The 71,769-nt window shown below is 47.7% G+C and overlaps 1 protein-coding gene across 2 annotated transcripts; it reads left to right on the forward strand.

The window, feature by feature from the left end:
* Window positions 1-7,512: 7,512 nt before the first annotated feature.
* Window positions 7,513-56,425, forward strand: PRAG1 (PEAK1 related, kinase-activating pseudokinase 1). 2 transcript variants are annotated; one of them, XM_060136737.1, is made up of 6 exons: window positions 7,513-7,647; window positions 11,867-12,286; window positions 14,306-16,137; window positions 35,174-35,331; window positions 46,018-46,757; window positions 53,468-56,425. In XM_060136737.1, the coding sequence occupies exons 2-6, from the start codon at window positions 11,957-11,959 to the stop codon at window positions 54,632-54,634; spliced, it is 4,227 nt and encodes a 1,408-aa protein (XP_059992720.1). In that variant the 5' UTR covers window positions 7,513-7,647; window positions 11,867-11,956; the 3' UTR covers window positions 54,635-56,425. The 2 variants fall into 2 exon arrangements, with proteins under 2 accessions (XP_059992720.1, XP_059992719.1); XM_060136736.1 differs by having other exon boundaries at window positions 7,521-7,647; window positions 11,784-12,286.
* Window positions 56,426-71,769: the final 15,344 nt, after the last annotated feature.

Raw genomic sequence — 71,769 nt, forward strand, 5'->3', positions numbered from 1 at the left:
TCTTCCCAAACTGAAACGTATCCATTAAACAATAATTCCCCGCTCCCCCTTCCCAAAAGCCCTGGCAACCACCATTCTCCTTTCTGTCCCCATGACTTTGGCTACTCTAGGTACCTAGGTGAAATCAAACAGCAATTGTCCTCTTGGCTGACTTCATTTGGCCTAATGCCCTCGAGGTTTATCTGTGTTGTAGCATGTGTCAAAATTTCCTTCCTTTTTAAGGCTGAATACTATTCCATCTTTCTCTTTTTATAAACAACTTTATTAAGGTATAATTTATATACGATAAAGTGCAACAAGTTTTAGCGTGCTACTCAATAATTTTTAGTAAACTTGTCAAGTTGTTCAATCATCATCACAATCTGGTTTTAGAACATTTTCATCATCTCCATAAGATCCCCCCCATGGCCATTTACAGTTCATCCTCACTCCCCAACCCCTTTCCCACCTCCAGCCCTAGGCAACAACTGATCTACTTTCTGTCTCTGAAAAGTTGCCTTTTTTGGATATTTCTTTTTTTTTCTTTTAGGCTGCATTGGGTCTTTGTTGCTGCGCGCAGGCTTTCTCTAGTTGCGGCGAGCAGGGGCCACTCCTCGTTGCGGTGTGCAGGCTTCTCATTGCAGTGGCTTCTCTTGTTGCGGAGCATGGGCTCTAGGCATGCAGGCTTCAGTAGCTGTGACATGTGGGCTCAGTAGTTGTGTCTCGCAGGCTCTACAGCGCAGGCTCAGTAGTTGCAGTGCACGGGCTTAGCTGCTCCGCGGCACGTGGGATCTTCCCAGACTAGGGCTCAAACCCGTGTCCCCTGCATTGGCAGGTGGATGCTTAACCACTGTGCGACCAAGGAAGCCCCTGGATATTTCACAGAACTGGAATCATACATTAAGTTGTCTTTTGAGTCTGGCTTCTTTCACTTGGTACTTAGCATGTTTCTGAGGTCCATCTGTGTTGCCACATGTATCACTATTTCATTCTTTTTTATTACTGAATAGTATTACATTATACAGATATATCACATATTGCTTATCCATTGACCAGTTGATGGACATCTGGGTTGTTTCCCTCTTTAACTATTATGAATAATGTTGTATGAACATTGGTATGCAAGTTGTTGTGTGGACATATTTTCATTTCTCTTGGGTAGATATCTGAGGGTGAAATTACTGGGCCATAGACAAGTTTACAGTTAGCTTTTTAAGAAACTGTCAGACTGTCTTCCAAAGTGGCTGCGCCATCAGGAGGTCTGCTTGAGGGTAAGTAAACACATCTTTCAAATGGGTTTGTTTTTCCTTTGTGACCTTCCCAATGTAAAATGTTCTGCTGCTTTTCAACTCTGACCCCAGCTCAGTCAGAAAGCCAAGCAGTGGGCGTGATGAATTAATTCTTCAAATAGTTCTCATTTTCACATCCTTAACTCACAGCTGAGTTCACATTAAAATCAAACAACCTTGAAAGCTCAGAAGAAGTATTATGAAATGTTCTATGAGACCTTGGGCAAGTCACATTGGTCATCTAGAGCCTCAGGGCCCCCATTTGTCAGTGAAGGATTAGGCCAAGATGACTTCTAAGGTCCATTAAGGGCATCTCTGGATGTGTCTGTGGACCCTTGATGGGCTTCGAGATACTTAATGCACACTGCCTGGGTGTGGAGGTAAAGAGTTTCTCAACCATGCAAATACAAACTCAATTAAGGAACTGGGACTTTCCCCTAACCATGGCCCTTAAAACTGGAGAAAGAGGGAGCTACAGATGAAAGAATGACCTTTTTCTTTCTCGGGCAGGTTGAATGAAGGGACACTCTGACTTTCTTATTCTAGTGAACTGTCTGGCATTACATTCATGGTGGGCATTAATTAACATGCCCCTGTAGGTCATGTTCTTGATTTTTGAAAACTATCGATCATCTGTCTAGAAGCTGTAGTGTATATCACTCATTGGAACATTTTTATTTTAGGAACTACATTAGTTTCCTAGGGCTGCTCTAACAAAGTACAGTCGTCCCTAGGTATCCGTGGGGGATTGGTTCCAGGAGTGCCCCGCATACCCAAATCCACAGATGCTCAAGTCCCTTATATAAAATGAGGTAGTTCAAGGAATACAGTCAGCCTCCTGTATCCTTGGGTTTCACATCCTTGGAGTCAACCAGCTGTGGATCTGAAGCCTTAGAAACAGAGGGCTGGCCATACCAAAAACTGGGTGGCTCAAAACAACAGAAATTTATTGTCTCACAGTGGAGGCTAGAGGTCCCAAATCAAGGTGTCGCAGGGGCCAAGCTCTCTTTGACAGCTTCAGGGAAGAATCCTTCCTTGTGTCTTTCAGCTCCTGGGGTGCACTGGCAATCCTCGGCCTTCCTTGGCTAGCAAATGCATCACTTTACCCACATGGCCTTTCTCTCGTTGCGTCTTTACACTGTCCTCCCTCTGTGTGTCTGTCTCTGGGTCAAAATTTCCCCCTTTCATAAGGACACCAGTCATACTGGGTTAGGACCCACCCTAATGACCTTATTTAGACTTGGTTACATCTGTAAAGACCCTACTTCCAAATAAGGTCACATCTGACCTTATTGGGGGTACTGGGGGTTAAGACTTCAATATATCTTTTTGGGGGGAGGGGTGGTAGGGGAACACAAGTCAATCCATAACAGTAACATTTTGGGAAAAAATGAGGTTTGCAATAAGGTATCTGTCACTGAATACACATCTCACTGTAATTATATTATAAAAGGGGAGAAAAGTGTTTTCCTTCTTCAACACCTGACATCTGAGTTCTACGCACTTGGGCACAAAGAAACATCGTAACAATCCTGAACCCTAGGCTTTCAGTCCCATGTGGGTTGAGATTCTGACATCTGCAGTTATTTAAATAATAGCTTTCAGTTTGGAGGGGGGAATCTATTCAGTGCTTGGGATAAAATAATGTAAATTATTTAACATGGCTTATCCTGGGTAGCACTGCCTGGGACTAAAGACAGGGAAGAACGGGATTTTGGGAATGGTTTAAAAAAAAAAAAGTTGGGACACAAGGATGTGATGCCATAACCACAGGACCAGGATTAACTGATCAGATTGAGTTTCCACACCTTCGAGAAGGAAGAGAGAATTGAGGGTTGGCAACTTAAAGAGCTGATTATCACTTGGAAGGAAAAAGAAAGAGGAGTGGGGCCGCGTATGCCTAGGAACCTTTATTGGCTGGCTGAGAATACCATCTTCTCGCAGGACAGAGGGAACCCAGAAGGGTTCCTCACAGCAAACTTTCAGAAGACCTTTTTCCTTCTCTCCTTACCCTGGCAATCCCCTCCATGATGGCTCTGGGACTCCAGATGCCACCAAGGCAGCCCGGCACACACCCATGGCTTCCAGGAGTTTCATCCTCTCTCACCTGCCGTCACCCTCCTCCCCTTGCTAAATCCGCCTTTTCCCGACTTGCATCCCTGTCAAGCCGGCCTTTCCCATCCCATCTGTGCTCCCATTTGATCTACTTCTTCCATGGGGTCTGCTGGAAACACCTGCTGATATAAGCAAAGTAACTAAGAGTTTAAGCTGGTCTTGAACACACCCCACCTCACGCAATTAGCAGAAACCTGGAATTCCCTTGACAATGCTTCCTCCATCCTCTCCAAGAGACCTCTCTTCACACTGCTCCGGATTACACAAGGTCTGGAAGAGAGCGCCTCTGTTTCATGCATGGCCTTCTAGATCACCATGCCTCTCTTCGCCTCATCTTTGCTCCTTCCTCACCCACCCCTCCAAGCTCTTTCATTTTTCCTCTGGCTCCAGACACCACTCTGGCAGGAGAACTTCATTCACCAGATGGCTCCATACACTTCAGACTCCAGAGACCACAAGCGAAATCCTCTGACTTCCTTATTTGTACTAATGACATCATCTTTCTACCAGTCTCTTGAAGCGAAAGTTCTGTTGGTTATCTTTGATTCCCTCCTCTCCCTCAGCAACAGCACGGACCTCAGAGTTCCTGTGCAGTTTAAGTGAAAGTACGTAAACCATGTAGCACACAGGGCCTGACACAGAGGAAGCACCCCATCCTGTAAGCCATGAGTAGTTAAGATCTCACTGCTCACAGTGATCAGGAAGCATCCAGTTCCCACATCTCCCTCTTGATGTCTTTCAAAGCTCTCCCTCCAACATCCATCCTTTCCATTGCCCCTGCTTATGTCCCTTATCAAGCCCTGACCTCCCATCTGGACCAGGGTTAGAAACTCTAAGCCAGTCTCCTTGTCTCCAGTTTCTTCTCCCACTTCCTAATCCACCTGAGATATAAGATCCAGATAGAGCAAATGAAAAACTAACTTGGAGAGCATCGTTCAGCTGATGAGAAATGTCAATCCTCTCCCGTTGGCTCACTTAGAAAGCAAGCCTTTCCTGTCCAGTGCCCCACGCCATTTCCAGGCTTGTCTCCAATAATCATGCTCCAGCCAGACTGGATAAGAAATCTCTCAAAAAGTCTTCTGCCTCGCTCACGTCCATTCCTTTGCGGATACCACTCTCTCCGTCTGGAAAGTCCCCACTGTCCACAAATTATAATCCTTCTCATCCTACAAAGCCCCTTCCTCCCTGAAACCACTTCTTGCGGTTTTATCTTTTCCTCCTTTGAATCCTCACTGCTCCTAGCTTATCTTCCTCTCATAGAGCTTTTATTCTGTCTTTTTTTCATCTTTCTTTTCCCCCCTATATTCCCTCATCCTGTGCTTCATAAGGAGAAGGCACTCGATAAATGTTTGTTGACTAAAATTGAACACCTCTCTATCATTTGAGGTCTCTTCTCCAGCTAGGGAGATACAGGCTTGGATTATTTTGGTCCAATCTTCATGCTAACTCCTCAAGTACCCCAGCTAGCATTATTTTCTCTGTATAATTTAATCCTACCTTTTTGCCTTTCTAATTCCAAATTACTTTACCCTATTTACCTCAAAGCACCACCTGCCCCAGACTTTGTCTTAATTTCCCCAAATTTAACTGCTCTCTTGTACAGAATGGTGCTCCAGGACTAAAACCCTGAAGGGAATCACTCTTCTTCGAGGTCTGATCTGTATCTGGGAAGCCAAGCCCTGCAGTTAAAAATGTCGTGAAAATGAACTGATAAGTGGGTAGACGCAGAATGCTGTGTATACACTAATTGCACTGCATTGCAGGGTGAATTTTGGAAGTTCAAGCAAGAATTTTTTATTAAAATGCATGAGCTTACTGTAGCTTCACTGAGGAGATAACATACTTAACAGTCACTGGTGGAGCACTGCATAAGATAATGGGTATTTTGTGTGGATCTAAGCAACTCTTTTGAAATATTTTTTTATTCTTTTCATTAGGCAAGATGAAGCCAGTTTTAAGGCCATGTCGCTTGCATTAAAAGATGCACTTTATATGTCAGCAACTACAGTATAATGCATTTACTTCGTGTGAGCGCAGCAAAACGCTTGAAAACACAGTTTATTTTGCAAGACTGAATTAACCATTCAATTGCTGTACCATGCCACAGAACCGCCAATCTTATACTATAGCCTTTGCTTCTTATAATTACGTTCTTTAGCCTGTTAATATATTAAAGACAAATTAAGTAAAGAGAAGGAACAATGTGGGAACGCGAGTGCCTCCTGTATGCTCCATTCCGCGGGGTGGGTGTCCCCACCAGGCTTTACAGAGGAAGAACGGAGATATCCCACCTGAATCATGGGAACTAGGAACTTGTCAAACACCCGGGTTTGCCCTCTTCGGTTGTAACTGAATTGCATGCACCTCCTGATGTCATTTTTGGATTTCTCCAGCGACAACCACTTTGTCCCTACCTGCTTATCAACACCTTCCCCTCCTGGTCTCTCTGTAAATTGGGATTGACCCTTCAGTTTTGTTGGATGATGATGGAGCCTAAACGGAGTTTTCCTTCCATGTTTGTTCAAATGGTTTCCCTTCACTTCGAGAAGAAAGAAAAATAGAGCTGGACAACCAGTACTAGCGGAGGGCAGAGTGGCAGAGTGGAACTGCCCATCAGAGGAGTCAGACAGCTCTTGGTTCCAACCCCAGGACCACGACTTTTCAGCTGATGGGCCCTGGCAAATGATGTGGCCCCCTGCACCCTGGTCTTCTTCTCTGTGAAATGGGGATGATATCCCTCGCATGGGGTTGTTTGGCACAGGGTAGGTATTTAACCTACTTTCCTCCCTCTAAACCTTCTCCCCAGTTCTACTCATACTCAGGAGAAATCAGTGACATTGGAGCACAGGAAGTATTTTTTTTAATATCCTTTCTAACTTTCTCTTTTTCTCACACAGAAACCAAACCTCAAATACATGTTTTCTCCCCACCCTCATCCCACCCCCCATTCCTGCTCCGTCACCGGCGGATCGCTAAGAGAACGCAGGAATCTCAAGGAGAACCAGCTTTCCTGCTCTGAGCTGGGTGGAGACTCACAGGAGCATCGTGGTGGGCTGCCTGGCGGAGGACTCCCGCTGGAGTTACTATACACTGCCTCTCTGCGAAGGAGGAAGGAGCAGAGAGAAGGCCACAGGTGTTTTTCTGGGGTCTTCGCGAATTCCCCCCAACCAGGCCGGCGCCAGGTGGTGACCTTGGTGCGGGCTCCTTGAGGAAACACCCAGGTCAAGGTGCAAGCCTGTTGCAGGCAGCAGGAGAAAGGGAGGGCACTGACTGGGTCGTAGGCTGTCATACTCTCGGTTAAAAGATTTTTAGCCGGAGGACTATCTCGAACTCATTCTATCTCAGTGAATGAGTCACTTACTGGAAACGGTGTAAACACAGGTGTAATACTGGCCTGCGAAAGCCCTCACTTTCCCAGTGTGGAGGAAGACCAGCTCTTTCCACTCTAACCGTTGTATTCCTCTTTCAGAAAACTAAAGTTCAAGGGGGTTAAGCCATTTGCCTGAGGCCTCAGTCGAGGGACTGAGCAGGACCCAGAATCCGCTGTCAGGACTCCCAGTCCGGCTGGGTCGTGCGTCAGCCTCCTCCTACCTGCAAAAGTCATGACAATCTCGGTGCCCACGCAGCTTTCGGAACGCGTCTCGGTCCTGACCTCATCATTCCCCTCCGGACCCCTCGCTTTCCTTCCCCGCCCCGCACGCCCCTCCAGCTCTGGGGCTGTACACTCCACGCCTCTCTGGTCCTCTCAGGGTCTCTCAGAGCAGGCAGGATGAAGGGACGCAAGACAACTACATACCTATGCGCACATCATGGGAAAAGGAAGGCTTTAGACACCGAAACTCGCCCCTGCAGAACCCCTCGGGCCCTCCTTGGAGAGGGGTGGAAAAGGGCGCTCGCTCGGGGGTCGGACGCCTCCAAGTCTCGGGTTGGGGGCGGAGCCTCCGTCGGGAGCGTGAGGGAGGGGCGGGGCGTGGATCTCCGGGAGGAATCAGGGGCCAGGGAGCGCGCCCGCCGGCGGGGGGCGCGGGGCGGCGGCAGGGACTCCGGAGGTGCGGCTGAGGCTGGGCGGGCGGCGCCACCGCAGGCGGAGGGGGCGGAGCCGCGCTCGCAGCTGCCACCCGGCCGCCGGGCCCAGGCAGACGGCACCGCCCGCGGCCGGGCACGGACCGCGCGCACACACTCTCCAAACAATGCTCCGAGGCGCTCGGCGGGGCGGCTGGCGGCTCGGAGACCAGCGGCGAGGCCGGGGGAGCGCGGCCCCGAGGTGAGCCCGCGGCGCCTTCTCCAAAGCCTGCCTCTTTTTGTTTGGCAAACGTGGGCGCAGAGGGAAGCTCCGGGGGAGCGCGGCTGTTACCGAGCGGGCGACCCCAGTCGGCGTCCCCCGGAGTGACAGGCGGCCGCTGGGGGAGGGTGGAGCGTCCGGACCGCGTGCGCCCCGGGTTGCGCCCGAGGTGGAGGCGCCGATCCCGGAGGACCGGGGAGCCGGAGGGGTGTTTTCGATTCATTCGAGAATCGCGCTCTTTCGAACGGGGAAACTTTCCTCCGAGTTCCGGCAAGGGAACCGACTGTTCTGCTGGTCTCGCTGGTCTGGCTGCTGGGTTTGGGGCAGGAGACCGGAGCGCTTTGGGGATTGCTATTGTGGAGACTGCCTTTCCGCGGCCGCAGGATTGTCAAAGAGCAGAGAGGGAGAGACCGCCCGCGCGCCTCGGACCAGGACCCCGGGGGTGATGCTTTGGGGCCCCAAGTTAGTAGTTGCCTCTTAGGCAGCCCCGAGTTGGATGCCAGCCTGGGAGTCTCCAAGGGGAACGAGACGATGCCTTCTTCTTGAGCCGTGGCAGAGCCCTCTGAAAGGCTACTGTGGGCACGTTGTTAACCTTTGCTTGTGCTGCCGCTTCCCCAGACACACACACACACACACACTCTCTCTCTCTCTCTCTCTCTCTCTCTCTCTCTCTCTCTTAGAAAACAGAACCTCTCCACTGAGAATGGAGGCAGGGCCGGCTCTGTATGTTTCTCTCAGGTGAAGCTCAGCCAGCAAGCACATGGCTTTGCAGAGCCGATAGCAAAGCCCAAAGGTCTAGGAGGGAGGAGTTTTGCAAGGCGTCCAGCCCAGAGTCAGGTTGGGAAGGCCCTATGGACCATTGGCCTGAACTGTCCTTAACAACCCCTTACCTTTTTGAGCCGGAAATTTGACAGGAAGCACTGGGAAACTGTGCGGTTATTTCGCTATCATGGGGTCTTGTGGAACGCGGGTATCTTCCTTACTGGTTTAGACTAATGGGTCTAACCCACAGAAACCACATTCCTACTGCTGAGATTAGATTACATTGCCCTGGAGAAGGAAAAAAGAAAATTAAAAGTTGAGTGAATATCATGACTTACCCTCTGTGTGTGCGGGGGGAGAGGGGAGGTAAGACTGTCACTTTCTCCTTTCTGCCGGGGCAACCTCTGTCAATGGAGTGTTGAAATCCAGACAAACACTTTCATAAATAGTTCTCTTTTCCGGTGTTGCATTCATCTAACTGTAATGTAGATAATTTTTTTAGATGAATATTTTCTGGAGTTCTGTCACTTCAGGGTAAGGTGTGAGCAACTTTCCATGCAAGTATGAGGGGCACTTGGAGCCCAGAGATTTCATTTTATGGATCTGGTCACCATTCTTCGGATTCTTTTTCCAGTGGGGTGGGTGTGTGTCTGACAGCTTCGATCTTGCACACTTTAGCCACAAATCTGGTGCAGAAGTTTGCAGAGGCAAAGATATTTTATCATGACTTGGATCAGAAAGAATGCTGAGATCTTTTTCTAATCTTACACCGCTGCCTCCCACTGAAATGGAGGAATTTGCATAATTCTGGGGGCTACCTCCCCTCGGAGGCAAGGAATGTGGGCTGGAAAGGTGCCATTCCCAGGCTGTGGAGAGCTGGCACTGGCAGGCAGGCAGGGCTCCTGCTTTGTGAGTGCCACTTGAGTTTTCCACCGTCTTTTACTGAAAACAAATTGGATATAATTCCAAGCACAGAACCTCTCTAGACAGAGAGAATCCTTTCTGGCTTGATGTAGTGATAGATTCTGTTTGCTGTGACTGAGAAACCAGTTTTAACAGGATGTGTAATGAGTCAGCGATGGAGAGGAGCTCAGGGCTTTATTCTCTTCTCATCTTCATTCTTTTTTCCTGAAAAACCTCTCCAGTCAGTGGTAGAAGTTGTACTCACCGTCAGAGAATTTCAGAGCTGAGGATGGGAGCAAGGAGAGTGCTCATGAACTGGGGAGGGGTTCTGGAAGCTTCCCGGACGTGGGTAATCCAGAGCCTACCAAAAGTCCCAGGGCTGGAGTGGGCCATCTGCGGCACAGGAGGGGAACCTCCGGCACCAAGCAACCATGACAAGCGTGGGTCAGTTGCCTGTTGAGCAGGAGATGAGGCGTGGCTACCCCAAGCGGCTGCTTTGCTAATCTGTAGGATGCCCCCCCCCTCAGATAGCCCAGCCCTGTGAGGAGCTGCAGGAAGGAGCTGAGCCCACACAGAACCGATTCCTAAGCTCTCTCCTTCCATCCCACCTGGGGCGTGGGAGCCTCTGCCTGCAGTAGAAGAGGGGGGCCAGGAACCCCAGGAAAGGACTTTCTCCTCACCTCGGGGCAGGGGTATGGAGATTTGCCTTACTGAACACCAGAGCACCTCCTCCACTTTTTCCTCTTTCCACAATCTAGCAGCAGAGCCTAGAGCTCTCCGTGGCCTGGGATTGTAGGAGAAAGAAAAATCCCTGCTCTCCTCTGCCTGTTGAAGCTTAGTGACCTCTTCTGGGAACTTGGCAGGGAATGAACCTGCAACTTGGGTGTAGCAGGAGGAGGAGAACCCAACTTGCAATCATCTTGATGCATGAATCCTAACAATGGTCACAAACTAAAAGACAAATACTTGTCTTTTATTTCAGAGAGTTCATTTAGCTTAAAGATGATGCGGTGGGCTTCCTGGTTAACTTTGGAGGGAAAAGAGGCCAATATAGCTTCAGCTCTTGTTGAATAGGCACCCCTCTCTGTGAGTCTGGGAGACCAGAAAGAGAGCTCTTCCCACAGAGATTCTGGAATGATCTTTGGGGCTCCTGGCTCTTTCCACCTGGTTAGTCCTGTTGATGGTATGGACAGCATCAACCTCAGAGCCAGGTCTCACGGGAGGAAAGTGGAAAGCAGATCCCAGGGCCAAACCCTCCCTGTTTAATGAGAGTATGTTCACTGTAGATTCTTCAGGACGATTTTCTCCTGAACGCTCTCCTTTTGAGGAAGTCAGTTCATTTAAATGAGGAAAGAAGAGCAAAAGCAGCAGATAATGGCAGCAACTCAGTATAAAGAATGAGGTGATGAGTGAGGTGATAATGAGGAGCTGCCCGCAAAGTTGGCTTCTTTTTCTAGAACCCCTGAACTCTCTGTGTCTGTGGCCAAGTCTTAGTTGATGTCGCTGCCGTTCTTTTCCCATCTGTAAAATGGGGATGACAGCTACCTGATGGATGTTATTCAGGTTAACTGGTTAAAATCTTCAACCCTTCGAGTTCCCCCTCAATGGTGAATTTACTGAGTGAATTCTATGGTGCAAACTCTCAGCCTTCAGTTTTTACTGTCAGAGGCAACAAACTTTCAGCAAGCTCACTGCCTCCCCTTCAGGGGCCTCGTAGGGAAAATAACTGTGATCATCTCTTCCTTCTGTTGTAGCCTAACCAGCCCTAGACCACAGGGCTGTTGTGACCATGAATCTCTCTTTCGGTTTCCCCCTGGCCCTGCAGCTCTGGCTGTATTGATCTCACTGAGCCCTGGATTGAATGAGGCATACTAAGAAAGGGGGGCCGGGGAGGGCAAATTCCCAAGATGCCAGACCTCCCGACAAAGGTCCCTGGGAGGCAGCCGGCACCCCACCTCCCCCCTTGCTCACCACTTCTGTCTCCGTATCCTCACAAGTATGGGTTACAGTGCTGATTTCAGAGCCCAGGCCTGCCTCCCCACACACATCGTTCTTGGTTAAAAATTGTGGCTTGTCTTCCAGAAGCCACGATTTTTATCTGCTGTCCTACTTGGTAGTTCTTGTTTCTCTGGGGCAGAGTCCCAGGCTCGAGACCCCTAGCAGCAGGGGAGGCATGGGTCAGCCACAAGCTTCTCATCGCCAGCCCTGTGCGGTTTCTTCCCGTTAACTGCCCCAAACCGCCAAGCACTCAGGAGTTTAGGGGACTGAAGTGTCTTTTACGCTCTCTACTCATGCAACAGAGCTGTGTTTAGCTTTTACGGCTTTTCTAAGGCCACACCACTAGAAAGGGATTAAGAGCCTCATGACAAATGGGTGAGGGTCTCAGAATAAATAGAATATTCATCTTTACCTCTTTCTCCTCCTTTCCCCCCGCTCCCCGCTCTGCTCCCCAGTCACATCGTCAGACTCGAATTGATCATGCCCCCGTCCTCTGGCAGGGGAGATCTCTGATGAGGCAAGTGTTCTGCCTTTCCAGGAAGCCACCCTGTGAGCCCCATCCACCTCCCCTGAGACCACGGCAGGGAGCCAGGCGCAAGATGAACCAGCACCCCGCCTGCTGCTCAAGATGCACCAGACCATCCCAGTGAACCCCGAGAGCCCGAAAATGTCTGCGTGCAGCGACTTTGTGGAGCACATCTGGAAGCCCGGGTCCTGCAAAAACTGCTTCTGCCTGCGCACCGACCACCAGCCGGCACCTGGCCGCCCCCAGCCCCGAGCTGGCAGCCTGCCCCCTCCGCCTCGCCTGCCCCCCAGGCCCGAGAGCGGCCGCCCGGAAGATGAAGGCCTGAGCAGCTCGCCCTACTCCAAGCCCACCATTGCCGTGAAGCCCACCATGATGAGCTCCGACGCCTCCGATGGGTGGACAGAGGCTGGCGTGAGTGCCGACGTTGCGCAGGTGAGGCTGACTCAGCCCCGTGGTATTTTTGTGGTATTTTTACGAGGCTGCTCCTGTTGTAACACCGGTGACTGGCGGGTGGCCAAGGAGGGCTGTCCCAGCAGGACTCCTGCAGGGTGGCTTCCTGTTGGCTCACCCCAAAACTGCTCCTTCCCAACTACCGCCCTCTCTTTTCTCTCTGCCCTCCTTTCTCTCTGTCCCTTTAGGCTGAGAACCATCAATGCAGTCCCCCCAAGTTCATTTGAAGACTGTATCAGGGCACACCAGAATGAAGCTTTTTCTAAAAAGTTAAAAAAAATTTTTTTATTTAATGGATCATTTTAAATATATACAAAAGTAGCAAGAATTGCTTAACAAATCCCATGCATCCACCACCCTGCCGCGTGAGGTTGAACAATCATCAACTCATGACCAATCTTGTTCCATCTCTACCCCTGCCCCGACCCTCCCTTCCCCACCTGGGGTTTTAAAGCAAACCCCACATACTGCATCATGTCCGTACGTCTTTAAAACATAAAGTCTTTATACAAAAATATCATTATCACACTTAAAAATGTCAGCAGTAATTCCATAATGTCATCCAACTCCCAGACAGTGTTCATATTTCCAATTTGGGAGCTTGGGTTTTTCCAGCTCTGATCTAGGATTACTAAAGACAATTACATCCTTAGAGATTAGACCATTCCGCTCATCCCCCAGGTGACCCTGACCAAGGTGTAATTATTTAAAGGGCACATGGAGCCTGCTGCCTCTAGACATGTCTTCTGGGAATCTGCATTTCTAGGGCATATTCTAAGAACTTAACTAGTTTTCCTTAAAATATCATAGTGAGTGGGTCAGGAAGGGTGTGTGAGCGTCTGTGAGATCAGAGGTCAGTTTTAAATCAAGGGAGGCTTGACTAAGGTGAGCCATCTCCTGGGGCTGCATTCAGCTTCCTGTCCCCTTCAAAGCCGCCCCATTTTGCAGAAGCTGGTTACACCCATTCCCCAGGCCTTTCTCGATACCTTTGACCTTCACAGATGTAAACCAGGGACTCTTTCTGTTCTGAATCATCTTGGAAAGGAGCCAGAGGCCGACCCTGCCTTGAGACTGCTTTAAAACTGGGGATAGGGGAGACTAGAGGGGAAGGAGGAGGGGACAGTGATTTCAGTGATGGGAATGACCACCCCACATCGCTGTCTCTAGCTCGACTAGTCCAGCCACTTATGCAGCCTCGGCTGAGGTCACTGCCTGTAACTGGGAGAAAGAGCACAGCTCAGAGCGAAGCAAGGGAGCTGAGACCCAGCTCGGAGAGCGGCCCTCACCCTGCTGCCCTCCGACCCCACCACCACCCACCCAAAGTGTCTTTTGGGTTTTTTTTTGTTTTGGGGGTTTTTTTTTGCTGTACGTGGGCCTCTCACAGTTGTGGCCTCTCCCGTAGTGGAGCACAGGCTCTAGCCGCACAGGCTCTGAGGCCATGGCTCATGGGCCCAGCCGCTCCGTGGCATGTGGGATCTTCCCAGACCGGGGCACGAACCCGTGTCCCCTGCATCGGCAGGCAGACTCTCAACCACTGCGCCACTAGGGAAGCCCCCCAAAGTGTTTTTAAAAGCTTTATGGCTTTGTTTTCTTTGTGCTGTGACAATGTTATCAAAACACTAATGAACACAAAGCAAAAATTAAACAAAACCCCAAACTCTATTTCGAAGCCCTTGGGAGAACTTATCTCGTCCAGCAGTTTCGAGGGAGAAGGCAAAACGTTATTCTTTGGCGTTTTTCCCCCCCTACCTCACAGACCTAAGCCAAAAGAATTACAGACGGGGTGAGGAGTGCAGTGTACGGGAAGCCCAGTGGCTCCACGGGCCCCCAGTGATGACAAGAAGGCTGTGGGGAGGTTAGAGGGTAGGCATGCTGCCCGCCTGCTTCATGGTGGCTCGGAAGACAGTTTACAGTGTCATGGCCCTGCCCTCTCACTTTCTCTCTCTTCCTTTTTTCTCTGACAAGGTCTAATGTAAGTCTTTTAACCTTGGGGCTGTGTAGGTCATCTGGAGACGAGCCCCCGGCAAGCTCCCCCTCCCGAAGCAGGAAGACGTGCCAGTAGTTTACCTGGGCAGCTTCCGAGGCGTCCAGAAGCCTGCTGGGCCCTTGGCCCCGGCAGACGGGGGGCACCCTCGCTGCCCCCCTGCCTATGCCATGGTCGGCCTGCACAGCCTAGAGCCCCGGGGGGAACGGAGTGTCGCCTTCCACCCAGTGAGCTTCCCCGATGAGAAGCTTGGACGAGAAGATAAACCCACGATTCCCTACCAAGAGCTGACCTCCCCTCAGGAGAGCTTCCGCCAGAAACTGGCTGCCTTTGCTGAGATGACCTCTGGCTGCCACAAGGGCCCCAGGCCCTACCCCTCTGCACAGCCCCTGCGGGAATCCCTGCCCTCGGAGGATGACAGCGATCAAAGGTGCTCGCCCTCAGGGGACAGCGAAGGGGGAGAATACTGCTCCATCCTGGACTGCTGCCCTGGGAGCCCGGGTGGTCAGGACGCCTCACAGGCTGAGGACTCCGGGCGCAGACAGGGCTGCAGGGACTGCTCGCCGGCCTGCTGGGAGCAGGGGATGTGCTCGAAGCCAACCGAGGAGGAGAGGCGGGCTTTGAGCTTCCCCAGGGAGTGCCGCAGCCAGGGCCCGACAGAGAACCCACCCCGCCTGGGCCCCAAGAAGCAGTCCCTCACCTCGGAGGCTGCCAGCTCCTCGGATGGCCTCTCCTGCGGGAGTGCCAGTAGCCGCGCCAGCAGCCCCTTGGTCCCCCAGCACGAGAGCGATTCCTGCTCCCTCGTGAAGGCACCTGGGCCGGGGAAGCAGCAGGACTCTGGCTGCCACGGGGTGGCCTCCAGCAGGTGCCTGGGGCTGACTGGGGAGCCCCAGGCCCCATCCCACCCCGGGGAGACCGCACAGCCTGAACCCATCTATGCTGAGAGCACCAAGAGGAAGAAGGCTGTTCCAGTGCCTTCCAGGCCACAGGCCAAGGCAGAACAGGCGGCAGCTGCCCAGGGCCAGGGCCAGGTGAGGATGGCTAACACCTGGGCTCAGAAAACAACGTCTGGCTGGGGCCAGGACAGGGAAGGCCCAGAGGTGGCCCCCCAGGTGGCGGCCACCATCACAGTCATGGCGGCCCACCCAGAAGAAGACCACCGGACAATCTACCTGAGCAGCCCCGACTCCTCGGTGGGGGTGCAGTGGCCTCGCGGGCCCCTGAGCCAGGCCCCTGAGGCAGGCGAAGGGGAGCCTTCGGCTGGGCAGGGGCTCAGCTCGAGGGAGAGCCGCCATCACGGTGCCAGTGAGAGCACGCCCAAGGGGAGGCCTGCCATCCCTCCCAAGCTGTCCAAGAGTAGCCCTGGAGGGTCCCCGGTGTCCCCATCGGCCTCCCCCCAGCCCAGCCTCAGCGAAGGCAACTCGGGTGTCACTGCGCCCCAGCCTCCATCCAGGGGCCCCGCTGACCCTGCTTCCTCCTGCCGGGCCAACGGTGTCCCTGCCAGCGACTCTGCCAGGGGCCCCCCGCCCGCCACTGCCACGTCAGCCTCGGACCAGAGGCGGCCCCGGTACCAGACCGGCGCCTGGAGCCGCCAGTGCCGGATAGAGGAAGAGGAGGAGGTGGAGCAGGACTTGCTGAGCCAAAGCTGGGGGAGAGGGGTGGACGGTGGCCCCACGGGCCCATGCAGCTCCTCCACCTGGCTCCGACCCCGCCCCACAGACGGCGCCTCTGGGCCGAAGAGCAAAGCCGGGACCGGGATGAGCAAATCGGCCTCGTTTGCCTTTGAGTTCCCCAAGGACAAAAGTGGGATCGAGGCATTCTCGCCTCCCCCGCCGCCTCCGAAGTCACGGTGAGTACAGTTGTGTGTGTGCGCGCGCGCGACTCCGGGGCTCGTCTGGCAGGACCGAGGCCTCTTCCAGAAACCTTGGTCTTTGCCACCTGTGCCGAAGCCATCAGGCCCAGGCTCAGAGCCCTACCTCCAGGCACCAGTGTCGGCCCAAAGGCCCTCGTGCCTTTGTGTAAATTTCTGTGACTTGGTGCTCAGCACACAAGCCTACAAGCAGTGCCCTGCTTGGGATTGGCTATTCGGAAGGCGTCTTTCCAAGAAGCAATGCCAAGCTGTCGCTCTTTCCTGGTGCCCGTCCTCTTATAATCTGGTACTCTTTTTTCTCTCCGTCCCTCTGAAGTGTCTTCAGCAGGCTTTCCCCCCCAAATCCTGAAATTCCCCGTTTATTTAAACATGGAAAAGAAGGCTCCAGGAGGCTATGCTACAGAATCTCAAGAGGCAACGAGATGGGGAGGCCAAGGAGCAAGGCTCCTGAATTGGGACCATGATGGCGATTAGGCTTTGGAGCCAAAAGCAGAGTAGCAGGAGGTGCTGCACATGGTTTGGAACCCTCAGATGTGGGTTTTTAAAGAAAAAAATATATATGTAGTTTCATGGTAGCATGCTGAAACTGAAAGCTCTCTCCACTGCTTCACTGCTCTCAAAGGCCCGAGTTTAAAGTCCGGTTTAAAGTCCCTCTCAAAGGCCCAAGAAAAACAAATGCCTTTTTTAAGGTATTGAGTTGTGCATGGAGTTCAAATTCTGGGGGGTAAAAATGGCCCTCTATTAGAGCAGAACTGATTCCTATCAGGGAAAGGAGCAACCTGCTGTTTTTCAAAAGCTGACAGCCTTTCCGAACAGACTTTCCTTCAGTCGGGTCATCTCTGTTGGTTCTGTTTTAGCTCATGTGCCTCCAGGTTGATGTCAGAAGCGGGGAACTGACCGCAGGGGGAAGCGGCTGTGACACTTGACCTTGAACATCAAAGCATCACGGGCTGCGAGGCGTCCTAACGTGGGCTTTTTCTGGCACCGCTACTTTATTCTGGTATCGAGTTGGGCGCCTGCTATGCGGAGTAGACAGCCATCCTCCAGCTCGTAGGGCGACCGCAGGCTCTTGGGCTACAGTTTTCACTCCCTAAATGAATGAGGCAGCTCAGAAGAGCTCCCATTTATATGGCACTTACATGGGCCAGGCAGGGAGCTAAGAGACTTAGACGTATTAACTCATTTGATGCTCAGAACAGCTCTAGGAAGGAGGAATTACCATCTACAGATGACGAAACAGAGATAGGAAGAGCTGAGTAACCTGCCGAGGTCACACGGCCATACGTGGCAGTCTGCTTCCAAAGTCTGTGCTTCCAAACACCTAGGGCACATCAGCCGGCTTAGGGAGCAGGCAGGGCATGCGAGTAAAACGTGGGCATTGTATCTGTCTGCCTCAGGCCTGGGAAGGCTGGTGGAAAGCACTGGCTTTGGAGTCAGAAAATCGAGTTCATGCTGTGCCTGTCTCACCTGCAGGTGAAGTGATCTTACGCAAGCCGCTCGCTGTGAACTCCACTCCAAGTCATTGTCCGAAATGGGCTAATAATAACAATACATTTGCAGCACCCCGTTGTTGAAAGGCTCTCGAGTGAGATGAGCAGAATCCAATGCAGAGATTAGTTATGTAGGCAAAAGCCGCCCCAAGCTGTTGACAGTGGCAGGGACACACACACCCTGTAGGAATGGGCCTGGCCCGATCCCAGGAACACCACCTGAGCCTTGGGGAAGGAACTAAAACTTTCCTGGTGAGAATCATAATGTTTGGAGAAACCCCGGTCACCCACTGTAACAATGTGACTCAGGTAGAATGTTCGTTAGCATCTGGGTTGATTGCGATCAAGTTTGGGGGCCAGTTTTTTATGACAAAACCACTGGATTATATAAAACATAAACCAGGTGGGAATCTCAGAGGTTCTAGGTGCCAGCTCTTAAAAAAAAGTTTTTATTTTCAGAACTTTGGGGAGAAAAATCTAGGAAATAAAATTAGCGTAAGGGAACACAGAAAAAAGAAAAGAGCATCTGGTACCATTTAAAATAAATCAAACTAGTATATATATATTCATTTGAGGAAGATTTTTCAAGCATTACCAACATTCTCTTTTGAATCATCACATCTCTCCCATGAGGAGATAAGAGGGCAGGCTCAGGACCATAAATTGACTTTTGTTTCTGGAACTCGGTACTGTATGTACTGAATTCCTTTGAGGAGGGTGTCAGGAACCCACAGCCTTCAAACCTAGCCGTGTGGTGGCACATCAGAGTATTGATGAGAATGCAGCCCACAGTTGATCCAGGACCGATACCAGCACCACATTGGTGACTATTGCAGGCTGATGTCATTTTTCCAAGATGGAGAAATGCTGGAAGGTCTTTGAGCGACATCCCAGGTTAACTTAATTTCTTCACATGGGTCATCTGTTCAGTGGGTCCTGTTTCTAAGGATCAAGCTCACCTGTGAACAAAGATACCTGCTGTCACGATGTGTATTATGTACACTCACAGCTCTAGAGACGGGGGCTGCTGCATGCAAGGTGGTGTTACTCTTTACTAACACTTACTTAAGCAGATCCACCTACTTTCTTGGGCCATTATGGAAGAAGAAAGAATCATGCTCCTACGGTCCTGTTTTACAAAACCGACTCACTTGGCGGGAAAAAAAAAATAGATGTCGAGAGTGGCTTGGCTTTCCTGTGGTCTTGTTTTGAATGGTTGGCAGTAGCTTATCTGTCTGTTTTGAGATATCATCCTCTGTAAACTCCCATTAGGGTTCCTGAGGAAACTCTTGCTGTAATGCCATGTAGGACGAAGGCTCTCAATACTCATTTAATGCCTGAAAGCCATTTAGAGATGTTTAAGTATATGCCCACCCCTCCTCCCGGGCAGGTAAGGGTCCTGGGTCCTTCTTTACCTGCTGCTGCCAAGGCAGCCTCCTACCTGCACAAGCTCACACCTACTCAGCCTGACTGACCCCACTGAGTCTGGGTCACCCCTGCTCCACTTTAGAGCAGAGTTGGAAGGTGAGGGTCAACAAATATTGCTGGTTAGAAAATGAAAACCTGCAGGAAGGAAGTGTGGACTTCTTAGTTTAAATGTCACGTTCAAGACTTAAGGCAGTTTAATGAGAGCAACCAGTGCCTGGGGGAGTAATTAAGATGCGAAAAAATCAAATTTATTTCTGCCTTTTATTTCCTTGTGGATGCAAACTGCGTTTTAAATGACGTATGGCTTTTGAATGACAAGGTCAGTTGAGGGAAAATCATCTGATTAGTGCAGAACAGGCATTTCACAAAGAAACCCCAAATTAGGCTGGTAGACCTGAACTCAGAGGTGGAATTAGAGGACAACAGGTGACTGAGAAATAAGACAGGTATAGGGTTTTAGTTTCCAAATGGTCTGGCCCCAGGTGAGACTAATCAAAAGAAAGAAACGTTTCCCCAAGAAAGCGAGGGATGACTTTGTTTTCAAGTTATCACTCATGCTTATTGTATTTTTAACCCAATAGTACTAAGTTCTCCTCCTCCTCTGCAGGGATTCTGGGGGCAGAGACTGAGTCTGTCCTGGACTTTCGTTCATTCCTAATTTCCCTCCCTCCCTCCCTTCCACGTGGCTTCTCAGCAGACAGGTGGTGATGGAGTCAAAGATGGAGGTCTTTTCTGCACACAGAAGTGGCCACGTTGCTATCCAGAGGAACCAAAATGACTTCATTGTGTGGTCTCTCAATCACATGATCTCTTAGCATGACCTTGAGGATGGGAGTCAGATGAGTGAGATGGGTCATTGTCTCCAGACCCCATATCCAATCTGATGAAACCTCCAAATGCTTTATTCTTGAAGCCCTTTCTACTGTAGTGGATTACAATGGGATGGCAACAATTTACTAAGAAATCCCACACTCTTCATGTACAACAGGTTTTTCTGGGTGGCATTCTGAAGATCACAGTTTGTATTGGAAAGCACTGTATGTGCTTCAAGAATCTTCTCTATGTTTAGCCTTTTTGACAAAACTAAGTCAGCTGGAGGTCGAGTCGGTCCAGGGGAGACTGAATACTGGGCATACTTCAGGGGGAGAACTTGCCTTCCACACCCCGCCCCCCTCAACACACACACAAAGTTTGGCAAACAGAACAAAGCACGTGTATCAACAATACAAGTTTATGCCCTGCTCCATGCCAGAGGGAAATTACTAGTTGGCCCCTTCCCATGAGTTTGTGGGTAGAACCTGACATGGGACATCTAGTGATGCTAGAGCAGGGAGAAATCAAATTGATTCCTATCTTCCTATTCTGTAATTTTTTTAAAAATCACTGATTTTCATATATATGAAATATTTACAATATTCTCTCCATTTTTGAGCAGGCATCCATGGTGAAGGTTAGGGATTAGAGATTCTTTATTTTATTCATCAGATATCTACTAATTGCCTACTTTCTGTTACACTTTGTGCAAGGTGCTAAAAAGCCAGTGACTGGGGTTCTGCCCCTTAAGGCCCCTGAGGGTTGAGTTGGTATGAATGAAATCGGCAGATGTGCAAAATGACCACGAAAGGTTCACTCCTGCTTTGATTGCTTTTGATGAGACTGTTTACCATAGCATCTGGACTCTCACCAGATTCCTTGTTCTATTCAGTAAGGCCAAGGTAAGCTCGGCTTGGTGTCCAGGAGTAATGAAAAAATAGTCCTTCCTTTAAGGTCCTTTGATCTGATACAAGATCACACATAGTACAGCATATACATAACCATTTATTAAAAAAAAAAAAAATCCAGATGCTCCTTGAAGGTGAAAAGCATGCTTAACCATCTGTCATCCCAAAATATCCTGGTTGATGCCGGGCACGTGTAGACGCTCAAGAAATTTTTATCCAATAGACAGTAGTAGGCAGAGGCCATACCCTGTTTATTTCATTATGGCCCAAAGCACCTAACTTTATGTTTTGCGCATGAAGAAATATTGGAAAAGGAACAAGTAGCATCATTAAATACTTGTATCAAAGTATCTTTCTGACACCCCGGTTTCGGGTGGCCCCAGTGCTCTTTCTTGCCTCTGTTTTGGCAGCTAATGTAGTGTCTTGAACTAAACTGGATTCGTATTCATATCTCTCTGAAAGCTTGTAAACTCTTGGGAGTACAGGAACCATGTTTTATACATTTTCCTTTGACTTTCCCATAGGATACCTTGGGACATAGTAGGTATTCAATAAAAGATTATTGAATTAGGGGGAAGAAAGGCCAGAGGGAACTACAGATCTTGGCCTTATTTTTTACTGGACACCCCATTATAATTCTGTGGCCAGCCTTGCTCAGTAGAACATTGTCGCCTTGAGTTAAAGAAACTGAAGTTAATAATTATTAATGCTTCAAGGTGGGCAAACACCATGAGGGCACAATGCATCCTTTCATGGATTAATTACTCTCCAACGATTGTACATTTGCTCTTTTTTTTAAAGCTGAGCAGGTGTGTGGAGCCCAGCCCTCTCTTGCCACAAGAATGTTCCTTTCAGGCAGTAATCACCTAAGGACATTTTTTCCCCACCCATGAATTGCAAGGAATTCTAGGGTGTGGTTTAATTTCTCTGAGAATAGATTTTCCGTGCTTTCCGAGGTGGGTTGGGAAACACAAGCATGGGCCATATGATCAAGCCCCCTCTGCCCATCAAGTGATCAAAGGGACTTTGTTCCTAGAATAGCCAGCCTAACTTTGAGGTGTGGAACTCACACCTCTATTCTCTATTTGTAGTGCAAGAAATTTGTTGTTTGGCGATCATGAAAATGCTTACGTTTCCCTCTATCAGGGTAGATAGACCAACTACAGAGACTCCTCAGCAGCCATTTCTGCAGCTAATACTTTTCAGAGTTTAAGATGAGAGTCTTCATCCTCTGTGCTAAAATCGCTCATTATTTCTTTCTATTGGCTTTTGAGCAGATCCCTAAAAATGCTGGGTATTAAGGGTGTTCGTGCAGTTCCCATACAGCTCTGTAAAATCCCCTGCTTCCACTTTTGTCTGATGCCCTGGACAGTTTATCCTCTGTACTTTTTTAACAGGCAGACTTATATAAACAAGTGTTCTCCATTGGGGGCAAAGGGGAAGTTCCAGATTAAAGACTACTTTAAAAAAATCCTTCCCTTTTTACTCAGATATTTTACTCTCCAGTTAATTTTAGTATCTGTCACTATCAAATGATCCCCCTGACTTCCTGTCAGTTTGGTTTTTAGCCGTTTCGTGCCCATTTATGCACGTGCTATAAAAATTTTCCCTAGAGTTTAAAACTTGTGTTTTAGGCCCATAATTGGCGGTGTGTGCACCGTATGTCCCTGAGTTGTAGAAACCCTCCAGAATGGCTCCTGACTTCAGGAGCTCTGTAGACAGTCAAAATGAATGAAAATCCAGCCACCTTGGATAAAACCATGAATGGTTGAGATAAATAGACACATGAATTAGTAATAAGACCTTGAAGATCAGGAAGAAAGGGAAGAAGAGTCCTTGGAATGTTAAAATCAGTCGTAGTGAGGCGGTCACTTAAAATAATCCTTATGAATGTGTGCAGCTCAAAAGGAGGGTTTTGTGACTGCATATTCTCGCACCACAAGTTAGGCTGCATCCTCCACACCAGCTGCAATCAGTTGGAGTACCAGTCTGGAGCTCTTCATGGAAAACAGTGAGGCCACGTGCCCACCCTGCAGGAGAGCGTGCCATCATCCATCAGTACTGTCTGCACGTTGTACGAGGGGGGAGTGCAGACATGTGTGCCGGGTGCTTGCCAATCCAGCTTCAGAATCTAAAGTTCACCATCGGTGATGCAGAATCATTGGTGGTCAATAACTGTTTCGTATACTAATTTAAAAGTTCATACCTGGGAGGGGTGTGTGGTCTGTCCAGCCCACATGGCCCAAAGCAAAGAGTTTGCAGAAGATGGTCTTCCTCTCTGATTACAGCCTCAATTTCAGACTATTGTGCCAAAATGTTTGGTTTTCTCTTAATGAGGGACTGTGAATATTCTGTGAAGTTTAATGAGTGATTATGAATATTCCATGCATTTTGGGAACTCTATTTTAGTAAAAAACAGTTACCGTTAAGTCTAGTATCCAATATTTAAAGTATTATTTCTCCTTATAGACCTTAAATTTACATTTTCGGTCCTTAAATCTCATTAAACAATGAATTTTCACTTAGCCTCACCCTCTTTGACTTATAGCACTGACTTTCTGTGTCCCAGATTGAGGGGTAAGGGTTAGGAGGTATGTCAGAATCTTTTGGAGGAATAGTTTTTGTAATTGGAAATTAAATATTATAATATAAATTTAAATTTTGGAAATTGAAGACAAATTATTGTTTTCATAATTAATATTACATGTAATTTTTCCAAGTCTTTTTGACTGGTGGCAAGTTAGGCCATCTTTTTTTTTTTAAATAAATTTATTTCTTGTATTTATTTCTTTTTGGCTGCGTTCGGTCTTCGTTGCTGTGCATGGGCTTCTCCCTAGTTGCAGCGAGCGGGGGCTACTCTTCATTGCGGTGGCTTCTTTTCTTGTGGAGCACGGGCTCTAGGCGCGTGGGCTTCAGTAGTTGTGGCATGCAGGCTCAGTAGCTGTGGCTCACGGGCTCTAGAACACAGGCTCAGTAGTTGTGGTGCACAGGCTTAGTTGCTCCGTGGCATGTGGGGTCTTCCCAGACCAGGGCTTGAACCCGTGTCCCTGCGTTAGCAGGCGGATTCTTAACCACTACGCCACCAAGGAAGCCCAAGGCCATCTTTTTAATAAAAATGTTCAACATGAGGACAAAACGCATCTCCCTAGGTAAGAAAGTAGAAGAAATCCGGGACAGGAATATTCACTGATCTGTTACGTTTACTTGGTGACCTCCCTTCAAATCTCTCAAAATGCCTTCTCTATATTTGTGTTCTCTTGAAACAGGGAATTGTCTGTGCAGTAAATCCTAAATCCAGCCCCTTGATCCAGCTTCTTGGCCTACCTTAAATACTGGTCTGTGCTTCCTGCGAAAGCAGGGAAAGCTAATGAAAGACTCTTCCAACAGTACAGAGTCTGAGACTTTCTTGATGTTGATAGTCATTCAGTCACCAAGTATTGAGGACTTGGTGTAAGTGGAGCTAAAACGAATTACTCCGGACAATTAAGTATGAGACCACACTGTGTCCCCATGGTCTTCATTCCTGAGCCATGCCTTAGGGTAACACACACAGACCAATTAGGCGCATATACAGTGAAGATCTTTTTTTTTTTAAATTTTTTAATTTTTTAAAAAAATTTTGTTTATTTATTTATTTTTGGCTGTGTTGAGTCTTCGTTTCTGTGCGTGGGCTTTCTCTAGTTGCGGTGAGTGGGGGCCACTCTTTATCGCGGTGCACGGGCCTCTCACTGTCGTGGCCTCTCTTGTTGTGGAGCACAAGCTCCAGACGCGCAGGCTCAGTAGTTGTGGCTCACGGGCCTAGTTGCTCCGCGGCATGTGGGATCTTCCCAGACCAGGGCTTGAACCCGTGTCCCCTGCATTGGCAGGCAGATTCTCAGCCGCTGCGCCACCAGGGAAGCCCCAGTGAAGATCTTTACAACATTGCTTACAGTAGCAGGGAGTTGGAGCAAACCCAGGTATTCACCTCTACGGAAACAGAAAAGTAAAATGTGTGTGCGATGAAATACTTAACATCAGTCTTGCTTTGGAGAATGGGAGGTCCAGTGAAAGGATGGCCAGGGAGCCGCAAGAGCTAGCTGGTCAGGAAGCATGCGTTAATTGTGGTCCCAGTCTGCACGGTTTTGTGCTTTCCCAGAGAAGCACTGGGCTGCCTAGTGAAGAGTGAGGATGTTTGGAGTTACCTAGTGTGATATTTTGATTTATAATAAGAAATCTACATTTGGTCTTCCTCCCCATTGCTGGCACAGAGCTCCTAAAACCCTTGGAATTTCCTAAGTGCTGAAAGCCATAAAGGTGTCTTTTATTATGTTAATGAGCTGACTTTTGGACCCCACCTAAGGATGGAGCCGGTTGCCAGGGGAACCAATCATGTAATTAGGGTCGGTATTTCAGTCTTACCCCCCACTACCACCTCCAGGGAGGGGAGAGGGACTGGTGGTTGAATCTGTCTCCAGTGGCCGATGATTTAAATTATTTAATCAGTCATGCATACGTAATGTAATGAAGCCTCCATAAAAACCCAAAAGGAGAGGCTTCAGAGAGCTTCCAGGTTGGTGAAGCAAGTGGCACAGGTGGCCTGTGGGGCACTGGGAGAGGGCATGGCAGCTCCCTGCCCTTTCCCTATACCTTGCCCGAGGCATCTCTTCCATCTGGCTCTTCCTGAGTCATGTGCTTTTAATTTTAAGTAAAATGTTTCTCTGTGAGCTTCTGCAGCCAGTTTGGAACCTCCAACCTGTCTAACCCTAGCCGGTCGTCTGCAACAGAGGGCGGTCTTGTGGGACTGAGCCCTTAACCTTGTGGAACCTGATGCTGTCTCTGGGTAGATAGTGTCAGAATTGAGTTGAATGGTAGAACACCCAGCTGGCGTCCGAGAATTGATGGCGTAGGGAGCACACCATCCCATGTTGGAATTGGGTGACCAGAACCCTTACCTGGGGTGGGGTGGGGTTCAGCTAAGTCTGTGGACAGGAGATGAAGCTGTTGGGGAGCAGGTAAGAGGGTGCTGACAAACTGACCCAGGAGTAGGAGGGGAACCTTATCTTTATTAGGCAACAGGCTGGACCAAAGTGGAGAGTAGAGAAGTAGATCATCCTAGGAGCTCAGTTACAAATAGCCCGAATCTCCCGAGTCAGGAGAGTAGGAATGAAATCTAACATAAATACATACAGATTTCTTAAGCCCAATAGCTGGGCTCAGAAGCTGGGCCAACAAAGTGGACTTGAAGCATTTGCTGAGTCAAGAGAAGGAGGGAAAGATCATTCGGAAAGCAGGGTTGCCAAAATCAGTAGTCTAGAAACAAAAAGATTCTGGCCAGGCAGAGATCATTGTGGTGGATTGATTCCAACAGGAATAGGTCAGGACTAGAACAGCGGCGATTCCCAGGTTGGTGAGCAACAACTCAGTACAGTTTTAGTTCAGTCCATCACTGGAAGTCTTCTGTGTGCTAGAGGGTGGGGAGGTGGTGTGAAGGGGGAAGGAATCATGGGAGGTTCTTTTTTTACAGCGGGGAGGCAGGCTAATATAATAAAAGAGGTTCTTCTGTTTTTAAATTTTTGTGTAATGGAGCTAAGCTACCTGGTCATCTGAAGACTACGTCAGCCCCTGAACCTGGAGCTACACTACCGTTTATCAAGCTCTTGAATGTGTAGATTCAAACTGAGGTCTGGATGACAGACAAGTCAACTCTTCCTAGTTATTTTAGAATAATGCATGTCCTCAAAGAATCACCCTGATGAACTTTCTTTTTTGGGTCTCTTCAAAGTACCAAGAGAGTGAAATCTCTAGCCCATCCATTTTCTGCTTCTATCCAGGTAGCAGAAAGAATTACTGGGTTTGCTGGAGACTGCTGAAGTCTTCTCTCTGTCTCTCTCCCCATCTATCCATCCATCCACCCATCTTTCTGTATAACCAGTACCTTCTATGTACCTGGTGCTGCTTTTAGCGCTTTTTAAATATTAACTCATTGAATCTTCCTAACCACTCTCCTTCCCCACAATGAGGTAAGTAGTATTGTTATCTCCATTTTATGGATGGGAAGCTATAGCACAGAGAGATTAAGCGTCTTTTCCAAGACACCCAGCCAGTAAGCAGTGGAGCAAGGACCCCAAACCCAGGCAGTGGAGCCCCAGTGTTCATGCTCTTAACTACATCAGTGGCCTTCCTGGGTGACTCTGAAATCTGTCTGGGAAGCTATTCAAATGCTTACATTGCTGTTGTTCCCAAAGGCTCCAGAGGGTCCTTCCACGCTATGCTGGCCTGTGGGCAGGGCAGCTGGTGGGAGGGGCCCCTCTGTGGATTGCAGTTGTTCAGTCTTTACTTCCAGTGGTTATTCATCGTCTTCTTTCCCATCTGCCCCTGTGTGAACAGATGTAAGAGCTTCCACCTTGGCTTAACAGGCCAGGAGTTGAAGACTTATTGTTCTCAGGTGATGGGATTGGCGGTGTAAGCGTAGCGGACCAGGTGATGGGGTCCAGCCGCTGTGTTCTTCCGTACTCTCTTACTTGCTCTCAACAGCTGGTATCCCCATCCTCAGCCTTAGCTGAAACCTCCCCACGCTTGGTGGTTGCAAACATCTGCCCTTCTCACTCCTGCACCAGAACCTCCTTGGGGAAGGACACAGCCACGCAGACTTGCGGCCACAAATAAGAGACTGATTTTCCAAGCCAGGAAAGGTCATCTTTTAAAACCATTTGTGTCTCTCAACGCCAAAGTATATCTGTGTATAGTCAGGGCAAATGGCTCCAAATTTCCATTTGACCAATTTAAGCATTTTTATCCATTTTTATACTAGCTAACTAGTAACCTAAAGATGTGTGTGTAGGTGCAGGCGTGCGTGCACAGGCACGCTTACCACTATCTTTAAAAATAAGCGTGGCTTGGGCTTCCCTGGTGGCGCAGTGGTTGAGAGTCCGCCTGCCGATGCAGTGGGACACGGGTTCGTACCCCGGTCCGGGAAGATCCCACATAACGCGGAGCGGCTGGGCCCATAAGCCATGGCCGCTGAGCCTGCGCGTCCGGAGCCTGTGCTCTGCAACGGGAGAGACCACAACAGTGAGAGGCCCGCGTACCGCAAGGAAAAAAAAAAAAAAAAAAGGCTTTATTTCTATTTTTAAATGGTTTCCACTGAATGCAAAGCACATTCATTTTTGGGTTGAACCAAAGGCTTTTTCAGCTTGAAGAGCCCCAGCAGTCACCAGTGCATTAACTGCAAATGCAAATTAACAAGTCTGCACCGTGGGGACCGTAAAGGTCATCTGACCCAAAATGAAACTGATTTCCTATCTTTATACATGCTAATAAATCAGCGGGGAAACCTGCCCCAGAGCAGACTGGATCCTTTAGTTCCTTCATTTGGCACTTAGACACTTGCAAAATAACTCCCATAGCATCTTCATCAAAGAGCACTAAAGATAAAAACAATAAGAACCTTTCTGGCGCAGCTATCTGCCTTTCTCATCCCATCTCTTGAAAAAAAAATTTTTTTAACTGCAAGATTGTGTAAATTCAGGATATTTTGGGACTGTTATATTTTGTAGATATGAGAAAGGTCCAGCTTTGCTGAGGGCTGTTGTTTACTCAGTGTCCCTGCCTCTTGCAAGTTTTGCCCCTTTTGCAAGTTTTGCTGGGCAAGTTTTGCTGGGCAAGTGTAATTCTTTTCTTAAAGGAAACATTTATCCTCCTAGATGCCTCCCAGTTATTGAAACAGAGGCAGATAAACTTAATCAAGAAGTATTTAATAATTACTCTGTGTTCCAGCATGTCCTGACTATGACACAGCTCCTCAAACAGTTTATAATTGTGGTGGCAACAAGCCTATTTCACATGAAACAGAGTAATCTAACCAGGATTATAACCAAATGCTTAGTGATGTGAATCAGACTGTTTGGTGTGAGTTCCAGAGGGGACAGACCAGTCAGAGAAGATTGAGATGGTTTAGGAAGGGTTTTTAGGTGAGTGATCCTGCTGCTAGGTCTTGGGGATGGAAAAGGTTTGAAGGGGAGAGAGAATGTTTTCCTCTGTGCCAAGGTGGGGAAAGGACAGGAATGCAGGGTGCTTTGCGGACAGTGGGAGACTAGCCCCATTAGAGCAAAGTATATATGAGCATAAGTAATAGGTATTGATTAACCAAAATGGTGATAATTTTTTTCCAAACTAAAAACTAGGCATATATTCTAATGTACAGACGGTGTGGGGAAATATTTGAAATAGGGAGTGTCAAAGAAAATCCAGGGTGTGTGTTTCTGTCACCATAGAGGACCAGAGCTGATCTATTATGGCTGCCAAGGTCAAGAATACTTACAAGAGCTCCGTGTAGGGCTCTTCAGGGTTGGTCATCATTATGAGAGTAGAATTTTGGAAAGATTTTGAGTCAGGATGATCTGCCCCAAGGCTGCAGATCTTTTTGGAAGATGTGGCTTGAACCCTGTATATACTTTTTGAAAGGAGATTGATCAATATTTATCTACCAGGTTGTAGATAAATATGTTTTTTAATTAATTTATTTATTTATTTTGGGCCGCATTGGGTGTTCGTTGCTGCCCGCGGGCTTTTCTCTGGTTGTAGCGAGCAGGGGCTACTCTTCGTTGTGGTACGTGGGCTTCTCGTTGTGGTGGCTTCTCTTGTTGCGGAGCATGGTCTCTAGGCGTGCGGGCTCAGTAGTTGTGGCGCATGGGCTTAGTTGCTCCGTGGCATGTGGGATCTTCCCGGACCAGGGCTCGAACCCGTGTCCCCTGCATTGGCAGGCGGATTCTTAACCACTGTGCCACCAGGGAAGGGTTGTTGAAGCAGGGACAGTGTCACCTCTACTCACTATTGTATGCACAAGACCTGACACAGTGCCCGGCACGCAGCAGGCAGTCAATATTTATTCGTTGGAAAATCTGAGAGTCAGAAGAGACAGGATGGGGGATGCACTGCAGGTCCTACAGGCATAAGATAAATAAAAACGGGGTGCTCTTATTCACCAAGCAAACCTCGTGTTTTAGCTCAAATCACTGAATGATTTTGACTTTAGGATGTGGCCAAATAGTAGAGAATGAATGGGGTGAAACTGAGTGTATTTGAGAGGGTATTTGAATTGCTTCTAATGATGCAGCCCAACAGGACAATTGGAGATTGAAAGCTGCAGGTCACAGAGGCAAAGCCGTCCCTATTTTCCTGTGCTTTTGCAGGAAGTGCATTTTATAGAAAAGTCAGAGAGGAACTGAGGGGAAACGGAGAGCTCTGAGCTGGTGAATTCACAGCGGTCTGACAGGGCACTCTCAGCCGCCTCTGAAGCTGACCCTTCATCCTCAGGGCTGCTCCACGGAACCCCACGGTCACTGGCACGGCCCATCCCCAGGCTCTGGGGGGCCATGCGGATGATCACAGCACCGCAGGCTGGAGTCCGGGATGGTAAGAGGCTCTCATTCTTTGATTTAGGCATGACTTGATTTATTCGCATCTAAACCAGTCTGTTTTCACTTCTTGGTAATGTAAACAAGGTATATAGAGTTTTCTAACGTGTTTGTGCTTTCAGAGCTACCCGCAAGGGCTTCTCCAAAAGGCTAAACTTAGCAGTGAACTTGCCCAATCCAAAGACTGGGTGGTGTGATTGTGTACCAGGGTCTGGAGAGCTAGTCTAAAACTGCATGCTGGCATTATGTGACTTTTCATATCTCCTGCTCCAGAAGCAAAAAGTTTTCAACCAAATGGATGTGAACTAAACCAAAGTCGGCCGTGAGAATGAAAATGTGCCTCTGTCACACTTTAAGTTGTGCTGCCGTATGAGGATTCTAGCAGCCATGTGAAGTTCGAGATACAATCTCTGACCCACACTGGGGTCCAGTATCCGTTAAAAATTTTGGACATTCTGAAAACTCAGGGGGTATTTTTAGACTCGGCTTTTTTCCTACAGATGAGGAAGTCTGGCAGATGGCTCTTCCGGCTGGATTATTATTATTTTTTGCAGCTTTCTACTAATACAGTATGGAGAAAACTCTGGCAAGGCTTCTTTCTCCAAGGACAATGGGGGGAAAAGCCATTCTGCAAACACCGGGCAGCAGCTGCAGGGCTCAGGTCTCTAAGGACGCTGTGCCACTGGCTGTGTATTTCACGCTGCTCTCCTGTGACTGTGTCTAATCAACGTGGGGAGGCAGGGAAGGAAGTCTGAGCAAGAGCAAGTCATTTATCACAGCGCGGAGCAAAGACATCTGTGCGGGCCGGGCTCTCGCTGCAGCTGATAAGAGTGTTATTTGCCACCCAGAGAGGAAAGACTAGATGTGGTTTTGGGCCCATGAAGCCACTTCCTTAAATCACATGACATCAGTTCATCTTATAGATGGTTTGCACTGGTTTTATGAAAGGCAAATCAAACTATCATTAATGAGGGAAAAGTGCCTTTAAAAAAGAATAAGTATAGTCTTGTTATGCGTTGCTGAGTACATTCGGATTGACCTTGGCCTTGCATCTGACAGAACAATCCATTAGGGCTCAGAAAAGTCACCTTTGGAATGTTAAGCCTTTTGCAGGAATTCTTAAGAAATCTACTGCACACACTGACTGGAGATACAAAAACAATGTGATTGTCAGTCTGCTTTGATGGCCAGCTTCCCCTTTCATTTTCAAATCTGGTGTGTTTTTGTTCATTCAGTAATTAAAGTGGCAATTCTCTAAGACAGCAGATCATACAGGTTTCCAAGGTGGAAGATATTTGATGCAGTTCATATGACAGATTTAAGAGAAGGGGTCACCCCTTTCCTCCTTATTTACATCTAAGCATCCCAACTGCCTATTGGATTTTTGTTACTGGGCGGGAACCTGGGCTTCCTGAGCTTTTTTGGTAGAGAAACAGTAGTAATATCCCCAGAAGCCATGGAAACGTGAAAATTCCACTTGTGGCTTGTACTAAGATTGACCAAAGTCTGCATTTGGAGGCTTCCCACTTCCCTACACACACACGCACACACGCACACACGCACACACGCACACACGGAGAATTTATCCTGCAACCACAGGAATAATCTGGTTTTGTCTGCATTCACTTGGTGGGCTTCACAGCTATGACTTCTCATAGTGACTAGATGCAGAAAAATTAACACCCACAGTCTCAGGCGAGTTGTTAGGACTGAGAAATAACTTTTTCCATCCATGAGGCTATTCTGTGGCGGAACCAATCCTCATAGAGCCTGTCTGTCCCATGGGGACTGATGGAAATCTCACTGGGTCATCTCTGTGTTCCTTGCCTTTCAGAGGCTCAGCAACAGGTCAACAGGAATGGCCATCCTGGACTCATTCAGGCCCTAGTGATTTTCTTTCCTTCTTTCTAGAAATGAACATTTCTGTGTTCATTTTCAACTTATCGAGTATTTCAAGCATACGATGAAGTTCAAAGAGTAATTTAACTCACTTTCATGTGTCCCCCCCTAAGATTTTTCAAATATTAACATTTTGTTACCTGTTTTGGATTTTTTAAAATAAAATATTGCAGGTACAGTGGAAGAGCCCTGTCCATCCAATTTCCATTTCAATTTCCCCTTGCTACCCAGAGTCATCACTATCTTGAAGTTGATGAAGTTATTTCCATTTTACCACATATATGTAATATATAAAGAATACATAGCATCATTATGTGTTTTTAAATTGTATATAAATGGTATCACACTTTACATGAGCCTTTTGCAATCTACTTTTAATATTCAACATTTTAAGAATAATTTTCATACTGGTACCTTAAAATCAAGTTTATTTATTTTTGAATGCTATGTGGTATTCCATTACAAGACTCTACCACAGTGTATCCACTCCTTTATTGATGGACATTGGACTGTTTATGATTTTGTTTTTGCTGTTAGTAACACTGTGAACAGTCTTGTCCATGCATGAGTTTCTCTAGATCTGCACTGTACAGTGCAATAGCCACTAGTTAAAATGTGGTGAGCCTAAATTGCAATGTGCTGTAAATATAAAATACCAGATTTTGAAGACTTAGAATGAAAAATATATATAAAATATCTCATTAATAATGTTATATTCATTGCATATTGAAATGACAATATTTTTATGCATTTTGTGAAATAAAATACATTATTAAAATTAATTTCATCTATAATTTGGCTACTAAAATTTTAAAAATTTTATATATATATACATGTATAGATATATGACTTGCATTATACTTCTGTTGAATAAGGCTGTTCTATCAATAGATCAGGAGTCAGTAATCCACCACCCACAGGCCAGCCATCTATGTCTGTGAATAAAGTATTACTGGAAAACGTACCCATTTGTTTACATATAATGGCTGCTTTCCTGCTACAACAGCGGAGTTGATACTTGCAACAGAGACTATATGATCTGTGAGCCTAAAATATTTACCATCTGGCCTTTAAGGAAAAGTTTGTCTATCCCTATTTAACCTTTTTTGAACCAGGTTTTTAAAATATATTTTAAAGAAATATATTTAATATTGTGATCCAACACACATACACACACGAAACAAAAATTCCACAAAACAAAGTTTCACAAATCCTCACTCTATATTTTCATATTTTTTTCTGGTCTGTTCTTATTAAAATAAACTGCTAGTTGGTAAACTGCCTTGGCTCATGAAATTGACCTGGCCATTCATTCACTACTAGTCATTTGAAAATCATTGTTCCCTTTGCATCTGGCACTGCGCATTTTTCTTTCCTTTAATGCTTCACTGTTATACTAAATAATTAAGTGTATGTGTGCGTATGTGTATCTGTATATACTCATACATACACACGTTTATGTCTTTCTTAGTTTCATCTATTTATATACATTTCATCTAGTGTTTTTCTGCACCAGCTCAGCAGCTATGGTGCTGGAATTTCTCCCTTGGCAGCCTTCTGAGCCTGAAAACCAAGAGACTCCAGGGGCCACTTTGAAGAGGGCAGCGTAGTTGGATTGCCATAGATCTGGCTTTTCTCCTAGACTGAGGACTTGTCGTTATTCACAGCTTCATATCTTGGCTTCATCTGCAAAAGCCATTATTGATGGATTTGATGAGGATAAAAATATTTTATGAAACTTTCTATGATTATATTTTGCCAGAGGGTAAAATAAAGATAATATACTGCCGTAGCACTTCCAAAAGATTTGACATCCCCACGGTCCCTACAGTGACATTGAAATATAAAGAATACTACTAGTTGTAACATTGCCATCATTGTCACACTTAGGTGTAACAGCTTTAAAACGTCTTTTAATCTGGTTCTAAGGGTTGGAGGTGGGGAGACAGACATGTTTCTAAGGAGCACATTTCATGGGAGCGAACTTTCTCTAAACTTTTCTGTTAATGAACAAGGGATTCCAGTGCCTGTGAGGACCAGTACAGGGCTGCGCAATATTGAACACAGAGAATGATCGATACATTCTTGGCTGTAAGGTCATGTGCATTAAATGAGGCAGTTCTGATGCCAAATCAATACTGTATTGTGTATTTCCTACAGCAGATATTGAGATATAGATCTGCTGTAGTGGGAGCAGGCATGTAATCAGGAAATATCAGTTCAGACAAATCTGGGTTACCACCAACAGGGAAAGGGCTGGATTGACTGTGGTCTGTCCGGCTGCGTGGGGAAAATGTCAGGTCAGAGTGAATATTCATGTAGTCCTTGGAAAGAGGGAAAGAGAAATCAATAAGCTAAACCTTCCACTTAATAATGGAACTGTTTTCTCCAAGGCGAGTTCTTTTTTCTTGAACTTGGTATTCCTGTCCCTGATGTATCGGTCGTGCTATCTTAGAGATGCAATCAAAGATTTCATAGAAAGCCTAAGGGCAGATTCATTCCATAGTTCTGGAATAAGGGTTATGTTAACATGGTTCCATCTAAACATTGCACTAGATGTCTGGTTAAAATTGACCTTAAGTCCAAGGAATAAGCTCGACCCTTTGAAGCTATGTCAAGAGGGTATCAGGCACAAAAGAAATCTCTTGTTTTTGGTCTGAATCTGCAATTCCCTTGTCCTGTGATCTTGCAAAACCTACCCAATCTCTGTGTATCTCTATACATTGGCTTGTATGATAATGTTCAATTTTTCTTTGTAGAGATGTTACATAGGATATAGTAGATGACGTAAATGTTTTGGCAGACGGGGCCAGAATATGAAGGCAGTTCCTCCCAAATCATGATTTTGGTGCTTTTCTAAATTTAATAGACTCACTTCTCCTTAACCATGCTTGAGAAATCTCCTGCCATTCACGTGCGTAAGGTTTCAGAAGAGTCCCTGTTCTCTCTTCCCCAAATTGTTTTTTTAAAACTTACTGGCACTGATCAGGCTTCAGGAGCAAAGTAGGTTCATAATCCATCAGCTGGTTTTTGAATAGAAACCAAATTAATTACTTTTATCATTTGTTTCTACATTTTCCAGGCACCTTTTAAAAATGAACAAGAGCAGCTCTGATTTGGAGAAGGTGAGCCAGGGCTCTGCTGAGAGCCTCAGCCCATCCTTCAGGGGCATCCACGTCAGCTTCACCACGGGCTCCACGGACAGCCTGGCCTCCGACTCCAGGACCTGCAGCGACGGAGGTAACAGACTTGACCTTGATGGAGAGGCTTAGATTCCCTGAGTCTGGAAGGCCAGCCTGGGTTAATTGCCTAGATTCGGAAGGGCCGAGCTAGACCTACTGTCTTGGTCCCACTTTCCCTGTGAAGTAGACTCCACCAAGGAGCAGCTGACATTTATTCCCTATTGAATTTATGACAAGGTGCCTCATCCCATATCTCCCTCTCCAGTTACACACAGCGCATCCGCATGGCAGCAAGGTGGGAGGAGGCTGAAGTCGGAAGCATATCGAAAGACTCCTGATTCCTTGGGTAATGAGACATCTGTGTATAGGTCTGCGTTCCATTTCTGTCCTCAGGATTAGTTTACAGGGGATTGGGTGCATGCCAACCACAAATTCCCCCTCCTCCACCCTCTGTCTCTCTCATTCTTTCGTGGGCGCGCGCACACACACACACACACACACACACACATATGCACACACTTCCTTGGACACACAGCAGGCGTTTACATAAGTGTGTGTTGAATTAAAGCATGCAGGCTTCATTAGACCACCATCCACCCCCCTTTCTGGATTAAGCTCTAAGGCGTAATATGTGGCTAAGTCCTGACTGGGTGTACAGTCGGCCCTTGGTATTCTCGGGCTCCGAATTCGCAGATTCAAAGAACTTCCAACCTCTGTTGGTTCGGGTTCAGAGGGCTGACGGTACTCCGCCATTTTATATAAGGGACTTGAGCATCCACGGATTTTGGTAGCTGAGGTGATTCCTGGAACCAATTCCCTGCAGATAATGAAGGACGACTGTATTCCTAAAAAAAAGAACTCTTGCTTTCCTGTAGTTGTGATGGGTAGTATTAAAACCTTCACCCTTTAACACTTGTGTGTGTGTGTCCTCTCCTGCTTTTCTCTTTGACTTGCCCTAGCATGTTAGGTTTGGACGTGTGCTAGCATGACTGTCTTTCTCAGTCCTAAGGAAGTATTTCCTCTCAGTAGGCATTTTTGGAGTAGAGGGTTCCATTGTGAATTTACTGTCACCAACATTTTTCTATCTAAAAGATTAGCGCTGCTAAGACAAAAGCATATGTTGTACGTCAGCCTGTGGTGTGTTCTGATGGGAAACTTCTGACAGCTCTGACTTCAAAACAGGAAATATCTTAGCCTTGATTTGGGTGGGACGTGGCAAAAGAGGATTTTCTTTCTCTGCAGATTTTCCTGGGTTTCTATCTTTTTCCTTTTCCCATTCCATTGTGCAGAAATTCTACAAGGCACCTTATGCCATCGAAGGCTGGGCTGGGCACGTGAACCGTTAGTCCCTGTGCTGGTCAGCCCTGACCTGCTGTCTTGGGATTGTGAGCAATTCTGAGGGAGGGGTCTTTCATCCTCCACTTGCCAGCTGGTGTTAGTGAGAACTGGACTTAATTGCCCCAGCACTTTGCTTCTCAGAACCAGCAGATCATGATGTTTGCTCTCAGGGCTCTTACACGATCTAGCCAGGAAGGTAAGATTAAAATACGTGACATGTGGGTGGATGGGTTAAGCTAGGAAATTGGGCTGCTCAGAACAGGAGTGCTTATAAAAGCTTCCAGAGAGAGAGAAATCAATGAGTGCTGATGTAGGGTTCAGGGAAGGCTTTTTTTTTTTTCCTTTTGGGCCGCGCCTGAGACATGCAGGATCTTAGTTCCCTGACCAGGGATTGAACCCACGTCCCCTGCAGTGGAAGCGTGGAGTCTTAACCACTCCACTGCCAAGCAAGTCCCGAGAAGGCTTTTTGAGGACATGGGACTTCAGCTCTTGTCTCCAGAGTGGTTAAAATTGAGAAGGTAGAGGGAGGAGGAGGGGTCTTTGCAGGTTAAGGAAACAATTCAAGAGGAGAGAAGGCACAGGGTTAGCGGTGCACATGGGGAAAGGGTCAGACCAGCCCAGCGCACTTCAGTGGAAGCAAATGAGGGGCAGTGGGACATGAGGTGGTGGGAGGCTGGGGGCTGGATTGTACAAAACTCTCAAAACCTGTTTGTGGAGTTTGGAAATAGGGAGCCACTTGAGGGTTTATGAGTACAATGGTGACACCTAACTCAGTCATTTTCGAATTAAAATGAATATATTTTCTTGTACGCCTGACACTGAAATCACATTGTAAATCAACTGTACTTCAATTTTTAAAAAAGAATATATTTTCATGGTTAGTCCTTTATCACAAACGAGTTATTCAGTGGAAATGCACCTCGAAATTTAGATTCCTAGAAGATCAACAAAAAGGTATATATACCTTCTTACTGGACTCTGGCTTCTCCGAGCAAAGCAGTTTCTATCTGCTGTTCCTACTTATGGCTCTGTACCCAGAACCATGCTTTGAAACTGGCAAGAGACCACAGGCATTCTCTCTCTCTCTTTTTTTCCTTTTCTGTGTCTCTTAAACATTAAGCTGGAGAATGTCCAGAACCGCAGGTCCTAAAATGTAAGATACCCTTCATTCAACTGCTCGTCAGTAGCCAAGACGGCTGGCTTTAATCTATTACTGAACAATTAGCTTTCCATCCTGTGAATCCTTACTCACTTTTACCTCGTAGCTGAAATACTGACCCATCGTGCCTTTTGCTACTATTCGGCATCTAGCGCCAAAGCTGAGAGAGGGAATCCAAATGGGAGAGGTAGAGTTAGGTCAAGAATGTAGCGTCCACCTCTTTAATATTATATATTAAGTCAAAAGAGACCATTCAACTATACATTGATTTTTTGTCAGTAAGAATTCAGTAACGAAAACAATGCATTTCGTGGACTTTGTGCCTCTGTGGTATGGGTGGGCCTGGGGGAGTTAAGGACAAAGTCATTCCGGGGCATAGCATAGTAGTAGTTGTGTAAACTTCTTGGAAGCTCATCAGGGTTAATGGTGAAAATTAGTTTTCTACCATTCAGGTTTTGTGGTCCCCCAAAATATAGTTTTAAATTTTCTAAGTAAAATAAACATAATCAAAAGCTATGACTTGGTTGCATTTTAAAAACGAGTGTGTCTAAACTTTTCGTTCACAAAATATTTTATATCAGTGTTAATGTCAGCTCTTTGTGCTTGTATCACATTCCATACTTCTCCAAGCACATCTGTTATCCCATTTGTCCATGTGGGCAGTTCCATTGAACAGTGGGTCAACTCGGTGAAAGGAAAAATCCATCTAAGCAGTTGTCGGGTTTATGCTTGGTTGGGGAGGGACAAACTGCATGTATTAGGACAGATCCACGAACGCTGCCAAGGGGAAGGTCCTCTGTAGTGGATGGATGGATGGGCGTGGGGGGAATGATCAGCAGAAATGGTCACCAGAAGACTCTTGTGCTTTTAAATGGTTACTTTTAAATACGCAGACCTCATAATTGCATTAAGATCATTTTCCCTTTTGATTTAGGATAACATTACAACTCAGTTCCACAGTTAAACAAACATCATAGATGCCAGGTTCCCCTCTTCCCAAATGAGATGAGTGCTGTGTTGAACTGAAAATATGGGCAGGAGTGATAGATGAGAGGTCTAAATAACTATACAGTAGTGAATATACTTATAGACTCCCATGAAGCTATGCACCAAGGCAGTGTTTGTGTTCTGATTTTTTTGTAACTGCCAACCAGAAACACAGGAAGTTAATTAAATATCTTGACAGTAGTCAGCTTGTGTTTCTCAACAGTAATGCCAAGAAGATTTTTGAAATATAGACATTAATTCAGTCATTGGTTTGATAGATATTTGTTGAATACAAACTATGGGCTGGATACAGTTTTAGATGCTGAAGATACAGCAGTGACCAAAAATGCCCTGTCCCTTCCTTTCGTGGAGCTCACATTCTAGCGGGGAGAGATGGGCAATGAGGAAGATAAGGGACTAAAGTAGCCAGTGTGTCAGATGGCAGTAAGTGCTATGGGGAAAAGTCAGCCAGGAAGGGGCCAGGGAAGGGTGGGGAGATAGTAAGTCCACAAAGACGTCAGTCAGAATGAGTGACAGCCTGACCCTCACTGAGCCCTTACTCACCCACTCAGGCTGTTACCTGAGACTCTAAGAAGAAATAGTATTTTTAAAAGAGTCATGTACCACAATGTTCACTGCAGCTCCATTTACAATAGCCAGGACATGGAAGCAACCTAAGCGTCCATCAACAGATGAATGGATAAAGAAGATGTGGCACATATATACAATGGAATATTACTCAGCCATGAAAAGAAACGAAATTGAGTTATTTGTAGTGAGGTGGATGGACCTAGAGTCTGTCATACAGAGTAAAGTAAGTCAGAAAGAGAAAAACAAATACCATATGCTAACACATATATATATGGAATCTAAAAAAAAAAAAGGTTCTGAAGAACTTAAGGGCAGGACAGGAATGCAGATGTAGTGAATGGACTTGAGGACATGGGGAGGGGGGAGGATAAGCTGGGACGAAGTGAGAAAGTGGCATGGACATATATACACTACGAAATGTAAAATAGTTAGCTAATGGGAAGCAGCCGCATAACACAGGGAGATCAGCTCCGTGCTTTGTGACCACCTAGAGGGGTGGGATAGGGAGGATGGGAGGGAGAACACAAGAGCGAGGAGATATGGGGATATAGGTATATGTGTAGCTGACTCACTTTGTTATAAAGCAGAAACTAACACACCATTGGACAGCAATTATACTCCAATAAAGATGTTAAAAAAAAAAAGAAGAAGAAATAGTATTTTTAAAAAGGTGGTCCTGGGAGTTCCCTGGTGGCCTAGTGGTTAGGATTCCAGGCTTTCATTGCCGTGGCCCAGGTTCAATCCCTGGTCAGGGGACTGAGATCCCACAAGCCACACATAGCAGCCAAAAAAAAAAAGAAAAAAGAAAGGTGGTCCTGAAAAAGGCATCTAAAACTCTCTAGCCAAAAATAGCATGCTTTCTGACAATTAAGCAGGCTTGTTAGAGCACTTGATCCTAAATTGATGGGTTCAGTCTAATATATTACACTGATATTTTGCTCAAACACAGTATACCCTCCCATCCCCCACGGAGACAGACTGAGTCACCGGTTCTATTCTGGGAGATGTGTTACTGAAGGATGGAGAAGTTATCCTAAAGGAAAAAATACGCATTTTTAAGACTGTCTGTGGCCTGAGCCCTCACAGTATCTCTAAAGTGAAGCTTCATTTTAGTTTGAGCTATTCCCTTTAAACTAAATTTTTTAAAATATATTATTACTTCAATGAAGTCAATACATGTCTATGATAAAAATCCAAACAATGGAGAAAGATATAAAATGAAAAGTCAGAGTCTTCAGACTCCCAGCTCCACCCCCCATTTGGAACATTTTTTTCTATATCATCCCAGAAATTCGTATCCATATTTTAAATATAAACTTCAGTTCTACACATTTTTGTACTTAATGTATCTTGAAGTCCTTCAAATCAGAACCTCTAGGTCTACCTCATTTTTTTTCATGCTGTATATTTTTTTCATTGTATAAATTGGTTAAACCCTTCTCTTGTCAATGCATGTTTAGGTTAGTTTCATTACAAGTCTGCAGGAAGATCCTGTGACGTACACCAAGATAATTTGGTGAGCATATCTGTAAGATAAATTACTAGAAGTAGAATCGATATGTCAAAATGTATATGCATTCTTAAACAGATGTTACCAAATTAACCTCTAAAAATGTCAGTTTATGCTTCTGTCAACAGCATGTGAAAGTGCCTTGAACTAACTTTTAATTTTACTGTTCATTTGGAAGAAAACCCATAATGATTTTGTTACAACAGGGGAAAGATCATGGAACCACACATGGGCTGTAGACACGCAATATTTTCCATGAGCCTGTTTTCCAAACTGAGACGGTGCTTCTCCTGTTTTGCATGTCAATTGCCTACCCATCTGGATCACTGTTTCTTGGGATGATTAACTGGTCTGGAGAGGCTTCTCACAAATGCCACATTTTCCATCCAATTGTAAAATGCTAATACTATGCTTCCATTTTCAGACCACGTTTACCTTCTTGAAAAAGCAAGGGTTCCTCTTGAAGGAATGCTATGTGCCTTCCTTTAAAAAAAAAAATTAGAGTTTATTCTGACCAAATTTTCCTTTGGAGGAAAAAATTACTCTCTGTGAGGCTAGAACATCCCCTCTGCCACCACTCTTCACGTCTTCTGGGGGTGGGAAGAGGGGTTTTGGCCAAAACCTGTAAGACTGCCACTTCCTGTGTGACCCTGGCCTACACAGATGGCTTTAGTTTTCTCACCTTGAACATGAAGGGATTGAACCAGGCCACAGGGTGTGGGCGAGGTTTTCTCCATCTGCTTTGTTCCCCCTGCCTTGCATTTTGTAGGTGCTCAAGAAATGCTGAGTGAATGCATGGATTCATCTATACAGCCGTTTCCAGCCAAATCTCTTATCCTCATTTTTAAAAACAATCCACAGAACACTCAGTGTTTCGAACAAAAGAAAATTCAGTTTGCATTCCTTTATTTTAAGTTGGAGAATCGTCAGACACCAAAGCTGAAGTTTGGAGCTGGGGGACTCTTAGCTGGGACCCCGCCCTTTGTCCCCACATTTGTTCTGGCCCAGCTGCCGTCAGGAGGCAGAGCCGGGCGCCAAGCAAGCCACACGGGCTCATTTATACGGTTCAAAACTGGACTGACCACTTCCTCCTGAAGCCCGGCTCTCCCTTTGGCTATAGAGAACAGTCAAAGTACCTATTAAAACCCAGCCAGAAGAGAGGACTCTATAATCAGAAAACCTCACAGTGCTGGGTTTGAACTTTTGGCCTGCATTTCTGCATAGGAATTGAGCCTTTTTTTCCCCCACCGTTGAAATCCTGATATTTCTTCTCTGCTTTATAAATATAATGGCACCAAACTGGTATACTTTCCTCTCCATCGTTTTAAGATCCCACCCAGTGCACCAAATGTGATGTGTAGTTTTTTCCTAGAAAACTTCTCTAGGAAGTTCTCTAGAAAACTTTTTTCTCTTCTCTGAAGCACAGGCACTAAGGAGATGCAGAGGTGTTCTGCTCTATAGCCGGCTGCAGGCTTGATATGCAGAATTGGAAATTGGAAGGAAAACTTAGGAAATGGGATTTGTAGCTCTCTGGCCCAATTAGGACTCAAAGTCATTTAAAAAAAAACAAAAAACCACTAATTATGTAACTATGATGTAGGCAGACTTCCCAGCAAAGTATTTTTCATTCATATCCTTTGATATGAATTTTCCATTCATATCCTTTTTACACCCTTAATTGTAAGCCAGAATTTGGAAACAGGGTGATCTAACACCAGCATAGAACCGGGATAAGCTGTGTCTGTGAAGAGGTGCCCCATGCGAGAGCCAACAACACGACAGAACCAGAGCGGGTCTTCTGGGGGGCTCTCTGGTCCTGCAGAAGACAGCTAACTGCTTGTCTCATGCTGGAGAAATCGGTTTTATCGAGAAGGGCTACACGTAGACATCTCCCTCCAAATATTAACAGCCAAGAATATTAACAGCTGAGATGTTATATGGTCCTGGGGTGCCTGGGGGCAATCAGAGTGAATTATGGTCTTTTTGCCTGGTGCGGGTCCACATCTGGAGAATGGTCAGAAGATGGTGTACCTGCTACCCAAGTAGGAGATTTTTTTTTAAATGCAAAAATCACAATATGTGTATGTAATGCCCAGTTATACAGAGGAAGTGCACATTTCAGATGAGCCTCACTTCACCAGATGAGGTCTGTGTAATGCAGTCCTTTACAACCTCTGGGGAAGTGCATGGCTAGGAGCCTTCCTGTGCAGTGCCGTCCTCTGATTACGGTGTGCTTTAGGCAGTGATTGTTGGGTGAGAAACACCTAACATCTAAGAAATAAAGAAAAATGAACCAGTCCACATGCTAATCCCTGAAGCCGCACCTCCTCCTAATACCCAGTACTCCTGCCCCTACTTAGCTAAGTGGTTATGGGATATAGATCTGATCAAAGCCACGCACTCACAGTTCCCACAAGAAAGCAAGAGAACACACACAGGGCAAAGGAGAAAATCACTTCCTTCCAACTGCCTGAACACACGCATTATTTTCTGTGCTAAAGCACAACCTCTTGGTTTTCTTTGGTAATCTAGGGAATGAGAAGTGTTACCGATATATATATATATATATTTTTTAAGATTCCTGCTATCCTTAAAGATTGAAAAGTTTTCCAGCAGCAGCTTGTGGGAACTAGAGATAGAGGAACAGTGGAAGCAAGATAACCATCTGCCTAGAGGTATTTTATTTCAGGGGCAGCTTTGAGACAAAATGCACATGAGGAGTTGTTGAAAATGGAGAGAATGGCTGAAATTATAGACTATTAGTGCTGGAAGGAGCCTTCTCAGGGTTGCAATCCGGTCAGTTTTTGTTTTTGTTTTTTTGCGGTACACGGGCCTCTCACTGCTGTGGCCTCTCCCGTTGCGGAGCACAGGCTCCGGACGCGCAGGCTCAGCGGCCGTGGCTCACAGGCCCAGCCGCTCCGTGGCATGTGGGATCCTCCCAGACCAGGGCACGAACCTGTGTCCCCTGCATCGGCAGACGGACCCTCAACCACTGCGCCACCAGGGAAGCCCCCCGGTCAGTTTTTAAATGAGGAAATTCAGCCGAGTAAGATTGACAGCTTACATCAGGGTTCATCCCGCTATGCGCCCTCAGATCAGACCAGAGGCAGAAAGGAATGTGTTGAAAGCGTCAAGGAGAGCTGTAGGGGGAAGCCCAGGAAGACAAACCAAAGAAAGGGGTGGGAATAAGCATAAGGCTTAAGGAGGGGACTAGCCATGAAACTGATTTGTCAAAAACCTCCCCGGCTGGTTGGACGGGGGACCCAGGTGTCCTGACCTTAGGCAGGTTGTCCCTGTCTGGACAGGGAGACTGGAGGCACTGAGTAAAGCGTTGACCGGGATTCTGATCACGCTCTGCCTGCCCCCTCCCCAACCCTTATCTTCTGCGTGTTGATAATGCATCTCTTTGCACAAACCTGGTTCCCAGCTCCTGTGTTCAACTAGCTGCGTTTACCAACTCTGTCCTCCTGGGGGCTTTGCGCTGGAGCTTGTACTGTGCAGGAGGCCCCTGCTGTCACTTACTGATGCTGGTCAATGGGGCTGAGGCACGGACATCGGCGCCTGAGGACATGGTCATCCACCCGGCTCCCTCCTGCCTGGGGAGCACCCCCATGTAAGGAGGCCCCCGTGTTGATGGGAGAGGCTTGGTGCCAGCCCATTCTGTCCCCCTTTGGCTGGAGAAATCAGAGAGGGACTCAAGCAGAGACAGCTGTTACCTGTTCAGAAGCAGCCCTGCGAAGGCCATGTGCCTCTGAGTGAAGTGACACAAAACTAACGGACAGTTTGCTTCCTTTGGGGCCTTTCTCCACTTGCCTCCGGCCTCTGTATTTGTTGTGCGTCTTGCATCTTGGTCGTCCTGCTAAGGTGGGAGGGGGTCCAGAGAGGCACTATGTGCCCCGCCCTTAGGCTACATGCACAGTCAACTAAATGAGGGGCGCACATCATAACTGCCTATTTCCTTGAATCTGAGACCCATGTTTCTTTCACATTTTACTTCAGGATAATAGGATGTATTTTATAATGTATGGATACAGTTAATGTTTTGGGTTTTTTTTTAATCCCCTTAAAAACTGTTATTAAAATATTGGGTACATCTTTGAGTCAGTTCTTAGAATGAAAGAAATGAGTATTATTTTCAATTGGCCCTTTCTTGTCTCTGATGTCAGTACCTTTTCTTATGTATTTTTTACCTGAACTCTTGTTTCATTGTGAACTCTCCATTTCATACATTGATATAAAGAGTAAGTCCAGTCTTCGCTCTTATCTCACCGTCTGTGACATTTCTGAAGGTCCCCATGCTCTGCGGAGGCCTGAGGCAGTGATGGAACTTTCCCCAAATCACATCAATATCCACGTGCACCTCTGGGAACTGTGGGGCCTGGGAACCACTCGCTTTCCCTTGAAATCTGTTTCTTCTTATGAAATCACATTCTCTGTCTTCTGAAATGTCTGTGGGCCTGCACTGTCCCCCAGGCCATCAGGGCATTTGTCAAAACTCAGAGAATTATACCCTAAAAAGGAGGAATTATACTGTAGCTAAATTGTACCCTCTATAAACTGACATTTTGAAAAAATCCAGCCAAGCCATACATGTTCAAGTTTGTTGGTGCTGTTGCAACATTGTTTGCAAAATATTAGAAGCAACCTAAGTGTCCATCCACGGGGGACCAGTTAAATAAATTTTGGTACTTGCATATGATGATACAGTATGGGATAGCTTTTAAAAAGAATTAGATAGACCTGAACATCATCTGATGTGGAATATCTCCAAGCCATAGTGGCAAGTGAAGAAAAGGAATACTGCAATCAGTGGGCACCGTTTGCTCTCCTTTGTGTAAATGTGTGTGTGTGTGTGTGTGTGTGTGTGTTTGGGTTGTTTGGCAGATCTCCAGAAGGATGTGTGGGAAATTGCCAGCCATGTTTCCTCTGAAGAGAGGGACTGGGCGCTAAGGAACAGGGTAGGAGGAAGACTTCATTGGCATTGTACACCTTTTTTGCATTTTGAGTTGTGTTCATTGTGCATATGTTGTCTCTTCAAGAAATAGATAAAAACAAAATAAAATAGATTGCTTTGATGGAAAGAAAAAAAAAGGCCCACGGGACCCTGGAACTGAGTGGCCTGGGCCCCCGGTCTGATGGTTTCTGTTTCTCTTTTTCAGGTCCATCATCTGAGCTGACTCACTCGCCCACCAGCAGCGGGAAGGAGCTCTTCAGCCCTGTCCCCTTCCCTTCGGGCTCCACTGAGGATGTGTCCCCCGGTGGCCCCCTGCAGCCCCCACCTCTCCCCCAGAAGAAGCTAGTGAGCCGGGCGGCCTCTTCTCCGGATGGCTTCTTCTGGACCCAAGGCTCCCCCAAGCCAAGAACAGCAGGTCCCAAGCTGAACCTCAGCCACTCGGAAACCAGCGTCTGTGTCCATGACGAGTCCCACTTCAGCTACTCCTCAGGCCCCGGCAGCCGCCTCCAGCACACCTTCTCTGCTTCCGAGCCTCTGGAGAAAACGTTCAAAGACAATGGCCCCTGGGGCCCAGCGCCAGGGCTGGCGGGCAGCCAGAGCCTGCAGGGCAAAGGGGTCTCCTCGGCCGCGGCCTCCCAGCTGAGCGTGTCCAGCCAGGCCTCGGTGGGCAGTGCCCAGCTGCAGCTCCACAGCCTCCTGAGCAGCATCAGCAGCAAGGAGGGCACCTACACCAAGCTGGGAGGGCTCTACGCCCAGTCCTTGGTCCGCCTCGTGGCCAGGTGTGAGGACCTCTTCATGGGCGGCCAGAAAAAGGGGCTGCACTTCAGCGAGAATAACTGGTCCCTGTTCAAGCTGGCCTGTAACAAGCCCTGCTGCGACTCGGGGGATGCCATTTATTACTGTGCCACCTGCTCCGAGGACCCCGGCAGCACCTACGCTGTGAAAGTAGGTACCAACCCCTCCTCCCATTCCACAGTGCCGCCAGCCGGTCCTGGCTGGGGGGGCAGCGCTATGGCTGGGGAAGTCATTTCCCCTCAGCCAGCTCCCGAAGGAGGGTAGTTTCCAAAAAATGCTCGGTGATCTCACTCTCTGCCTGGCCCAGGACGTGGTGCAATGTGATTTGTACAATGAATAGAAGGTTCATTCTGTGCTTTCAGGAACGAACCTACATGATCGAGTTGGATTAAGACAGTTGCCTTTTAATGTGATGGAGAATTCATTCATTTATTCAGCAGGTTTCTATTGAATGCCTACTATGAGCCAGGTATTTTGTAAAGCTCTGAGTATATAGAGGTGAACATATGGTTCCTGTGGAGCTTATAATCTAATACGGGAGATAGGCAATTCAGATACAGTTCTTAAAATAGAGCCGGAAGGAGAGTTAGACCCAAACATCATCTTGAACCACAACAGTAATATTATTGATAGAGCAGTCAGTATACAACTAGACTCTTGGATGGGTGTGTTAACTACACGACCTCAAATCCTCACAGGGGAGGTAGGTGTTACAGGTGCGAAATCTGAGGCTCAAAATGATTAAGTAATCTGCCCACAGCTGGCAGGTGGCTAAGATGGATTTGAAGTCTTCTTTGTCTTGTCTCAAAGCCTATGCTACCACCCTTTCAGTTAAGAAAAATGAAGTTCAGGGAAGTTAAGTGACTAGCCCAAAGTAACACAGCTGTTTAATCGTTGGCCCTGGATCAGGGCTGTTGCTAGCACGCCCCACTGCTCTTTTGGGGCACAGCTCTGAGTAAGCTGGTGGAGCTGTCTGTATCCATCTGGCCCCTCTGGTGGCCCCTTTTCTCATCTTCTTTTGGTGTCCCTTGTGTACCTGGTAGTCTGTGGTCCTTCTATAAATGCAGGCTTTTGTGAGGAGTGAGAAGGGAACCCTGAACTCTTTTCTGCCATCACCTGCCCCAAGACATTCTTTTATTTCTAATTAGAAAAAATGCAAGCAGTGAACTAACATGAAACGGTCTTGGCAGGGTGGCTTCCTTCTTACCAGTAAGATTTTTTTTAATACTATGATTATTAGCCAAGGAAAATTGCAGTGAATTTTACTGTGAGATTTTTCTTTTAAAAAATTGGTGATACCACCATAAAATATAGATTGGGAACCCCTGATTTATGTGTTCGAGGGGCTCTGTATAATTACTCGCTGCCTTCTTGCAAAAAAACTAGGCAGGAAGGTAGCTATTAGGAGGATCCAGTTCATTGTCAGAAATCAAGGCCCCAAAAAACTAGATAGATTTTTGAACTTCATTGCCTCTTTATATCTGAACTCGACAGCTACTCTCTTGTTGAGCTACCCTTCCTGGTCACACCCCCAACCACAATTAAAAGGAAAAGAAACAACCCCAGCGTTTCCCATCCTATTAGCGGGGTGCTGTATCCAGTAAAGGAAGAGTGAGTAGACCCTCCAGAGAGCTGGACATGGTCAGCCTGGTCATCGCTGGTGGCCCAGAGCCAGGGGCCTGTATCCATGCACTGAAAGGGATGTAAGTTTGAGCTCCTTGAAAGTCAAGGGGATGGAGGTGCCTTTAGGAAGTTCTTTGCTTCTGCCAACCTAGTGGACCTGAGAAAGGGATTTGTGAATAATGTCTCTGCTTCCACCCTGAACATTTCCTGTGTTCAAGTGCATGTGTTACTCTCCCCCGCCTACTTGGGCTGGACCTGGGCGGCTCCTTCACTGTCAAGAGACAGCTGACTTCTCCATTTTGAGGAGGAAAGAGCCTGGTGGGACAGGCTTAATCCCTCTTGCCCATGGGGTAGAAAGTGATATGGCCCAGGGGGCCACATGGCGCAAGATCTGCCGCTGGATCAGAACCTCCGGGCAAAGGGGTTTGTTTTTTATATCCATGATGGTGATGTGCAACTTGGATTCTAGGACCTCCTGTAACAATGTAGAATTAGCCAGTTCTCCGAAGAACAGTGCAGAAAATTCAGCATTTCCAGAGGATGTTAAAAGGCAGCATCGTTCATTGCATTCGAAATCTAAACCATAAGGAAGCCAGCGATAGACCTTGGTCCTCTTAAGGAAGAGAGTCCCCGGGGTCTCCTCTTTGATTTTGCGGGAGCCTTGGCAGCTCAGGGACTATCTCCGTAATGTGTGAAAAGAAAATCTGGAGAAGAGCTTCCAGTATTCAGAGTCTGGGGAACAACAATATCAATTTGCAAATGGGCCTGGCCTGGGGGGGAGGGGAGGGGGAGGGGAGGGGGTGGGGCACGGAGCATCCTTCCACACTGCTGTTCCACTTCATTAGTGCTGATCTTAGATGGAATACCGTCATCTGAATGGGCTGAATCCCCAGGAGTGGGGAGGGGGCTCCTTCCCGCACCGCCTGGCTGTGGCTGAGCTCATTTCATCCGTGCCTGGGAAGCAGGAGCTTCAGTTGCAGGCTCGCACCTGCTCGGGCTGACGCTGGTCCCTCCGTTTGTGGGCTTGGCGCCCTGTAGCCGCGAGGAGGTGAAGCCAGCTCATGGAGCCCAGCTCCACGAGTATGAGGAGGGAAAAAAAGCCTTAGTTGTGTGTGCTTTCGAAGCCGTTTCATGCCTCAGTCAGCCAGAACTCCGGTAATTAGGGACCTGCGCTAAGCGGGCTGGGCCTTTTTTATTTAACAGACGTGACTTAGCCCAGATTTTCAACCACGAATCAGGCCGTGGCACCAAAGTTTAAAGTGAGACTTGGCTCAGTGAAACGTTTGAAATTTGAGCTGAACCAAAGGTCTGTGTGAAGGTCTTGAGCCAGAACCCAAGCACAGACTCCCTGAAAATGAACTTGGGGGGCGGTGAGGGGAGATGGGGTGGAAAAGAAGCCGTCCCCTCCCTCCGCCCCCTCCTCTCCCCTCACCTCTAATTTGACACTGTAGAATGATCTTGGCGGTGGCCCAGGGCTACCCCTCTGGATAACACGCGCTCTGTCTTTTGTTCGAGGCAGTGAGGAAGCTGCAGGTCTTGCCAGAGGGACCAGCTCACTGATTCTGAAATGCATCCAGGCCACTTGTCATTTACTCTCCTCTTTCATTTACACCTCTGTGCGAAGTGCCTGGAGCTCCCAAGGAGAGTGTTTGCCGGGCCCAGGCCTTTGATACCCTGGAGAAAGGGGATCCTTGGAAACACAGCCCAGGCCCCGGCAGCTGAACCCTCTGGGTTTGTACAGCCAGCCAGCTCTGGAATTGCCCAGCACCACCATATGGCTACAGCCGGACCCGCAAGGGCAGTCACCATAGCAACCTCTCCCGGTGGGTGCTCGCCTGGGCATTGTGTTGAAAGCCACACCTGTGCTGTGTCCTTTAATGCTCCCAGTGGCCCTGTGAAGAGGGACACTGCCCCTGAGATACAGAGGAGAAACATACTTGGAGATAAATACCGTTGATCTTCCGTGTTCGTGGATTCTGCGTTTGTGAATTCGATGCTGAAACTGACTTGTAACCCCACGTCAGTACTTGGAGGGCTTTGGGGTTCATTCCTGAACTGCACACAGTGGGCGGGGCGGAAATCCGGGTCATCTGACTTGCACGTCTTCAGCTGAGGTGGTACAAAGGGACCCTCCGCCTTCTTGTTTCAGCTCTCATACTGTACACAGGTGTGCTTTTTGTGTCTATTGAGTGCCTCATCGTCACACTTCTGTGCTTTTCGTTGGCGATTTCGCTTTAAAATGGCCACGCTGAGCGCTGAAGTCCTGTCTCGTGTTCCTAAGGTCAGGAAGGCTGTGATGCACCTTTGAGAGGGTGTTAGATCGGCTTAGTTCAGGCATGAGTTACACTGCTGTTGGCTGTGAGTCAGTGTTAGTGCATCAGCAGTATCTGTGAATAAGGCGTCTTTAAACAGAAACACACACAGTATACAACAAGGGTACATATTGATAAGTTGGTGAACATCTTGTGACCAGAGGCTTGCAAGAACTTCACATTGTATTTCCCCAGGAGCAGTGGTTCAGCATTCATGCATTCAGTGTTTGTGGCTACTTAATAGAACATAACTACTACAAATAACAAGAATCAAGGGAAAGTTGCCAATGTTTACAGAGTTTATATTTAAACTAAGGTCCTTTTCACTCCAAAGCCCATACTTTTCACCTCCAGAACACTTCTTAGCTGTATAATCTAGGGCAAATAATTTAACCTCTTGAAGTCTCAGTTTCCTCCTCTGTAGTAGCATCTACCTCATTGAGTTGTTCAATGAGATTTAACGAGACACTACATGACAAAATGCTTGTAGGCATGGTGCAAGAGTTCAGTAGGTATATGCTGTAGTTGAGAAGCCCTCACTGGAGGGGATGACGTCAGTATCCATGGATGGCACAGCAGACGGGTCCATACACAGGGGTTGGTATTTATATGCAAGACTGTTTTTTGAGGACCCCTCCCAAATTTCCTTTAGTGTAATAGTGTTCCAGAAGATTGCCATTTAAAAATTGAATACAGGGCTTCCCCGGTGGCGCAGTGGTTAAGAACCCGCCTGCCAGTGCAGTGGACACGGGTTCGATCCCTGGCCCGGGAAGGTCCCACATGCCGCGGAGCAACTAAGCCCGTGCGCCACAACTACTGAGCCTGCGCTCTGGAGCCTGTGCTCTGCAACAAGAGAGGCCCGTGCACCGCAACGAAGAGTAGCCCCTGCTTGCCTCAACTAGAGAGAGCCCATGTGCAGCAATGGGGACCCAACACAGCCAAAAATAAAAACTGAATATAGCTGGGTGTGCTTGGATAAGAAAGAGCCTGCAGCAGTGCCTTTTAGGCATGCATTCTGAAATCACTTTTGTTAGTAATAGGAAGCACTGTCTGGGATAAAATGTACTTTCCTTTTATTTCTATTCTACTTCTCTAATAGAGGGATCAATAAATTAATGTGTTCTCTCCCCCAAGCCCTCCAATTATCTTTTAAAAAGTTTTCTCAGAAGCGGAGCTCTTTTATGCCAGGTTTTATGCTGAGCTTTGTAGAACTGCAATATAAATAAATCTCTTTGAAAAGGTACTTGCAACAGAACTTCTAAAAACGTCACCTGTAAGCATTGTGGTGCTCCATAAACACTGCTGTACTCACCTGAGTGCAGCCGTGCAGCACCCCAAAGGGTTATTTTTGGATTGTTTGCAGGATGATATTTTATAGATGGAGGCGAAATGCCTTTCTTCTCAGGATTACGCACTGATCCTTACCTTTCTACAAAGTACGGCTGGGGTTGCATCATCTCCTTCTGAGAGGGGCACCCACAGACCATATACCGACCCTTTCAGTGTAATTAGAGGGAAATTGAGGCCTGACAGGGGCCATTGTGTCTGGCTCAAGACGCTTCAGTTGTGTGGCCATCAGATGAGGGTTCCTGTTGCTCAGGATCCTTAGTTGGCAGTCGCTGTCGTTAGTACAAGAAGATGTAGAAGAGGTGGGAAAGATGCTGGGAATTCCCCAAAGGAGCTTGAGATCATCCGTCTGTTTATTCCCACCTCTGGTTCAGAGGGTGCCTTTGGGCCCTCTGGGTTCCCTATTCTCTGGAGAGCTTTCTGTTTTCTTTCAACTGCTCTGACTCACCCTTGGAGGAAAAGCTCATGGCTTCCACTTAGCGGCTCCACTGAAATCAGCCCCACAGGTTGTGCCAGCCGGTAGGCATGGCATATGTACCTGGATCTAGAAACTAGGGCAGCCTAAGAGAATTTGACCAAGTCCTAGAGGTTTAGGGCCTGCATCTGCCCCCGAGATTCCCCAAGAAGGGAACATCCCAGGGGTCGAACACATCTATTATAAGGTAGCTGCCAATTCAGGTGCGAGGGCTGGGGAGTGAGGCTGACTGCCTGTGTAAGCTCTTATCTGGCTTCCTGAGAATTTGTCCAGCCTACGCGGTGGGCATGGGGACGTCTTCCTACCAAGGGAACTCACTCTTGCTGGGTTGTGTGATAATTTTAGGTTTAACTTGTTAAGAAATTGCGAAACTGTATTCCAGAGTGGTGGTACCATTTTACATTCCACCAGCTATAAATGAGAGTTCCCATTTCTCCACATCCTCATAGACACTTGCGGTTATCATTTTATTATAGCCGTTCTGGTGGGCCTCACCTGGTCTCTCATTGTGGTTTTGACTTGCATTTCCCTTATGATTCATGATGTCGAACATCTTTTCATGTGTTTATGGCCAATTATATATTTCTTTGGTGAAATGCCTGTTGATCTTTTGCCCACTTTTTGATTGGGTAATTTATCTTATTACTGCATTGCAAGAATTTTTGGTAAATTCTGGATAGAAATCATTTTACTGGATATGTGTTTTGCAGATATTTCCTCCCACTCTATTACTTGTCTTTGCATTTTCTTAGTATCCTTTGAAGCACACAAGTTTTGAGTTTCGGTAAGGTCAAGCTTGTCCATTTTTTCTCTCATGGACCATGCTTTTGGTGTGGTATCTGAGAAGTCCTTGGCTCAGCCTAAGGTCTCAAAGATTCTGTCCTGTGTTTTCTTCAAAAGTGCGTATGTTTTGGCTCTCACATCGAAGTCTCTCCATTTTGACCTAGGTCTCTGGGATCCATTTTGAGTTAAATTGTGTGTACGGTGTGAGATATGGGTGTAAGTTCACCGTTTTGCATGTGGAAAGCTAAATGTCCCAACCCCAGCTGCTGAACCGAATGCTGGCTCTGGCCCTTTGACCTCACTGCCCCTTTCCCCCACAGATCTGCAAAACCCCTGAGCCCAAAGCAGCCTCATACTGCAGCCCTTCCGTGCCCGTGCACTTCAACATCCAGCAGGACTGCGGCCACTTTGTCGCCTCGGTGCCCTCCAGCATGCTCACCTCTCCCGATGCGCCCAAGGACCCCCTGTCTGCCCTGCCTTCACATCCCCCCGCCCAGGAGCAGGACTGCGTGGTGGTCATCACCCGAGAGGTACCCCACCAGACCGCCTCGGACTTTGTGCAAGACTCAGCCACCAGCCACCAGTCTGAGCCCGAGGTTTACGAGCGGCGCGTGTGCTTCCTGCTTCTGCAGCTCTGCAACGGGCTGGAGCACCTGAAGGAGCACGGCATCATCCACCGGGACCTATGCCTGGAGAACCTGCTGCTGGTGCACTGCGCCCCGCAGGCCTCCCCGGACCCCTCCTCCGCCACTTCCTGGGCCCCTCCCACCACCATACCCCCTGCCCCTGCCGCTACCCCTTCCTCTTGCCCCTCTGCCGCCCTCCCGGCCGGCGTCACGCCCACCCCTCCGGCTGGCCCCGCCTGTCAGGGAGGGCCCGGCGAGAAGCACTTGCCCCGACTCATCATCAGCAACTTCCTGAAGGCCAAGCAGAAGCCGGGCGGTTCCACCAACCTGCAGCAGAAAAAGAGCCAGGCCCGCCTGGCCCCAGAGATTGTGTCTGCCTCCCAGTACCGCAAGTTCGACGAGTTCCAAACGGGCATCCTCATTTACGAGCTGCTCCACCAGCCCAACCCGTTCGAGGTGCGGGCGCAGCTGCGGGAGCAGGACTACCGGCAGGAGGACCTGCCCCCACTGCCCGCGCTGTCCCTCTACTCGCCGGGCCTGCAGCGGCTTGCGCACCTGCTGCTGCAGGCCGACCCCATCAAGCGCATCCGCATCGGCGAGGCCAAGCGCGTGCTGCAGTGCCTTCTGTGGGGACCCCGGCGGGAGCTGGTGGAGCAGCCGGGCACCTCGGAGGAGGCGCTGTGCGCCACGCTCAGCAACTGGATCGACATGAAGCGGGCCCTGATGATGATGAAGTTCGCCGAGAAGGCGGTGGACCGCCGGCGCGGGGTGGAGCTGGAGGACTGGCTCTGCTGCCAGTATCTGGCGTCGGCGGAGCCCGGAGCTCTCTTACAATCGCTGAAGCTCCTGCAGCTTCTGTGAGGCAGCCCCCGTCCCGCGTGCTGCCCCCAGCCCCGCCCTGCCTTGCCTTGGAAACATCTGTGTCTCCTGGGAAATGGTACAAATGACTGTTGTACTTGGATGTTTTATATGTATGTGTGTGTGTGTGTGTGTGTGTGTGTGTGTGTAAGATATAAATACAAAAGACTGAGGATGTCACTGCCCACCCTGGTCTGGCCTCCTCTCCTCCCCTAGCCTTGAAGTTTTCGCCTACAATTGTGTACATTTCTAGCTTATTGCAAGGTCCTGAGGACAGTGTGGCCAGCAGAGTGAAGCCTGGACTCTGGTCTCACTACCCCATTATGGGCTCTCTTTACCCTCTTGTCAAGTGGCTATTTAAAAAAAAAACCAAAAAACCCTCCATTTTTAATTAAAATTTTCGGTTGTCTCATGAGTAAAGAAAGCTCTTTTATCCTCAAGTGCCCAAGTGCGTTAATACCTTTGGCGGGTAAAATTGTTTTTAAGCCCCTGGAGCAGTGGCTTCAAGACCACCTGAACTGTCCTCTGTCTTACACTTCTCGTAAGATAGAGCAAAAGGCCGCAAGGGCCCCAGGCATGCGGAGACCAGTTAATCTTCCCCGCTTCTCTCCCCACCTAACAAGTCTCTTAGGAAGAATTCAACACAGCTGGTGTGATCCCAGAATTTCAGAATTTAATCCCACTGCTTGAAATCCATTTCCAGTTTGCTAAAGCTGGTTGTCATTTGTATCAGAAGCCTGGCTCAAAGCAGAAGCCACCCCAGATGGTTCAAATGACAAGACCTTAACAGGGGACCACTTAGAGAGTTGTAGGCAGGGTTAGAGAAAAGCAAAGGACGATGAGGCAAAAGCAAGGGCAGGAATGGGGAGGATTCACTCAACCTGTTTCCCACCTGTCATCCCTAGGCCAAGACCAGTGAGATGCCAGACAGCAAGGGGACCTGGGTGATACAGTCTGCAGGACTGGCCTCCCTGGGCAGGGTTGAGAAGGATGGATAGAGGGCTAGGTGGAAAACAGCCCACTGGTACTGCTGTCCTAGATAAGGACAGGGCAAGAATCGAACTCCAGTGTTCCCACTTTCAGATCGCTAGTCCCCCTGCTGTTCTAAGCTCTTTTGGGTTTCCATTTTCAAAAACTCATTCAAAATACTTTAAAAATACTCAAAGAAAATTAGGAAGCAGCAGATCTTTCCTCCTCAAAACTAGACTCACAAGAAGTCACTAAATACTCATTTGAAGAGAAACAGCCCAAGGCCCTTGTATTTCTACCTAAAGAGTAATCTTCCAACTTGTGAACTAATTTCTCAAACCTTGTTAATAACTATGGACAATTTTAAAACAAATGCAAAGATCTTAATGAATGTCCTAGAAATCTAGGAATGTGGCTAGCAACCAGGATGGGGAAATCTCCCAGGTCACCTTCTGCATATTAATTTCACTCCTTTTACAAGCCTTCCATCCTGGGACTCCAGGTAAACACACCTACACTTGCAAGCATCTGAGGTGAAACCTGGGGCTTCGGGGCGCATTTGTCATTTCAACTCTTGCTTGAGCATTGAGGGAAGAAGTGGCTAAAACCAGCTTCCAACTATGTTTGTACAAGAGAAAGAGTTTTGAACATGGAAATCATAATTCTCCACAGGACCTGTCTGTTTCAGGGGGCATTAATTTGTCCGTTGCTTCTTCCTGGGAATTTTCCAGGCAAACCCTCTGCCTTCGATTTGCTGTCCTTTGCTTTCTTGTTCTTTCTTACTTCAAATAAATAAACAATGGAGAGGGAGGAAACAAATATTCTGCCGGGGAATAAGGCGCTATTTGGAAATAAACGTCTCAAGAGGCACATTTTAAACCTCTGAATTAATTGCACCTTTTTTATATGCCACCCACTTCAGGAAAAAAAAAAAACTGAGATGGTAGAAAAGGTTTTAGGAGCCAAAATGAACCCAAAATTAAGGTGGAAAGAAAAGGAACTATAGCAATACATTCTAATTGAGAGGAATGATAGCGATAAAACTTACTTCTGAGCTGTCCACCAACCTAGAAAAGAGGAAAACAACCGGTTGCAGAATTCGTGTAATTTTAGGAAACTGTTCATCGGGAGGAACAAACCTTTTCCCAGTGCTTGGTTTTGAAGGGACTTTGCCAAGGATTTCCTTGTTTGAAGGCATCGAATGATGTTCCCAATAGCACATAAACAAAATAACATTTTTCTAGATAGGGCAATTTCTTCTATCCACAGTTGGTGAAATCCAAGTGTGGAGTGTTCAGGCCTCGTTTCATCAAGGTGGTTCTGCAGGGCACTGGCCACCCACTCATTCCCATTGGTCCACCTCTTCCATGAACGGTAAGTCACGTGGCTACAAATATTAGCTTTGGCAAACCGCTTCATTCACACAAAATTCAGAGGCTCGATGTAACTGTTTTTTTGTTACCCCAAAATACACCTTGGGGGGCTTCCCTGGTGGCGCAGTGGTTGAGAATCCGCCTGCCAATGCAGGGGACACGGGTTCGAGCCCTGGTCCGGGAAGATCCCACATGCCGCGGAGCAACTAGGCCCATGAGCCACAACTACGGAGCCTGCGCGTCTGGAGCTTGTGCTCCGCCACAAGAGAGGCCGCGACAGTGAGAGGCCCGCGCACCGCGATGAAGAGTGGCCCCCGCTCGCCGCAACTAGAGAAAGCCCTCGCACAGAAACGAAGACCCAACACAGCCAAAAATAAATAAATAAATTTATAAAAAAAAGAAACAAAAAACACCTGGGATGCATGGCTTTACCCCACAGAAGGTTCAAGCGCCGAATGGATTAAGTCCAGTAACAAAAGTTTCTTCCACGGACTGAGGTTCAGAAATAAGCAGGGACCTTTATATGATGACAGTCCTGTAACATCCAGCTATTTCATACTTCTGTTATCTGTGAGTTCATCTCCTTTTTTTCTTGGCTTTAGACCCAACTACTGGTATTTAAATCTCCAGGTTTTTTTCCCTCCAACTCTGAGTCAAGTCGCCCCCATATCCTTTCCACATTGTAATTTGGGTGGTTAACGGGCCTTTCCCTTTCTCATGCCAAGATGTGGAATCGTTCTCTTTCCTGTAGGCGTTACGAAGCAGGCATCTAAATTATTATATCCTTGCCAGAAGCAAGATAAGCACTTCAGAGATGATTTATTTATCAAAACACATGGCTCAGATCTAAAAAGACAGGGCTCTGGGGAGCTGTAGTTATCACTGTGTGACACGTCCTGGTTTTCAAAGGCTTGGGGCTGGAAAAAGCTCTTTTGTGATGCACACATGTACACAAAACAGTTATGAAGATTCTGAAGAGGGAAGACACACGTCACTTTAATGACTTCTCTGAAATGTGTTCTTTAAATATACAGCCAATAAAGGAAGCAGCCCTTTCCCACTCTGATGAATGTCTATAAATCTTTGAAGATCTAAGGATAAGCTCATTAAATCTCATTAAAATAGTAGATTTATAACGTAAAATCTGCTTGGCATATTTAATAGAGGGTGAGGTAAATGGAATTGATTTATTAGAAACCAAAACTTAAACCAACTGCTGTCATTGCTAAAAATAAAAGACAAGAATAAAACATCTAGGGTAAGTTCTATGGGACAAAAGTCGACAAATTACTCTTTCCTTCTCTTTTCCAATGCTAAGTATGTGGTTAATGACAGTCAAGGAAACCTACTCCAGGCAAGAGATGTCTTTGGAGGACCTGTGCCCTGGAAAGGAGGTCGTCTTAAGGAAAGGAGTCCAAATTAACCCGAACACAATATCATTGATTGAGGGGGAACCGGGCATGGGCCAGAACTTCCATGGTCAGTTTGGAACCTTACTGGATCCTGGGTATTCAGTCTTCTCTGATCTGCATGTTTCCTCCTGGGACTTGACTACATCCATCCCAACTTTCCGGAGTGGTGGAAGCAAAGTCAAGTTTACTTGGGGTTTTTCTGCATGCCAGCAAGCCAACTTGGTATTGGGCTATCCCAGTAGGACTTGAACATGTACACTTAGCACATATTCTGAATGCTGGATTCAGATCTTTCCAGATCTTTTACCAGAAGTGATTACAGCTATTTCCTACAAAAACACTGTCCTGAACACAGGATGTGGCTAGACTACCAGAACATTTATGTATGGTATTAAGACCTAAAGGTCATTCTTCAGGCTCCTGACTTGATGCACTATCAGAGCTAATCAGGCATGGAGACAGGTTAAGGGACCTGAGCATGGCAACTGAACTCTTCATCTAAGGGTGGAAGAGAAGGCAGGAAATGAGAAGACACGATTCAGAGACAAACCACCTGTTTTATCACTTGCCTGGAGCCAGCCCTGAGGACTTCCCACAACTCCCAGAAAGGTATTCTTGTGTCTTAGTCCAGTAGGGCTGCTGTAACAAAATGCCATAAAGGGTGGCTTATGACAACAGAAATTCATTTCTCATAGTTCTAGAAGCTGGTAAGTCCAAGATCAAGGTGCAGCAGATTCAGTTCTGGTAATACCACACTCCCTAGTCCACACTCCCTAGTCCACACTCCCTAGTCCACACTCCCCAGTCCACACTCCCTAGTCCACACTCCCCAGTCCACACTCCCCAGTCCACACTCCCTAGTCCACACTCCCTAGCCCACACTCCCTAGTCCACACTCCCTAGTCCACACTCCCTAGTCCACACTCCCCAGTCCACACTCCCTAGTCCACACCACACTCCCTAGTCCACACCACACTCCCTAGTCCACACTCCCTAGTCCACACCACACTCCCTAGTCCACACCACACTCCCTAGTCCACACTCCCTAGTCCAAACCACACTCCCTAGTCCACACTCCCTAGTCCACACTCCCTAGTCCACACCACACTCCCTAGTCCACACCACACTCCCTAGTCCACACCACACTCCCTAGTCCATACCACACTCCCTAGTCCACACTCCCTAGTCCACACTCCCTAGTCCACACTCCCCAGTCCACACCACACTCCCTAGTCCACACTCCCTAGTCCACACCACACTCCCTAGTCCATACCACACTCCCTAGTCCACACTCCCTAGTCCACACCACACTCCCTAGTCCACACTCCCTAGTCCACACCACACTCCCTAGTCCACACTCCCTAGTCCATACCACACTCCCTAGTCCACACTCCCCAGTCCACACTCCCTAGTCCATACCACACTCCCCAGTCCACACTCCCTAGTCCACACCACACTCCCTAGTCCACACTCCCCAGTCCACACCACACTCCCTAGTCCACACCACACTCCCTAGTCCACACCACACTCCCTAGCCCACACCACACTCCCTAGTCCACACTCCCCAGTCCACACTCCCCAGTCCACACTCCCCAGTCCACACTCCCTAGTCCATACCACACTCCCTAGTCCACACTCCCTAGTCCACACTCCCTAGTCCACACTCCCTAGTCCATACCACACTCCCTAGTCCACACCACACTCCCTAGTCCATACCACACTCCCACACTCCCTAGTCCATACCACACTCCCTAGTCCATACCACACTCCCTAGCCCATACCACACTCCCTAGCCCATACCACACTCCCTAGTCCATACCACACTCCCTAGTCCATACCACACTCCCTAGTCCATACCACACTCCCTAGTCCACACTCCCTAGTCCATACCACACTCCCTAGCCCATACCACACTCCCTAGTCCACACTCCCTAGTCCATACCACACTCCCTAGTCCATACCACACTCCCTAGTCCATACCACACTCCCTAGTCCATACCACACTCCCTAGCCCATACCACACTCCCTAGCCCATACCACACTCCCTAGTCCATACCACACTCCCTAGTCCATACCACACTCCCTAGTCCATACCACACTCCCTAGTCCATACCACACTCCCTAGCCCATACCACACTCCCTAGCCCATACCACACTCCCTAGCCCATACCACACTCCCTAGTCCATACCACACTCCCTAGTCCATACCACACTCCCTAGTCCATACCACACTCCCTAGTCCACACTCCCTAGTCCATACCACACTCCCTAGTCCATACCACACTCCCTAGCCCATACCACACTCCCTAGTCCATACCACACTCCCTAGTCCATACTCCCTAGTCCATACCACACTCCCTAGTCCATACCACACTCCCTAGTCCACACCACACTCCCTAGTCCATACCACACTCCCTAGTCCATACCACACTCCCTAGCCCATACCACACTCCCTAGTCCATACTCCCTAGTCCATACCACACTCCCTAGTCCATACCACACTCCCTAGTCCATACCACACTCCCTAGTCCATACCACACTCCCTAGTCCATACCACACTCCCTAGTCCATACCACACTCCCTAGTCCATACCACACTCCCTAGTCCACACTCCCTAGTCCATACCACACTCCCTAGTCCATACCACACTCCCTAGTCCATACCACACTCCCTAGCCCATACCACACTCCCTAGTCCATACCACACTCCCTAGTCCATACCACACTCCCTAGTCCATACCACACTCCCTAGTCCACACTCCCTAGTCCATACCACACTCCCTAGTCCATACCACACTCCCTAGTCCACACCACACTCCCTAGTCCATACCACACTCCCTAGTCCATACCACACTCCCTAGCCCATACCACACTCCCTAGTCCATACTCCCTAGTCCATACCACACTCCCTAGTCCATACCACACTCCCTAGTCCATACCACACTCCCTAGTCCATACCACACTCCCTAGTCCATACCACACTCCCTAGTCCATACCACACTCCCTAGCCCATACCACACTCCCTAGTCCATACCACACTCCCTAGTCCATACCACACTCCCTAGTCCATACCACACTCCCTAGCCCATACCACACTCCCTAGTCCATACCACACTCCCTAGTCCACACTCCCTAGTCCATACCACACTCCCTAGTCCATACCACACTCCCTAGCCCATACCACACTCCCTAGTCCATACCACACTCCCTAGTCCATACCACACTCCCTAGTCCATACCACACTCCCTAGTCCATACCACACTCCCTAGCCCATACCACACTCCCTAGTCCATACCACACTCCCTAGTCCATACCACACTCCCTAGTCCATACCACACTCCCTAGTCCATACCACACTCCCTAGTCCACACTCCCTAGTCCATACCACACTCCCTAGTCCATACCACACTCCCTAGTCCATACCACACTCCCTAGTCCATACCACACTCCCTAGTCCATACCACACTCCCTAGTCCATACCACACTCCCTAGTCCACACCACACTCCCTAGTCCACACCACACTCCCTAGTCCATACCACACTCCCTAGTCCATACCACACTCCCTAGTCCATACCACACTCCCTAGTCCACACTCCCTAGTCCATACCACACTCCCTAGTCCATACCACGCTCCCTAGTCCATACCACACTCCCTAGTCCATACCACACTCCCTAGTCCATACCACACTCCCTAGTCCATACCACACTCCCTAGTCCATACCACACTCCCTAGTCCATACCACACTCCCTAGCCCATACCACACTCCCTAGTCCATACCACACTCCCTAGCCCATACCACACTCCCTAGTCCATACCACACTCCCTAGTCCATACCACACTCCCTAGCCCATACCACACTCCCTAGTCCATACCACACTCCCTAGTCCATACTCCCTAGTCCATACCACACTCCCTAGTCCATACCACACTCCCTAGTCCACACCACACTCCCTAGTCCATACCACACTCCCTAGTCCATACCACACTCCCTAGCCCATACCACACTCCCTAGTCCATACTCCCTAGTCCATACCACACTCCCTAGTCCATACCACACTCCCTAGCCCATACCACACTCCCTAGCCCATACCACACTCCCTAGTCCATACCACACTCCCTAGTCCATACCACACTCCCTAGTCCATACCACACTCCCTAGTCCATACCACACTCCCTAGTCCATACCACACTCCCTAGTCCATACCACACTCCCTAGCCCATACCACACTCCCTAGTCCATACCACACTCCCACACTCCCTAGTCCATACCACACTCCCTAGTCCATACCACACTCCCTAGTCCATACCACACTCCCTAGTCCATACCACACTCCCTAGTCCATACCACACTCCCTAGCCCATACCACACTCCCTAGCCCATACCACACTCCCTAGCCCATACCACACTCCCTAGTCCATACCACACTCCCTAGTCCATACCACACTCCCTAGTCCATACCACACTCCCTAGTCCATACCACACTCCCTAGTCCATACCACACTCCCTAGTCCTAATACCACACTCCCTAGTCCATACCACACTCCCTAGTCCATACCACACTCCCTAGTCCTAATACCACACTCCCTAGTCCATACCACACTCCCTAGTCCATACCACACTCCCTAGTCCATACCACACTCCCTAGTCCATACCACACTCCCTAGTCCATACCACACTCCCTAGTCCATACCACACTCCCTAGTCCATACCACACTCCCACACTCCCTAGTCCATACCACACTCCCTAGTCCATACCACACTCCCTAGTCCATACCACACTCCCTAGTCCATACCACACTCCCACACTCCCTAGTCCATACCACACTCCCTAGTCCATACCACACTCCCACACTCCCTAGTCCATACCACACTCCCTAGTCCATACCACACTCCCTAGTCCATACCACACTCCCTAGTCCATACCACACTCCCTAGTCCTAATACCACACTCCCTAGTCCATACCACACTCCCTAGTCCTAATACCACACTCCCACACTCCCTAGTCCATACCACACTCCCTAGTCCTAATACCACACTCCCACACTCCCTAGTCCATACCACACTCCCTAGTCCATACCACACTCCCTAGTCCATACCACACTCCCTAGTCCTAATACCACACTCCCACACTCCCTAGTCCATACCACACTCCGTAGTCCTAATACCACACTCCCACACTCCCTAGTCCATACCACACTCCCTAGTCCATACCACACTCCCTAGTCCTAATACCACACTCCCACACTCCCTAGTCCATACCACACTCCCTAGTCCTAATACCACACTCCCACACTCCCTAGTCCATACCACACTCCCTAGTCCTAATACCACACTCCCACACTCCCTAGTCCATACCACACTCCCTAGTCCTAATACCACACTCCCACACTCCCTAGTCCATACCACACTCCCTAGTCCTAATACCACACTCCCACACTCCCTAGTCCATACCACACTCCCTAGTCCATACCACACTCCCTAGTCCTAATACCACACTCCCACACTCCCTAGTCCATACCACACTCCCTAGTCCTAATACCACACTCCCACACTCCCTAGTCCATACCACACTCCCTAGTCCTAATACCACACTCCCACACTCCCTAGTCCAGCAGATTCAGTTCTGGTAATACCACACTCCCTAGTCCATAGATGGCCATATTTTCACTGTATCATCACGTGGCAGAAAGGGCAATGGAGTTCTCTGGGGTCTCTTTTGTAAGACCACTAATGCCATTCATGAAGGCCCCAACCTCATGATCTTATCACCACCCAAAGGCCCCACCACCTAATACCATCACATTGGGAATTGAGTTTCAATGTATGAATTTTGAGGGGAGAGGCGGGTACACAAACATTCAGTCCACAGCATCACTCTCGTCAAGACCCTCACTGGGATCATATGGACACTATTCTGTTCTCAAAGAGCTCCAGCCATGTGGAAACTATAGAACTCTAGATTGTGTAGATTTCAATTTCCAAGTTTATAGCAGTTTCCTTTAAAAGTTAGAAAGACTTGGGACTTCCCTGGTGGCGCAGTGGTTAAGAATCCACCTGCCAATGCAGGGGACACGGGTTCCATCCCTGCTCTGGGAAAATCCCGCATGCCGCGCAGCAACTGAGTCCGTGTACCACAACTACTGAGCCTGTGCTCTAGAGCCTGCGAGCCACAACTACTGAGCCCACGTGCTACATCTACTGAAGCCCACGCGCTCTAGAGCCTGTGCTCCACAACAAGAGAAGCCCGCTCACTGCAATGAAGAGTAGCCCCTGCTCGCCGCAACTAGAGAAAGCCTGCACACAGCAATGAAGACCCAACACAGCCAAAAATAATAAATAAATATAAATAAATAAATTTATTTTTAAAAATTTTGCCCTTTATTTATGTCCTTTTTTTACTGACCATTCCCATCACCATGATGATGGAAACAATTTTTGGTTTTCCTAAAGGAGTGACAGAGATCGCCTCTCCCCTACCCCTCAGTCTTACTGGCTTTATTTATTTTGAGAATATAAAACATAACATGGCGATAAAAGCCCAAACTATTCAAAAAATATATACTCAGAGAAGTATCACCCCCCCATCTCCTGTCGCCATCCCTCCATCGTTTCCACCCTGCTCCCACCCATCCTCACTGATTTCTTCTTTTTCCTTCCTGTGTGCCATGAACCAAATGGGCAGCGGCAAATATATTTCTTTTGTCTCACACAAAAGTTAGTAGACTGGAGATACAAGAGCACTTTGCTTTTCTCTCTTAGCAGTGTGTCAACAGAAGCTTTCTTAGAGCGAGGAGGCAACTTGACCTCTCACTTGATTCAGAGAATTGACAAGGTTTCATCGCCTTCAACCCAGGTATTAAAAACATCATTTGCACACCAAAGTTTTAAAGATCCCTTAGTGCTACAGCTCCTCAGTTCTTAGGACAACACATTTCATTGCCATGGAGAGGTATGGACTGTTTTTCCTCCCAGATAGAAATCCTGAGGTTTGCCCCAAACCGCAGTCAGCATTGACAGCAGACCCCTGAGTTTAATGATGAATTTTATCCTTGACCCTCTCTCCTCTCTGGAGTAGCACTGCTGGTTCTTGCACTTGAAACCCAGCACTTCTCTGATAAGCTCTGCCTTGAGCCCGCACCACCAACTCGACCTGCTGACCATGGCCAGGTCGCAGAGGAAAACGTTTCCACAATGATCTTCCAGAAAGAGCGTTCAAGGAGGGAAAAGACTGTGCTACTCTGCGGCTTGGCTTTTCTGTGGCTTTTCCCTGACTGTAGACAGTGCCGTGTAAGCAACAAGAACTCCACTAATGGAAATTGTTTATGGAACTTAGAGTTAACTCTTCAGCAAAAGGAGCCTGATGCTGTTGGTCTTGGCCGAGTTCAGCATGAGTCATGTGCTGTTTCGAGTACCTGATTGACTATGGACAGAATGAAGGGGCTCGCTGGCTGTTCTGTCCAGTGGAACAGCTCCACACGGAAACAGGGACTGGGGGAGAGAAGTGGGGGGTGAGTGTGCGGGCCACGCTTCCGGCGCAGAAGGCACACAAGGGCACAGAGCAGACAGGGCCTTCTCGGCCAGTGCCGACTCTACCCCTGCAGCTGGAGCTGGCAGCCTCCTCCCAGCTATGAATCACACATTTGACTGCAGCCCTCAGCCTGCTGACAGCCCCGAGCCAGCTGCCGGGCCCTGCCTGATCGTTGGGCAGCCCCCTTTGTTTCAACTCTGGAAAGACAGCGGCCCATCAGAGAAAGCTTTGGAATGAAGAAAACCAAGGTCATTGCGACATGGGGATTGATGTCCTTTGGGTAGGATAACCGTCGCTGAGCAATGCCCAGCTCACAAGTGCTCCTACAAAGGAGCTTTCTCTGGGAGCTCCTCTCTGGGAGCAGTTTGCTGAAGAGTCAGGGTTATCGCCTTCCAGGGCACAAACCCTGGAAGGTCTGGAACTTCTCCTCTGTGGTACCTCTAACGTTACCGTGAAGGGAAAGAAAGGCTGTCGGAGAGAGACACTTAATATCCCTGGAATGATTCTGTTAAGAGCATGTCACAAGCCCTGGGAATGCTACTGCGGGACTCTGTTTGCTGTCAGTGTGTCTGTCTGTAAGTGGACACCCCGATGTTTAGTGAACAGAAACCGGCCATGTAATCCAGGTTCTTTGTCCAGCTTTCACTCACACACCCCTGTGGTCTGAGCACCGAGAAAGGAATGCCTTCATCTGGGCAACGTTTCATTCGTGAACTCCCCGGGTTGTATAAACAGAAGTTTCTAGTTTGGTGTCTAATGAAAATATTGGAAAACTATGAATGACATAATAATAGTCTCCTTGTTTACCTGATTTCTCTGTTCCAAAAGACTTCAAGTCCTGGTGTTTGAAATATCATTTTACCTCCGTAGAACATTTCTCTGTTGTATGTAGGAATCAAGACAGGAAATCTACATTTTAGGAGGATTGGCTGCTTTGGGTCTTTGTTGCTGCGCACGGGCTTGCTCTAGTTGCGGCGAGCAGGGGCTACTCTTTGTTGCAGTGAGTGGGCTTCTCATTGTGGTGGCTTCTCTTACTGCGGAGCACAGGCTCTAGGTTCCCAGGCTTCAGTAGTTGTGGCATGCAGGCTCAGTAGTTGTGGCGCACGGACTCAGTTGCTCCGTGGCATGTGAGATCTTCCCGGACCAGGGCTTGAACCCGTGTCCCCTGCATTGGCAGGAGGATTCTTAACCACTGCGCCACCAGGGAAGTCCCTCCTGGGTCATTCTTGACCAGGTACTCTTGACTCACTCCTGGCACACTCATGGAGAGGCAGGGCCTGTTTTTTTTATCTCATTGTAATAAGAGTGGCGATGGAGTATATTCTTTCTCACTAAGTAGACCATGAGCTCCTTTAGGGCAGTGACCATGTCTGGAACGACCCCAGCCCCTTATATTGTATATAGTGGGTGCTTAATAAATGTGTTGATGGAATTGATTATGATGCACAGTTTACAGTGGATGATTGGGACCACTGCTTAGGGAAAATGGTGCTCCGCTCATCATCCAGGGCCGTACAGTTGCAAAGCACTTTCACACGTCTTATCTCACACCAGCCCTCCAAGGAGGTACAGCTTCCCCAAGGACAGTCCACACAGTGCACCTCAGAGAGAGGAACTGACCTGCCGCAGAGTCCTTATGGCTGGTGAGTGACAGGACCCAGACTGGAATCATGTCTAATGTGGTCAAACCCATCGGTCTTGCCTCCACATTTCTGAAGAACGACTCACTCCTGTTCACACAGGGACCATCCGCACCGAAAAGCCTCTGTCTTTTACACCTAAGCTGCTTTCTGGTTTTCCATTCCAATAGTGACTACATTGAGCTCCATGACTAATATCAAAAGTTAAATTCAGGGCTTCTCTGGTGGCGCGGTGGTTGAGAGTCCACCTGCCGATGCAGGGTACATGGGTTCGTGCCCCGGTCCGGGAGTATCCCACATGCCGCGGAGCGGCTGCGCCCGTGAGCCATGGCCGCTGAACCTGCGCGTCCGGAGCCTGTGCTCCGCAATGGGAGAGGCCACAACAGTGAGAGGCCCGCGTACTGCAAAAAAAAAAAAAAAAAAAGAATCTGCCTGCCAATGCAGGGGACACGGGTTCAAGCCCTAGTCCGGGAAGATCCCACATGCCGCGGAGCAACTAAGCCCGTGCACCACAACTACTGAGCCTGTGCTCTAGAGCCCACGTGCCACAACTACTGAAGCCCACATGCTTAGAGCCCGTGCTCCGCAGCCAGAGAAGCCACCGCAATGAGAAGCCCGTGCAGAAACCCCCACTCACCGCAACTAGAGAAAGCCCACGTGCCAACAAAGACCCAACGCAACCAAAAATAAATAAATAAAACAAATTTAAAAGTTAAATTCAAAGGAACATTTTACAATTTCTCTGGCACGTCATGCCAACACTATCTGTCCCTCTAAAATGTGTAGGAATGAGGTGGGTAGTAACAGATGCACACAAGTTTTATTAGCGCCATTTTCAATTGAATTACCTTTTATGCGCTCCCAGAGTGATGATGCCCCCCTCCGTGGTACCCAGAGAAAGACATTCTCTTTCCTCAGACCCTCTGCTCAGCCCTGACCAGTTGCCAAGCTGCCGCCCCGCTGTGCTGAGGCCTCGGGGGGTGAGGGGCCTGGGACGGGCACGTAGGGGATGTCCCAGGCAGGTACTCACATTGAAACTGCTATGACTCCACAGTCGCTCTCCTGAGGTGTCTCCCTACCTCGGGCTTGTCACCCTGGTGCCCAGCTCCAGGAAGGACAGCTGGACAGAGAGAGCAGTGTGGTTTCTTTGCCAGATGGCTCCAAACACCAAATTCCAGTTTCTGCCCCGAACTGAGGCTCCCTGGGCAGAAAGGAAGCAAGAGTTTTCACACTTCTCAAGCTGCTTATTTTCCACTCTGCATTGGGAGATTTTTCTCCTTAAGGCTGAGTCTGAGTGTCATTGAGACGCCAGCTTGGTGGCACATAGGGCTTCTAATGAGGCTGTCCCAGTAGCCCCAGCACTGAGCCTCTGAGATGGGGCGCAGGGCTGAAAGGCTGGATACGCGTCACCTTAGTTACTTGCAACAGAGAATTTCATGCGACTTCCTCTATATGAGGAGCATTTTCCTTCAATGCTTAGGTAAAATGTAGGATGAAATTTAACGAGAATCACCTGAATTCATAAGTGTACCTAAGTTTACAAATCATTTCAATGTTTATCAGTGATTTTTAAGGAATACTGTTGAGAGAAATTTCCATTATGTCGTGCTCTGTTTGGGTTTCCCGAAATTCGGACCAGTTTTAAGACACAGTTCTATTTCTTGGCAATGGCCCAACGGTGCCTTCCCTTTGAGCTGCTTCTCAGTGTGATGTTCTTACAGCAGGAATTCAGTTTTCCAAAATAATTTCTCAGTCTTTCTGGCATAAAGGCTCTATGAACCTAGCCCAGTGTCCCTGACAGCCGCACTTGGTGGAGTTCAGACCTATGCCTGGTTTCTGTCCATTTCTGGCCAGAAAGGTCTGTGAGCTCAATCCTCTGCAGATTATTTCATCAGCCTTAATAAAGGCATGTCAGGGCTCTGGCAGGAAGAATCTGGTTTCAGAAGCAACTTTCCTTTGAAAGTGCCAGGGTAACCGCTTCTACCCAAACCCATGAGGATCGCATTGCAGGAAGCAAAACTATGATAGCACGGCATCTTGGCAGACAAGCTTCTTTCCTCTCCCCCCCACCAAAGCCTCCAGACAAATAGCTCTCTGGGGGAGTGATGTCTACATCAAAAGCTGCTTGTCGTTCAGTGGGCCTCCCAGATGGGAAAGTGTTTGCTTTAGCTGAGAATGACTATATTCTCTGCATCCGGAGTCAGGGGTGACTGCAACGGACTCTTTCTGGCTGTAGCCGGGTGGATTTGTGGGTGCCATGCCTTTCCCCCAGCTCCCGTCATCCAGAAAGGGTGGAGGAAGTTAAGACAGTACGAGGGCCCTGACAAGAACTGAAAGTCTCCAAAGTGGGCAGAGGCTGCCGCGTGTGCCATAAAGATCATAAAACCTTTTTTAAGCTTCTGAGTTGATAATATCCAGCTCTTGGTAAAATCTGGGATCTTGCAGAATGCTGAAATTAGATTTTTTTTTTTTTTAAGAAAACCAGAGAGGTACAAACATTTCCAACTCCTCTTTAACTCACTCTTGCATCCATAGATCTCCTCAGGAAATTTGTCTGCATTAAAAAAAGTCAATGAGGGAATTCCCTGGAGGTCCAGTGATTAGGACTCCATGCTTCCTCTGCAGGGGGCATGGGTTCGATCCCTGGTTGGGGAACTAAGATCCCCTGGCTGGAGAACTAAGATCCTGCAGGGTTTTTTGGCTCGGCCAAAAAAAAAAAAAAAAAGTCAATGAAACATGTGACAGGCCACAATCCTAGGGTCAGAAGTCATGTTTTCTCTCTGTCAATCACTGAGCTGTAATGTAATCCCTGTTGGATGCCCCAAGCCCTAAGTAATGTCCTCAAGTCATTGCTTTTTTGATTGATAGAAATGTGTAGCACTGTTCAGCAACTAAGAGCTATGCTAATCTCAGAAAGTTTCGCTAAGTCGCTTTTACACCCAGGTGAGAACCCCCCACTCACTTGTCCAGCATCCTTGTAAGGAACAGAGTAGCCATATGGGAAAAAAACAGAGATCAATGACACGACCATGTCCTGTGACTTTTATCCATGAGACTCATAGACACGAAGAAAGGATTATGGGCTTAGGATGGGGATAGTCAGGGCTTGAAAAAAGTTATGTTCATTTTCTTAGAGCATTCTAAGGGCTGGAATTTGGATAATTTTCACAAAATTGTAGAGCACTTAAAGTTTGCACACACACACCCCTCTTTCAAACACCTCTCTTTTAATCAGTAGTTTCTGGGCACCTTGTCTCACCAATTCTTGTTCAAATTCTTCAGGGAAAATGACTATCCTTTACATCTTTGACATCCTTCAAAACGTGACCCATGAGCCAGCAGCATCTGTATCCCTGGGAATTTGCTAGAAATGTAGAATCTCAGGGTCTACCCAGGACCTACTGAATCTGAAGCTGCATTTTAACAAGATCCCAATGTCATTTGTTTGCACATTAAAGTTTGGGAAGTGCTGCTGTACACCTTTTAGTTCTCTAGATCCCCAGGCTATAAGCAAAATACTCAATTATCATACAAATGCTTTACTTTTTAAAAACTTTATTGAGATATAATTCACATACTATACAATTCACCCATTTATAGTGTACGGTTCAATAGCTTTTAGTAAATTCAGAATTTTGCATCCATCACCACAATCAATTTTAGAACATTTTTATTATTCCATAAAGACACTGCCACCTTAGCCATCCCTTCTCAAGCGCCCATTCCTCCCAGGCCCGGACAACTCCGGAGCTACTTTCTGTCTTTATACTTGCAGTTTCTTAAAGCCTGGTTAAAACTACAGCTTTCCTTTTTCCGTCTCTCAAACACGACCTCACTATTAGTAATCACTTATAAATATGTTTATTTTTTATAATCAGTCCATTTAAAATCTTTTGGGGAAAAATTTAGCCCAGGGGTTACCTTAGAAGATAATCTGTGATGTCTTTTCCAGTTTTGTGGTTCTCCAGAGGCTATTTCCCCTTAAACAAACAAACGATAACTGCCTCTGTTTTGTAAGCAGTGAAGGTTTCCTCCCTTTCACAGATGTCAGGAACTTTATTATTAATGCAGGCCCAGCATGGTACCTGGACATTTAGCCTAGGAATTCAGGGATTTATTTTTCCTGTCGAGTTTTAACTGTGATTCTTCATTTAGACAGTCTGGCAGTAGGTTGGGGTTTGTCTCCTTGGACAATTGGCTCACTCCAACCGAA

This window comes from Lagenorhynchus albirostris, chromosome 21 (assembly GCF_949774975.1).
Source record: "Lagenorhynchus albirostris chromosome 21, mLagAlb1.1, whole genome shotgun sequence".
Taxonomy (NCBI): Eukaryota; Metazoa; Chordata; class Mammalia; order Artiodactyla; family Delphinidae; genus Lagenorhynchus; species Lagenorhynchus albirostris.

Excerpts from the sequence above, each read along its gene's own strand:
- PRAG1 (XM_060136737.1), top strand. The coding sequence starts at position 11,957 with ATGCACCAGACCATCCCAGTGAACCCCGAGAGCCCGAAAATGTCTGCG. Across the intron at positions 16,138-35,173 it reads CCGCCGCCTCCGAAGTCACG|GCACCTTTTAAAAATGAACA; the intron begins GTGAGTACAGTT and ends TACATTTTCCAG. Across the intron at positions 35,332-46,017 it reads CAGGACCTGCAGCGACGGAG|GTCCATCATCTGAGCTGACT; the intron begins GTAACAGACTTG and ends TCTCTTTTTCAG.